Raw genomic sequence first — 65,233 nt, 5'->3', positions numbered from 1 at the left:
TCAGCCCCTCTGTTTCTCGCCATCTGTTTCAGCCCCTCTTTTTCAGCTCCTCTGTTTCAGCCCCTCTGTTTCAGCCCCTCTGTTTCTCGCCCACTGTTTCAGCCCCTCTGTTTCTCGCCCTCTGTTTCAGCCCCTCTGTTTCAGCCCCTCTGTTTCAGCCCCTCTGTTTCTCGCCCTCTGTTTCAGCCCCTCTGTTTCTCGCCCTCTGTTTCAGCCCCTCTGTTTCAGCCCCTCTGTTTCAGCCCCTCTGTTTCTCGCCCACTGTTTCAGCCCCTCTGTTTCTCGCCCTCTGTTTCGGCCCCTCTGTTTCAGCCCCTCTGTTTCAGCCCCTCTGTTTCTCGCCCTCTGTTTCAGCCCCTCTGTTTCTCGCCCTCTGTTTCAGCCCCTCTGTTTCAGCCCCTCTGTTTCAGCCCCTCTGTTTCTCGCCCACTGTTTCCGCCCCTCTGTTTCTCGCCCTCTGTTTCAGCCCCACTGTTTCAGCCACTCTGTTTCTCGCCCTCTGTTCCAGCCCCTCTGTTTTTCGCCCTCTGTTTCGGCCCCGCTGATTCAGCGCCTCTGTTTCAGCCCCTCTGAATCAGCCCCTCTGATTCAGCCCCTCTGTTTCAGCCCCTCTGTTTCAGCCCCTCTGTTTCTCGATCTCTGTTTCAGCCCCTCTGTTTCTCGCACTCTGTTTCAGCCCCTCTGTTTCTCGCCTTCTGATTCAGCCCCTCTGTTTCAGCCCCTCTGTTTCTCACCCTCTGTTTCAGCCCCTATGATTCAGACCCTCTGATTCAGCACCTCTGTTTCCCGCCCCTCTGTTTCAGCCCCTCTGTTTCTCGCCCTCTGTTTCAGCCCCTCTGTTTCAGCCCCTCTGTTTTTCGCCTTCTGTTTCAGCCCCTCTGTTTCTCGCCCTCTGTTTCAGCCCCTCTGTTTCAGCCCCTCTGTTTCTCGCCCTCTGATTCAGCCCCTCTGTTTCTCGCCCTCTGTTTCAGTCCCTTTGTTTCTCGCCCTGTGTTTCAGCCCCTCTGTTTCAGCCCCTCTGTTTCAGCCCATCTGTTTCAGCCCCTCTGTTTCTCGCCCTGTGTTTCAGCCCCTCTGTTTCTCGCCCTCTGTTTCAGCCCCTCTGTTTCAGCCCCTCTGTTTCAGCCCATCTGTTTCAGCCCCTCTGTTTCTCGCCCTGTGTTTCACCCCCTCTGTTTCTCGCCCTCTGTTTCAGCCCCTCTGTTTCTCGCCCTCTGTTTCAGCACCTCTGTTTCAGCCCCTCTGTTTCAGCCCCTCTGTTTCACGCTCTCTGTTTCAGCCCCTCTGTTTCCCTCCATCTGTTTCAGCCTCTCTGTTTCTCGCCCTCTGTTTTAGCCCCTCTGTTTCATCCCTCTGTTTCAGTCCCTCTGTTTCTCGCCCTCTGTTTCTTGCCCACTGTTTCAGCCCCTCTGTTTCTCGCCCTCTGGTTCAGCCCCTCTGTTTCTCGCCCTCTGTTTCAGCCCCTCTGTTTCAGCCCCTCTGTTTCTCGCCCTCTGTTTCAGCTCCTCTGTTTCTCGCCCTCTGTTTCAGCCCCTCTTTTTCAGCCCCTCTGTTTCAGCCCCTCTGTTTCTCGCACATTGTTTCAGCCCCTCTGTTTCTCGCCCTCTGTTTCAGCCCCTCTGTTTCAGCCCCTCTCTTTCAGCCCCTCTGTTTCAGCCCCTCTGTTTCTCGCCCTCTGTTTCAGCCCCTCTGTTTCAGCCCCTCTGTTTCTCGCCCTCTGTTTCAGCCCCTCTGTTTCAGCCCCTCTGTTTCAGCCCCTCTGTTTCAGCCCCTCTGTTTCTCGCCCTCTGGTTCAGCCCCTCTGTTTCTCGCCCTCTGTTTCAGCCCCTCTGTTTCAGCCCCTCTGTTTCAGCACCTCTGTTTCTCGCCCACTGTTTCCGCCCCTCTGTTTCTCGCCCTCTGTTTCAGCCCCTCTGTTTCAGCCCCTCTGTTTCTCGCCCTCTCTTTCAGCCCCTCTGTTTTTCGCCCTCTGTTTGGGCCCCGCTGATTCAGCGCCTCTGTTTCAGCCCCTCTGAATCAGCCCCTCTGATTCAGCCCCTCTCTTTCAGCCCCTCTGTTTCAGCCCCTCTGTTTCAGCCCCTCTTTTTCTCGATCTCTGTGTCAGGCCCTCTGTTTCTCGCCTTCTGATTCAGCCCCTCTGTTTCAGCCCCTCTGTTTCTCACCCTCTGTTTCAGCCCCTCTGATTCAGCCCCTCTGATTCAGCCCCTCTGATTCAGCACCTCTGTTTCCCGCCCCTCTGTTTCAGCCCCTCTGTTTCTCGCCCTCTGTTTCAGCCCCTCTGTTTCTCTCCCTCTGTTTCAGCCCCTCTGTTTCTCGCCCTGTGTTTCAGCCCCTCTGTTTCTCGCCCTCTGTTTCAGCACCTCTGTTTCAGCCCCTCTGATTCAGCCCCTCTGTTTCACGCTCTCTGTTTCAGCCCCTCTGTTTCTCGCCCTCTGTTTCAGCCCCTCTGTTTCAGCCCCTCTGTTTCAGCCCCTCTGTTTCTCGCCCTCTGATTCAGCCCCTCTGTTTCTCGCCCTCTGTTTCAGCCCCTCTGTTTCTCGCCCTGTGTTTCAGCCCCTCTGTTTCTCGCCCTCTGTTTCAGCACCTCTGTTTCAGCCCCTCTGTTTCAGCCCCTCTGTTTCACGCTCTCTGTTTCAGCCCCTCTGTTTCTCGCCCTCTGTTTCAGCCCCTCTGTTTCTCGCCCTCTGTTTCAGCCCCTCTGTTTCAGTCCCTCTGTTTCTCGCCCTCTGTTTCTCGCCCACTGTTTCAGCCCCTCTGTTTCTCGCCCTCTGTTTCAGCCCCTCTGTTTCAGCCCCTCTGTTTCAGCCCCTCTGTTTCTCGCCCTCTGTTTCAGCCCCTCTGTTTCTCGCCCTCTGTTTCAGCCCCTCTGGTTCAGCCCCTCTGCTTCTCGCCCTCTGTTTCAGCCCCTCTGTTTCTCGCCCCCTGTTTCAGCCCATGTGTTTCTCGCCCTCTGTTTCAGCCCCTCTGTTTCTCGCCCTCTGTTTCTCGCCTCTGTTTCAGCCCCTCTGTTTCAGCCCCTCTGTTTCAGCCCCTCTGTTTCTCGCCCTCTGTTTCAGCCCCTCTGTGTCTCGCCCTCTGTTTCAGCCCCTCTGATTCAGCCCCTCTGTTTCAGCCCCTCTGTTTCAGCCCCTCTGTTTCAGCCCCTCTGTTTCATCCCCTCTGTTTCTCGCCCTCTGTTTCTCACCCTCTGTTTCTCGCCCTCTGTTTCAGCCCCTCTGTTTTTCGCCCTCTGTTTCAGGCCCTCTGTTTCAGCCCGTCTGTTTCAGCCCCTCTGTTTCAGCCCCTCTGTTTCTCGCCCTCTGTTTCTCGCCCGCTGTTTCAGCCCCTTTCTTTCTTGCCCTCTGTTTCAGCCCCTCTGTTTCAGCCCCTCTGATTCAGCCCCTCTGTTTCATCCCCTCTGTTTCAGCCCCTCTGTTTCAGCCCCTCTGTTTCTCGATCTCTGTTTCAGCCCCTCTGTTTCTCGCCCTCTGTTTCAGCCCCTCTGTTTCTCGCCTTCTGATTCAGCCCCTCTGTTTCAGCCCCTCTGTTTCTCACCCTCTGTTTCAGCCCCTCTGATTCAGCCCCTCTGATTCAGCCCCTCTGATTCAGCACCTCTGTTTCCCGCCCCTCTGTTTCAGGCCCTCTGTTTCTCGCCCACTGTTTCTGCCCCTCTGTTTCAGCCCCTCTGTTTCAGCCCCTCTGTTTCAGCCCCTCTGTTTTTCGCCTTTTGTTTCAGCCCCTCTGTTTCTCGCCCTCTGTTTCAGCCCCTCTGTTTCAGCCCCTCTCTTTCAGCCCCTCTGTTTCAGCCCCTCTGTTTCTCGCCCTCTGTTTCAGCCCCTCTGTTTCTCGCCCTCTGATTCAGCCCCTCTGTTTCTCGCCCTCTGTTTCAGCCCCTCTGTTTCAGCCCCACTGTTTCAGCCCCACTGTTTCAGCCCCTCCGTTTCTCGCCCACTGTTTCAGCCCCTCTGTTTCAGCCCCTCTGTTTCAGCCCCTCTGTTTCTCGCTCTCTGTTCCAGCCCCTCTGATTCAGCCCCTCTGTTTCTCGCCCTCTGTTTCAGCCCCTCTGATTCAGCCTCTCTGTTTCAGCCCCTCTGTTTCAGCCCCTCGGTTTCTCGCCCTCTGTTTCAGCACCTCGGTTTCAGCCGCTCTGTTTCAGCCCCTCTGTTTCAGCCCCTCTGTTTCAGCCCCTCTGTTTCTCCCCCTCTGTTTCAGCCCCTCTGTTTCTCGCCCTCTGTTTCAGCCCCTCTGTTTCTCTCCCTATGTTTCAGCCCCTCTGTTTCTCTCCCTCTGTTTCAGCCCCTCTGTTTCTCGCCCTCTGTTTCAGCCCCTCTGTTTCAGCCCCTCTGTTTCAGCCCCTCTGTTTCTCGCCCTCTGTTTCAGCCCCTCTGTTTCTCGCCCTCTGTTTCAGCCCCTCTGGTTCAGCCCCTCTGCTTCTCGCCCTCTGTTTCAGCCCCTCTGTTTCTCGCCCCCTGTTTCAGCCCATGTGTTTCTCGCCCTCTGTTTCAGCCCCTCTGTTTCTCGCCCTCTGTTTCTCGCCCTCTGTTTCAGCCCCTCTGTTTCAGCCCCTCTGTTTCAGCCCCTCTGTTTCTCGCCCTCTGTTTCAGCCCCTCTGTGTCTCGCCCTCTGTTTCAGCCCCTCTGATTCAGCCCCTCTGTTTCAGCCCCTCTGTTTCAGCCCCTCTGTTTCAGCCCCTCTGTTTCATCCCCTCTGTTTCTCGCCCTCTGTTTCTCACCCTCTGTTTCTCGCCCTCTGTTTCAGCCCCTCTGTTTTTCGCCCTCTGTTTCAGGCCCTCTGTTTCAGCCCGTCTGTTTCAGCCCCTCTGTTTCAGCCCCTCTGTTTCTCGCCCTCTGTTTCTCGCCCGCTGTTTCAGCCCCTCTGATTCAGCCCCTCTGATTCAGCCCCTCTGTTTCATCCCCTCTGTTTCAGCCCCTCTGTTTCAGCCCCTCTGTTTCAGCCCCTTTCTTTCTTGCCCTCTGTTTCAGCCCCTCTGTTTCAGCCCCTCTGATTCAGCCCCTCTGTTTCATCCCCTCTGTTTCAGCCCCTCTGTTTCAGCCCCTCTGTTTCTCGATCTCTGTTTCAGCCCCTCTGTTTCTCGCCCTCTGTTTCAGCCCCTCTGTTTCTCGCCTTCTGATTCAGCCCCTCTGTTTCAGCCCCTCTGTTTCTCACCCTCTGTTTCAGCCCCTCTGATTCAGCCCCTCTGATTCAGCCCCTCTGATTCAGCACCTCTGTTTCCCGCCCCTCTGTTTCAGGCCCTCTGTTTCTCGCCCACTGTTTCTGCCCCTCTGTTTCAGCCCCTCTGTTTCAGCCCCTCTGTTTCAGCCCCTCTGTTTTTCGCCTTTTGTTTCAGCCCCTCTGTTTCTCGCCCTCTGTTTCAGCCCCTCTGTTTCAGCCCCTCTCTTTCAGCCCCTCTGTTTCAGCCCCTCTGTTTCTCGCCCTCTGTTTCACCCCCTCTGATTCTCGCCCTCTGTTTCAGCCCCTCTGTTTCTCGCCCTCTGTTTCAGCATCTCTGTTTCAGCCCCTCTGTTTCAGCCCCTCTGTTTCAGGCTCTCTGTTTCAGCCACTCTGTTTCTCGCCCTCTGTTTCAGCCCCTCTGTTTCTCGCAATCTGTTTTAGCCCCTCTGTTTCAGCCCCTCTGTTTCAGTCCCTCTGTTTCTCACCCTCTGTTTCTTGCCCACTGTTTCAGCCCCTCTGTTTCTCGCCCTCTGGTTCAGCCCCTCTGTTTCTCGCCCTCTGTTTCAGCCCCTCTGTTTCAGCCCCTCTGTTTCTCGCCCTCTGTTTCAGCCCCTCTGTTTCTCGCCATCTGTTTCAGCCCCTCTTTTTCAGCTCCTCTGTTTCAGCCCCTCTGTTTCAGCCCCTCTGTTTCTCGCCCACTGTTTCAGCCCCTCTGTTTCTCGCCCTCTGTTTCAGCCCCTCTGTTTCAGCCCCTCTGTTTCAGCCCCTCTGTTTCTCGCCCTCTGTTTCAGCCCCTCTGTTTCTCGCCCTCTGTTTCAGCCCCTCTGTTTCAGCCCCTCTGTTTCAGCCCCTCTGTTTCTCGCCCACTGTTTCAGCCCCTCTGTTTCTCGCCCTCTGTTTCGGCCCCTCTGTTTCAGCCCCTCTGTTTCAGCCCCTCTGTTTCTCGCCCTCTGTTTCAGCCCCTCTGTTTCTCGCCCTCTGTTTCAGCCCCTCTGTTTCAGCCCCTCTGTTTCAGCCCCTCTGTTTCTCGCCCACTGTTTCCGCCCCTCTGTTTCTCGCCCTCTGTTTCAGCCCCACTGTTTCAGCCACTCTGTTTCTCGCCCTCTGTTCCAGCCCCTCTGTTTTTCGCCCTCTGTTTCGGCCCCGCTGATTCAGCGCCTCTGTTTCAGCCCCTCTGAATCAGCCCCTCTGATTCAGCCCCTCTGTTTCAGCCCCTCTGTTTCAGCCCCTCTGTTTCTCGATCTCTGTTTCAGCCCCTCTGTTTCTCGCACTCTGTTTCAGCCCCTCTGTTTCTCGCCTTCTGATTCAGCCCCTCTGTTTCAGCCCCTCTGTTTCTCACCCTCTGTTTCAGCCCCTATGATTCAGACCCTCTGATTCAGCACCTCTGTTTCCCGCCCCTCTGTTTCAGCCCCTCTGTTTCTCGCCCTCTGTTTCAGCCCCTCTGTTTCAGCCCCTCTGTTTTTCGCCTTCTGTTTCAGCCCCTCTGTTTCTCGCCCTCTGTTTCAGCCCCTCTGTTTCAGCCCCTCTGTTTCTCGCCCTCTGATTCAGCCCCTCTGTTTCTCGCCCTCTGTTTCAGTCCCTTTGTTTCTCGCCCTGTGTTTCAGCCCCTCTGTTTCAGCCCCTCTGTTTCAGCCCATCTGTTTCAGCCCCTCTGTTTCTCGCCCTGTGTTTCAGCCCCTCTGTTTCTCGCCCTCTGTTTCAGCCCCTCTGTTTCAGCCCCTCTGTTTCAGCCCATCTGTTTCAGCCCCTCTGTTTCTCGCCCTGTGTTTCACCCCCTCTGTTTCTCGCCCTCTGTTTCAGCCCCTCTGTTTCTCGCCCTCTGTTTCAGCACCTCTGTTTCAGCCCCTCTGTTTCAGCCCCTCTGTTTCACGCTCTCTGTTTCAGCCCCTCTGTTTCCCTCCATCTGTTTCAGCCTCTCTGTTTCTCGCCCTCTGTTTTAGCCCCTCTGTTTCATCCCTCTGTTTCAGTCCCTCTGTTTCTCGCCCTCTGTTTCTTGCCCACTGTTTCAGCCCCTCTGTTTCTCGCCCTCTGGTTCAGCCCCTCTGTTTCTCGCCCTCTGTTTCAGCCCCTCTGTTTCAGCCCCTCTGTTTCTCGCCCTCTGTTTCAGCTCCTCTGTTTCTCGCCCTCTGTTTCAGCCCCTCTTTTTCAGCCCCTCTGTTTCAGCCCCTCTGTTTCTCGCACATTGTTTCAGCCCCTCTGTTTCTCGCCCTCTGTTTCAGCCCCTCTGTTTCAGCCCCTCTCTTTCAGCCCCTCTGTTTCAGCCCCTCTGTTTCTCGCCCTCTGTTTCAGCCCCTCTGTTTCAGCCCCTCTGTTTCTCGCCCTCTGTTTCAGCCCCTCTGTTTCAGCCCCTCTGTTTCAGCCCCTCTGTTTCAGCCCCTCTGTTTCTCGCCCTCTGGTTCAGCCCCTCTGTTTCTCGCCCTCTGTTTCAGCCCCTCTGTTTCAGCCCCTCTGTTTCAGCACCTCTGTTTCTCGCCCACTGTTTCCGCCCCTCTGTTTCTCGCCCTCTGTTTCAGCCCCTCTGTTTCAGCCCCTCTGTTTCTCGCCCTCTCTTTCAGCCCCTCTGTTTTTCGCCCTCTGTTTGGGCCCCGCTGATTCAGCGCCTCTGTTTCAGCCCCTCTGAATCAGCCCCTCTGATTCAGCCCCTCTCTTTCAGCCCCTCTGTTTCAGCCCCTCTGTTTCAGCCCCTCTTTTTCTCGATCTCTGTGTCAGGCCCTCTGTTTCTCGCCTTCTGATTCAGCCCCTCTGTTTCAGCCCCTCTGTTTCTCACCCTCTGTTTCAGCCCCTCTGATTCAGCCCCTCTGATTCAGCCCCTCTGATTCAGCACCTCTGTTTCCCGCCCCTCTGTTTCAGCCCCTCTGTTTCTCGCCCTCTGTTTCAGCCCCTCTGTTTCTCTCCCTCTGTTTCAGCCCCTCTGTTTCTCGCCCTGTGTTTCAGCCCCTCTGTTTCTCGCCCTCTGTTTCAGCACCTCTGTTTCAGCCCCTCTGTTTCAGCCCCTCTGTTTCACGCTCTCTGTTTCAGCCCCTCTGTTTCTCGCCCTCTGTTTCAGCCCCTCTGTTTCAGCCCCTCTGTTTCAGCCCCTCTGTTTCTCGCCCTCTGATTCAGCCCCTCTGTTTCTCGCCCTCTGTTTCAGCCCCTCTGTTTCTCGCCCTGTGTTTCAGCCCCTCTGTTTCTCGCCCTCTGTTTCAGCACCTCTGTTTCAGCCCCTCTGTTTCAGCCCCTCTGTTTCACGCTCTCTGTTTCAGCCCCTCTGTTTCTCGCCCTCTGTTTCAGCCCCTCTGTTTCTCGCCCTCTGTTTCAGCCCCTCTGTTTCAGTCCCTCTGTTTCTCGCCCTCTGTTTCTTGCCCACTGTTTCAGCCCCTCTGTTTTTCGCCCTCTGGATCAGCCCCTCTGTTTCTCGCCCTCTGTTTCAGCCCCTCTGTTTCAGCCCCTCTGTTTCTCGCCCTCTGTTTCAGCCCCTCTGTTTCTCGCCCTCTGTTTCAGCCCCTCTGTTTCAGCCCCTCTGTTTCAGCCCCTCTGTTTCTCGCACACTGTTTCAGCCCCTCTGTTTCTCGCCCTCAGTTTCAGCCCCTCTGTTTCAGCCCCTCTGTTTCTCGCCCTCTGTTTCAGCCCCTCTGTTTCTCGCCCTCTGTTTCAGCCCCTCTGGTTCAGCCCGTCTGCTTCTCGCCCTCTGTTTCAGCCCCTCTGTTTCTCGCCCCCTGTTTCAGCCCCTCTGTTTCTCGCCCTCTGTTTCAGCCCCTCTGTTTCTCGCCCTCTGTTTCTCGCCCTCTGTTTCAGCCCCTCTGTTTCTCGCCCTCTGTTTCAGCCCCTCTGTGTCTCGCCCTCTGTTTCAGCCCCTCTGATTCAGCCCCTCTGTTTCAGCCCCTCTGTTTCAGCCCCTCTGTTTCAGCCCCTCTGTTTCATCCCCTCTGTTTCTCGCCCTCTGTTTCTCACCCTCTGTTTCTCGCCCTCTGTTTCAGCCCCTCTGTTTTTCGCCCTCTGTTTCAGGCCCTCTGTTTCAGCCCGTCTGTTTCAGCCCCTCTGTTTCAGCCCCTCTGTTTCTCGCCCTCTGTTTCTCGCCCGCTGTTTCAGCCCCTTTGTTTCTTGCCCTCTGTTTCAGCCCCTCTGTTTCAGCCCCTCTGATTCAGCCCCTCTGTTTCATCCCCTCTGTTTCAGCCCCTCTGTTTCAGCCCCTCTGTTTCTCGATCTCTGTTTCAGCCCCTCTGTTTCTCGCCCTCTGTTTCTGCCCCTCTGTTTCTCGCCTTCTGATTCAGCCCCTCTGTTTCAGCCCCTCTGTTTCTCACCCTCTGTTTCAGCCCCTCTGATTCAGCCCCTCTGATTCAGCCCCTCTGATTCAGCACCTCTGTTTCCCGCCCCTCTGTTTCAGCCCCTCTGTTTCTCGCCCACTGTTTCAGCCCCTCTGTTTCAGCCCCTCTGTTTCAGCCCCTCTGTTTCAGCCCCTCTGTTTTTCGCCTTTTGTTTCAGCCCCTCTGTTTCTCGCCCTCTGTTTCAGCCCCTCTGTTTCAGCCCCTCTCTTTCAGCCCCTCTGTTTCAGCCCCTCTGTTTCTCGCCCTCTGTTTCACCCCCTCTGATTCTCGCCCTCTGTTTCAGCCCCTCTGTTTCTCGCCCTCTGTTTCAGCATCTCTGTTTCAGCCCCTCTGTTTCAGCCCCTCTGTTTCACGCTCTCTGTTTCAGCCACTCTGTTTCTCGCCCTCTGTTTCAGCCCCTCTGTTTCTCGCCCTCTGTTTTAGCCCCTCTGTTTCAGCCCCTCTGTTTCAGTCCCTCTGTTTCTCACCCTCTGTTTCTTGCCCACTGTTTCAGCCCCTCTGTTTCTCGCCCTCTGGTTCAGCCCCTCTGTTTCTCGCCCTCTGTTTCAGCCCCTCTGTTTCAGCCCCTCTGTTTCTCGCCCTCTGTTTCAGCCCCTCTGTTTCTCGCCCTCTGTTTCAGCCCCTCTTTTTCAGCTCCTCTGTTTCAGCCCCTCTGTTTCAGCCCCTCTGTTTCTCGCCCACTGTTTCAGCCCCTCTGTTTCTCGCCCTCTGTTTCAGCCCCTCTGTTTCAGCCCCTCTGTTTCAGCCCCTCTGTTTCTCGCCCACTGTTTCCGCCCCTCTGTTTCTCGCCCTCTGTTTCAGCCCCTCTGTTTCAGCCACTCTGTTTCTCGCCCTCTGTTCCAGCCCCTCTGTTTTTCGCCCTCTGTTTCGGCCCCGCTGATTCAGCGCCTCTGTTTCAGCCCCTCTGAATCAGCCCCTCTGATTCAGCCCCTCTGTTTCAGCCCCTCTGTTTCAGCCCCTCTGTTTCAGCCCCTCTGTTTCTCGATCTCTGTTTCAGCCCCTCTGTTTCTCGCACTCTGTTTCAGCCCCTCTGTTTCTCGCCTTCTGATTCAGCCCCTCTGTTTCAGCCCCTCTGTTTCTCACCCTCTGTTTCAGCCCCTATGATTCAGCCCCTCTGATTCAGCACCTCTGTTTCCCGCCCCTCTGTTTCAGCCCCTCTGTTTCTCGCCCTCTGTTTCAGCCCCTCTGTTTCAGCCCCTCTGTTTTTCGCCTTCTGTTTCAGCCCCTCTGTTTCTCGCCCTCTGTTTCAGCCCCTCTGTTTCAGCCCCTCTGTTTCTCGCCCTCTGATTCAGCCCCTCTGTTTCTCGCCCTCTGTTTCAGTCCCTCTGTTTCTCGCCCTGTGTTTCAGCCCCTCTGTTTCAGCCCCTCTGTTTCAGCCCATCTGTTTCAGCCCCTCTGTTTCTCGCCCTGTGTTTCAGCCCCTCTGTTTCTCGCCCTCTGTTTCAGCCCCTCTGTTTCAGCCCCTCTGTTTCAGCCCATCTGTTTCAGCCCCTCTGTTTCTCGCCCTGTGTTTCACCCCCTCTGTTTCTCGCCCTCTGTTTCAGCCCCTCTGTTTCTCGCCCTCTGTTTCAGCACCTCTGTTTCAGCCCCTCTGTTTCAGCCCCTCTGTTTCACGCTCTCTGTTTCAGCCCCTCTGTTTCCCTCCCTCTGTTTCAGCCTCTCTGTTTCTCGCCCTCTGTTTTAGCACCTCTGTTTCAGCCCCTCTGTTTCAGTACCTCTGTTTCTCGCCCTCTGTTTCTTGCCCACTGTTTCAGCCCCTCTGTTTCTCGCCCTCTTGTTCAGCCCCTCTGTTTCTCGCCCTCTGTTTCAGCCCCTCTGTTTCAGCCCCTCTGTTTCTCGCCCTCTGTTTCAGCTCCTCTGTTTCTCGCCCTCTGTTTCAGCCCCTCTTTTTCAGCCCCTCTGTTTCAGCCCCTCTGTTTCTCGCACATTGTTTCAGCCCCTCTGGTTCTCGCCCTCTGTTTCAGCCCCTCTGTTTCAGCCCCTCTGTTTCAGCCCCTCTGTTTCAGCACCTCTGTTTCTCGCCCTCTGTTTCAGCCCCTCTGTTTCAGCCCCTCTGTTTCTCGCCCTCTGTTTCAGCCCCTCTGTTTCAGCCCCTCTGTTTCAGCCCCTCTGTTTCAGCCCCTCTGTTTCTCGCCCTCTGTTTCAGCCCCTCTGTTTCTCGCCCTCTGTTTCAGCCGCTCTGTTTCAGCCCCTCTGTTTCAGCACCTCTGTTTCTCGCCCACTGTTTCCGCCCCTCTGTTTCTCGCCCTCTGTTTCAGCGCCTCTGTTTCAGCCCCTCTGTTTCTCGCCCTCTCTTTCAGCCCCTCTGTTTTTCGCCCTCTGTTTGGGCCCCGCTGATTCAGCGCCTCTGTTTCTGCCCCTCTGAATCAGCCCCTCTGATTCAGCCCCTCTGTTTCAGCCCCTCTGTTTCAGCCCCTCTGTTTCTCGATCTCTGTTTCAGCCCCTCTGTTTCTCGCCTTCTGATTCAGCCCCTCTGTTTCAGCCCCTCTGTTTCTCACCCTCTGTTTCAGCCCCTCTGATTCAGCCCCTCTGATTCAGCCCCTCTGATTCAGCACCTCTGTTTCCCGCCCCTCTGTTTCAGCCCCTCTGTTTCTCGCCCTCTGTTTCAGCCCCTCTGTTTCTCTCCCTCTGTTTCATCCCCTCTGTTTTTCGCCTTCTGTTTCAGCCCCTCTGTTTCTCGCCCTCTGTTTCAGCCCCTCTGTTTCAGCCCCTCTGTTTCAGCCCCTCTGTTTCAGCCCCTCTGTTTCTCGCCCTCTGATTTAGCCCCTCTGTTTCTCGCCCTCTGTTTCAGCCCCTCTGTTTCTCGCCCTGTGTTTCAGCCCCTCTGTTTCTCGCCCTCTGTTTCAGCACCTCTGTTTCAGCCCCTCTGTTTCAGCCCCTCTGTTTCAGCCCCTCTGTTTCAGCCCCTCTGTTTCTCGCCCACTGATTCAGCCCCTCTGTTTCAGCCCCTCTGTTTCACGCTCTCTGTTTCAGCCCCTCTGTTTCTCGCCCTCTGTTTCAGCCCCTCTGTTTCTCGCCCTCTGTTTCAGCCCCTCTGTTTCTCGCCCTCTGTTTCAGCCCCTCTGTTTCAGCCCCTCTGTTTCTCGCCCTCTGTTTCAGCCCCTCTGTTTCTCGCCCTCTGTTTCAACCCCTCTGTTTCAGTCCCTCTGTTTCTCGCCCTCTGTTTCTTGCCCACTGTTTCTGCCCCTCTGTTTCTCGCCCTCTGGATCAGCCCCTCTGTTTCTCGCTCTCTGTTTCAGCCCCTCTGTTTCAGCCCCTCTGTTTCTCGCCCTCTGTTTCAGCCCCTCTGTTTCTCGCCCTCTGTTTCAGCCCCTCTGTTTCAGCCCCTCTGTTTCAGCCCCTCTGTTTCTCGCACACTGTTTCAGCCCCTCTGTTTCTCGCCCTCTGTTTCAGCCCCTCTGTTTCAGCCCCTCTGTTTCAGCCCCTCTGTTTCTCGCCCTCTGTTTCAGCCCCTCTGTTTCTCGCCCTCTGTTTCAGCCCCTCTGTTTCAGCCCCTCTGTTTCAGCCCCTCTGTTTCTCGCCCACTGTTTCCGCCCCTCTGTTTCTCGCCCTCTGTTTGAGCCCCTCTGTTTCAGCCCCTCTGTTTCTCGGCCTCTGTTTCAGCCCCTCTGTTTCAGCCCCTCTGTTTCTCGCCCACTGTTTCCGCCCCTCTGTTTCTCGCCCTCTGTTTGAGCCCCTCTGTTTCAGCCCCTCTGTTTCTCGGCCTCTGTTTCAGCCCCTCTGTTTTTCACCCTCCGTTTCGGCCCCGCTGATTCCGCGCCTCTGTTTCAGCCCCTCTGAATCAGCCCCTCTGATTCAGCACCTCTGTTTCAGCCCCTCTGTTTCAGCCCCTCTGTTTCAGCCCCTCTGTTTCTCGCCTTCTGATTCAGCCCCTCTGTTTCAGCCCCTCTGTTTCTCTCCCTCTGTTTCAGCCCCTCTGTTTCAGCACCTCTGTTTCAGCCCCTCTGTTTTTCGCCTTCTGTTTCAGCCCCTCTGTTTCTCGCCCTCTGTTTCAGTCCCTCTGTTTCAGCCCCTCTGTTTCAGCCCCTCTGTTTCAGCCCCTCTGTTTCTCGCCCTCTGATTCAGCCCCTCTGTTTCTCGCCCTCTGTTTCAGCCCCTCTGGTTCTCGCCCTGTTTTTCAGCCCCTCTGTTTCTCGCCCTCTGTTTCAGCACCTCTGTTTCAGCCACTCTGTTTCAGCCCCTCTGTTTCACGCTCTCTGTTTCAGCCCCTCTGTTTCTCGCCCTCTGTTTCAGCCCCTCTGTTTCTCGCCATCTGTTTCAGCCCCTCTGTTTCAGCCCCTCTGTTTCAGTCCCTCTGTTTCTCGCCCTCTGTTTCTTGCCCACTGTTTCAGACCCTCTGTTTCTCGCCCTCTGGTTCAGCCCCTCTGTTTCTCGCCCTCTGTTTCAGCCCCTCTGTTTCAGCCCCACTGTTTCTCGCCCTCTGTTTCAGCCCCTCTGTTTCTCGCCCTCTGTTTCAGCCCCTCTGTTTCTCGCCCTCTGTTTCAGCCCCTCTCTTTCAGCCCCTCTGTTTCAGCCCCTCTGTTTATCGCCCACTGTTTCAGCCCCTCTGTTTCTCGCCCTCTGTTTCAGCCCCTCTGTTTCAGCCCCTCTGTTTCAGCCCCTCTGTTTCTCGCCCTCTGTTTCAGCCCCTCTGTTTCTCGCCCTCTGTTTCAGCCCCTCTGTTTCAGCCCCTCTGTTTCTCGATCTCTGTTTCAGCCCCTCTGTTTCTCGCCTTCTGATTCAGTCCCTCTGTTTCAGCCCCTCTGTTTCTCACCCTCTGTTTCAGCCCCTCTGATTCAGCCCCTCTGATTCAGCCCCTCTGATTCAGCACCTCTGTTTCCCGCCCCTCTGTTTCAGCCCCTCTGTTTCTCGCCCTCTGTTTCAGCCCCTCTGTTTCTCTCCCTCTGTTTCAGCCCCTCTGCTTCAGCCCCTCTGTTTTTCGCCTTCTGTTTCAGCCCCTCTGTTTCTCGCCCTCTGTTTCAGCCCCTCTGTTTCAGCCCCTCTGTTTCAGCCCCTCTGTTTCAGCCCCTCTGTTTCTCGCCCTCTGATTCAGCCTCTCTGTTTCTCGCCCTCTGTTTCAGCCCCTCTGTTTCTCGCCCTGTGTTTCAGCCCCTCTGTTTCTCGCCCTCTGTTTCAGCACCTCTGTTTCACGCTCTCTGTTTCAGCCCCTCTGTTTCTCGCCCTCTGTTTCAGCCCCTCTGTTTCAGCCCCTCTGTTTCAGCCCCTCTGTTTCAGTCCCTCTGTTTCTCGCCCTCTGTTTCTTGCCCACTGTTTCAGACCCTCTGTTTCTCGCCCTCTGGTTCAGCCCCTCTGTTTCTCGCCCTCTGTTTCAGCCCCACTGTTTCTCGCCCTCTGTTTCAGCCCCTCTGTTTCTCGCCCTCTGTTTCAGCCCCTCTGTTTCTCGCCCTCTGTTTCAGCCCCTCTGTTTCAGCCCCTCTGTTTCAGCCCCTCTGTTTCTCGCCCACTGTTTCAGCCCCTCTGTTTCTCGCCCTCTGTTTCAGCCCCTCTGTTTCAGCCCCTCTGTTTCAGCCCCTCTGTTTCTCGCCCTCTGTTTCAGCCCCTCTGTTTCTCGATCTCTGTTTCACCCCTCTGTTTCTCGCCTTCTGATTCAGTCCCTCTGTTTCTTGCCCACTGTTTCAGACACTCTGTTTCTCGCCCTCTGGTTCAGCCCCTCTGTTTCTCGCCCTCTGTTTCAGCCCCACTGTTTCTCGCCCTCTGTTTCAGCCCCCCGGTTTCTCGCCCTCTGTTTCAGCCCCTCTGTTTCTCACCCTCTGTTTCAGCCCCTCTGATTCAGCCCCTCTGATTCAGCCGCTCTGATTCAGCACCTCTGTTTCCCGCCCCTCTGTTTCAGCCCCTCTGTTTCTCGCCCTCTGTTTCAGCCCCTCTGTTTCTCTCCCTCTGTTTCAGCCCCTCTGCTTCAGCCCCTCTGTTTTTCGCCTTCTGTTTCAGCCCCTCTGTTTCTCGCCCTCTCTTTCAGCCCCTCTGTTTCAGCCCCTCTGTTTCAGCCCCTCTGTTTCAGCCCCTCTGTTTCTCGCCCTCTGATTCAGCCCCTCTGTTTCTCGCCCTCTGTTTCAGCCCCTCTGTTTCTCGCCCTGTGTTTCAGCCCCTCTGTTTCTCGCCCTCTGTTTCAGCACCTCTGTTTCACGCTCTCTGTTTCAGCCCCTCTGTTTCTCGCCCTCTGTTTCAGCCCCTCTGTTTCACGCCCTCTGTTTCAGCCCCTCTGTTTCAGTCCCTCTGTTTCTCGCCCTCTGTTTCTTGCCCACTGTTTCAGCCCCTCTGTTTCTCGCCCTCTGGATCAGCCCCTCTGTTTCTCGCCCTCTGTTTCAGCACCTCTGTTTCACGCTCTCTGTTTCAGCCCCTCTGTTTCTCGCCCTCTGTTTCAGCCCCTCTGTTTCTCGCCCTCTGTTTCAGCCCCTCTGTTTCAGTCCCTCTGTTTCTCGCCCTCTGTTTCTTGCCCTCTGTTTCAGCCCCTCTGTTTCTCGCCCTCTGTTTCAGCCCCTCTGTTTCAGCCCCTCTGTTTCAGCCCCTCTGTTTCTCGCCCACTGTTTCAGCCCCTCTGTTTCTCGCCCTCTGTTTCCGCCCCTCTGTTTCAGCCCCTCTGTTTCAGCCCCTCTGTTTCTCGCCTTTCTGTTTCAGCCCCTCTGTTTCTCGCCCTCTGTTTCAGCCCCTCTGTTTCAGCCCCTCTGTTTCAGCCCCTCTGTTTCTCGCCCACTGTTTCCGCCCCTCTGTTTCTCGCCCTCTGTTTCAGCCCCTCTGCTTCTCGCCCTCTGTTTCAGCCCCTCTGTTTTTCACCCTCTGTTTCGGCCCTGCTGATTCAGCGCCTCTGTTTCAGCCCCTCTGAATCAGCCCCTCTGTTTCAGCCCCTCTGTTTCAGCCCCTCTGTTTCTCGCCTTCTGATTCAGCCCCTCTGTTTCAGCCCCTCTGTTTCTCACCCTCTGTTTCAGCCCCTCTGATTCAGCCCCTCTGATTCAGCCCCTCTGATTCAGCACCTCTGTTTCCCGCCCCTCTGTTTCAGCCCCTCTGTTTCTCGCCCTCTGTTTCAGCCCCTCTGTTTCTCTCCCTCTGTTTCAGCCCCTCTGTTTCAGCACCTCTGTTTCAGCCCCTCTGTTTTTCGCCCTCTGTTTCAGCCCCTCTGTTTCAGCCCCTCTGTTTCAGCCCCTCTGTTTCTCGCCCTCTGTTTCAGCCCCTCTGTTTCTCGCCCTCTGTTTCAGCCCCTCTGTTTCTCGCCCTCTGTTTCAGCCCCTCTGGTTCAGCCCCTCTGCTTCTCGCCCTCTGTTTCAGCCCCTCTGTTTCTCGCCCCCTGTTTCAGCCCCTCTGTTTCTCGCCCTCTGTTTCAGCCCCTCTGTTTCTCGCCCTCTGTTTCTCGCCCTCTGTTTCAGCCCCTCTGTTTCAGCCCCTCTGTTTCAGCCCCTCTGTTTCTCGCCCTCTGTTTCAGCCCCTCTGTTTCTCGCCCTCTGTTTCAGCCCCTCTGATTCAGCCCCTCTGTTTCAGCCCCTCTGTTTCAGCCCCTCTGTTTCAGCCCCTCTGTTTCATCCCCTCTGTTTCTCGCCCTCTGTTTCTCACCCTCTGTTTCTCGCCCTCTGTTTCAGCCCCTCTGTTTTTCGCCCTCTGTTTCAGGCCCTCTGTTTCAGCCCGTCTGTTTCAGCCCCTCTGTTTCAGCCCCTCTGTTTCTCGCCCTCTGTTTCTCGCCCGCTGTTTCAGCCCTTTCTTTCTTGCCCTCTGTTTCAGCCCCTCTGTTTCAGCCCCTCTGATTCAGCCCCTCTGTTTCAGCCCCTCTGTTTCAGCCCCTCTGTTTCAGCCCCTCTGTTTCTCGATCTCTGTTTCAGCCCCTCTGTTTCTCGCCCTCTGTTTCAGCCCCTCTGTTTCTCGCCTTCTAATTCAGCCCCTCTGTTTCAGCCCCTCTGTTTCTCACCCTCTGTTTCAGCCCCTCTGATTCAGCCCCTCTGATTCAGCCCCTCTGATTCAGCACCTCTGTTTCCCGCCCCTCTGTTTCAGCCCCTCTGTTTCTCGCCCACTGTTTCAGCCCCTCTGTTTCAGCCCCTCTGTTTCAGCCCCTCTGTTTCAGCCCCTCTGTTTTTCGCCTTTTGTTTCAGCCCCTCTGTTTCTCGCCCTCTGTTTCAGCCCCTCTGTTTCTCGCCTTCTGATTCAGCCCCTCTGTTTCAGCCCCTCTGTTTCTCACCCTCTGTTTCAGCCCCTATGATTCAGCCCCTCTGTTTCAGCCCCTCTGTTTCTCGCCCTCTGTTTCAGCCCCTCTGTTTCAGCCCCTCTGTTTTTCGCCTTCTGTTTCAGCCCCTCTGTTTCTCGCCCTCTGTTTCAGCCCCTCTGTTTCAGCCCCTCTGTTTCAGCCCCTCTGTTTCTCGCCCTCTGATTCAGCCCCTCTGTTTCTCGCCCTCTGTTTCAGCCCCTCTGGTTCTCGCCCTGTTTTTCAGCCCCTCTGTTTCTCGCCCTCTGTTTCAGCACCTCTGTTTCAGCCACTCTGTTTCAGCCCCTCTGTTTCACGCTCTCTGTTTCAGCCCCTCTGTTTCTCGCCCTCTGTTTCAGCCCCTCTGTTTCTCGCCATCTGTTTCAGCCCCTCTGTTTCAGCCCCTCTGTTTCAGTCCCTCTGTTTCTCGCCCTCTGTTTCTTGCCCACTGTTTCAGACCCTCTGTTTCTCGCCCTCTGGTTCAGCCCCTCTGTTTCTCGCCCTCTGTTTCAGCCCCTCTGTTTCAGCCCCACTGTTTCTCGCCCTCTGTTTCAGCCCCTCTGTTTCTCGCCCTCTGTTTCAGCCCCTCTGTTTCTCGCCCTCTGTTTCAGCCCCTCTCTTTCAGCCCCTCTGTTTCAGCCCCTCTGTTTATCGCCCACTGTTTCAGCCCCTCTGTTTCTCGCCCTCTGTTTCAGCCCCTCTGTTTCAGCCCCTCTGTTTCAGCCCCTCTGTTTCTCGCCCTCTGTTTCAGCCCCTCTGTTTCTCGCCCTCTGTTTCAGCCCCTCTGTTTCAGCCCCTCTGTTTCTCGATCTCTGTTTCAGCCCCTCTGTTTCTCGCCTTCTGATTCAGTCCCTCTGTTTCAGCCCCTCTGTTTCTCACCCTCTGTTTCAGCCCCTCTGATTCAGCCCCTCTGATTCAGCCCCTCTGATTCAGCACCTCTGTTTCCCGCCCCTCTGTTTCAGCCCCTCTGTTTCTCGCCCTCTGATTCAGCCCCTCTGTTTCTCTCCCTCTGTTTCAGCCCCTCTGCTTCAGCCCCTCTGTTTTTCGCCTTCTGTTTCAGCCCCTCTGTTTCTCGCCCTCTGTTTCAGCCCCTCTGTTTCAGCCCCTCTGTTTCAGCCCCTCTGTTTCAGCCCCTCTGTTTCTCGCCCTCTGATTCAGCCTCTCTGTTTCTCGCCCTCTGTTTCAGCCCCTCTGTTTCTCGCCCTGTGTTTCAGCCCCTCTGTTTCTCGCCCTCTGTTTCAGCACCTCTGTTTCACGCTCTCTGTTTCAGCCCCTCTGTTTCTCGCCCTCTGTTTCAGCCCCTCTGTTTCAGCCCCTCTGTTTCAGCCCCTCTGTTTCAGTCCCTCTGTTTCTCGCCCTCTGTTTCTTGCCCACTGTTTCAGACCCTCTGTTTCTCGCCCTCTGGTTCAGCCCCTCTGTTTCTCGCCCTCTGTTTCAGCCCCACTGTTTCTCGCCCTCTGTTTCAGCCCCTCTGTTTCTCGCCCTCTGTTTCAGCCCCTCTGTTTCTCGCCCTCTGTTTCAGCCCCTCTGTTTCAGCCCCTCTGTTTCAGCCCCTCTGTTTCTCGCCCACTGTTTCAGCCCCTCTGTTTCTCGCCCTCTGTTTCAGCCCCTCTGTTTCAGCCCCTCTGTTTCAGCCCCTCTGTTTCTCGCCCTCTGTTTCAGCCCCTCTGTTTCTCGATCTCTGTTTCACCCCTCTGTTTCTCGCCTTCTGATTCAGTCCCTCTGTTTCTTGCCCACTGTTTCAGACACTCTGTTTCTCGCCCTCTGGTTCAGCCCCTCTGTTTCTCGCCCTCTGTTTCAGCCCCACTGTTTCTCGCCCTCTGTTTCAGCCCCCCGGTTTCTCGCCCTCTGTTTCAGCCCCTCTGTTTCTCACCCTCTGTTTCAGCCCCTCTGATTCAGCCCCTCTGATTCAGCCGCTCTGATTCAGCACCTCTGTTTCCCGCCCCTCTGTTTCAGCCCCTCTGTTTCTCGCCCTCTGTTTCAGCCCCTCTGTTTCTCTCCCTCTGTTTCAGCCCCTCTGCTTCAGCCCCTCTGTTTTTCGCCTTCTGTTTCAGCCCCTCTGTTTCTCGCCCTCTCTTTCAGCCCCTCTGTTTCAGCCCCTCTGTTTCAGCCCCTCTGTTTCAGCCCCTCTGTTTCTCGCCCTCTGATTCAGCCCCTCTGTTTCTCGCCCTCTGTTTCAGCCCCTCTGTTTCTCGCCCTGTGTTTCAGCCCCTCTGTTTCTCGCCCTCTGTTTCAGCACCTCTGTTTCACGCTCTCTGTTTCAGCCCCTCTGTTTCTCGCCCTCTGTTTCAGCCCCTCTGTTTCACGCCCTCTGTTTCAGCCCCTCTGTTTCAGTCCCTCTGTTTCTCGCCCTCTGTTTCTTGCCCACTGTTTCAGCCCCTCTGTTTCTCGCCCTCTGGATCAGCCCCTCTGTTTCTCGCCCTCTGTTTCAGCACCTCTGTTTCACGCTCTCTGTTTCAGCCCCTCTGTTTCTCGCCCTCTGTTTCAGCCCCTCTGTTTCTCGCCCTCTGTTTCAGCCCCTCTGTTTCAGTCCCTCTGTTTCTCGCCCTCTGTTTCTTGCCCTCTGTTTCAGCCCCTCTGTTTCTCGCCCTCTGTTTCAGCCCCTCTGTTTCAGCCCCTCTGTTTCAGCCCCTCTGTTTCTCGCCCACTGTTTCAGCCCCTCTGTTTCTCGCCCTCTGTTTCCGCCCCTCTGTTTCAGCCCCTCTGTTTCAGCCCCTCTGTTTCTCGCCTTTCTGTTTCAGCCCCTCTGTTTCTCGCCCTCTGTTTCAGCCCCTCTGTTTCAGCCCCTCTGTTTCAGCCCCTCTGTTTCTCGCCCACTGTTTCCGCCCCTCTGTTTCTCGCCCTCTGTTTCAGCCCCTCTGCTTCTCGCCCTCTGTTTCAGCCCCTCTGTTTTTCACCCTCTGTTTCGGCCCTGCTGATTCAGCGCCTCTGTTTCAGCCCCTCTGAATCAGCCCCTCTGTTTCAGCCCCTCTGTTTCAGCCCCTCTGTTTCTCGCCTTCTGATTCAGCCCCTCTGTTTCAGCCCCTCTGTTTCTCACCCTCTGTTTCAGCCCCTCTGATTCAGCCCCTCTGATTCAGCCCCTCTGATTCAGCACCTCTGTTTCCCGCCCCTCTGTTTCAGCCCCTCTGTTTCTCGCCCTCTGTTTCAGCCCCTCTGTTTCTCTCCCTCTGTTTCAGCCCCTCTGTTTCAGCACCTCTGTTTCAGCCCCTCTGTTTTTCGCCCTCTGTTTCAGCCCCTCTGTTTCAGCCCCTCTCTTTCAGCCCCTCTGTTTCTCGCCCTCTGTTTCAGCCCCTCTGTTTCTCGCCCTCTGTTTCAGCCCCTCTGTTTCTCGCCCTCTGTTTCAGCCCCTCTGGTTCAGCCCCTCTGCTTCTCGCCCTCTGTTTCAGCCCCTCTGTTTCTCGCCCCCTGTTTCAGCCCCTCTGTTTCTCGCCCTCTGTTTCAGCCCCTCTGTTTCTCGCCCTCTGTTTCTCGCCCTCTGTTTCAGCCCCTCTGTTTCAGCCCCTCTGTTTCAGCCCCTCTGTTTCTCGCCCTCTGTTTCAGCCCCTCTGTTTCTCGCCCTCTGTTTCAGCCCCTCTGATTCAGCCCCTCTGTTTCAGCCCCTCTGTTTCAGCCCCTCTGTTTCAGCCCCTCTGTTTCATCCCCTCTGTTTCTCGCCCTCTGTTTCTCACCCTCTGTTTCTCGCCCTCTGTTTCAGCCCCTCTGTTTTTCGCCCTCTGTTTCAGGCCCTCTGTTTCAGCCCGTCTGTTTCAGCCCCTCTGTTTCAGCCCCTCTGTTTCTCGCCCTCTGTTTCTCGCCCGCTGTTTCAGCCCTTTCTTTCTTGCCCTCTGTTTCAGCCCCTCTGTTTCAGCCCCTCTGATTCAGCCCCTCTGTTTCAGCCCCTCTGTTTCAGCCCCTCTGTTTCAGCCCCTCTGTTTCTCGATCTCTGTTTCAGCCCCTCTGTTTCTCGCCCTCTGTTTCAGCCCCTCTGTTTCTCGCCTTCTAATTCAGCCCCTCTGTTTCAGCCCCTCTGTTTCTCACCCTCTGTTTCAGCCCCTCTGATTCAGCCCCTCTGATTCAGCCCCTCTGATTCAGCACCTCTGTTTCCCGCCCCTCTGTTTCAGCCCCTCTGTTTCTCGCCCACTGTTTCAGCCCCTCTGTTTCAGCCCCTCTGTTTCAGCCCCTCTGTTTCAGCCCCTCTGTTTTTCGCCTTTTGTTTCAGCCCCTCTGTTTCTCGCCCTCTGTTTCAGCCCCTCTGTTTCTCGCCTTCTGATTCAGCCCCTCTGTTTCAGCCCCTCTGTTTCTCACCCTCTGTTTCAGCCCCTATGATTCAGCCCCTCTGTTTCAGCCCCTCTGTTTCTCGCCCTCTGTTTCAGCCCCTCTGTTTCAGCCCCTCTGTTTTTCGCCTTCTGTTTCAGCCCCTCTGTTTCTCGCCCTCTGTTTCAGCCCCTCTGTTTCAGCCCCTCTGTTTCAGCCCATCTGTTTCTCGCCCTCTGATTCAGCCCCTCTGTTTCTCGCCCTCTGTTTCAGTCCCTCTGTTTCTCGCCCTGTGTTTCAGCCCCTCTGTTTCTCGCCCTCTGATTCAGCCCCTCTGTTTCTCGCCCTCTGTTTCAGTCCCTCTGTTTCTCGCCCTGTGTTTCAGCCCCTCTGTTTCTCGCCCTCTGATTCAGCCCCTCTGTTTCTCGCCCTCTGTTTCAGTCCCTCTGTTTCTCGCCCTGTGTTTCAGCCCCTCTGTTTCTCACCCTCTGTTTCAGCCCCTATGATTCAGCCCCTCTGTTTCAGCCCCTCTGTTTCTCGCCCTCTGTTTCAGCCCCTCTGTTTCAGCCCCTCTGTATTTCGCCTTCTGTTTCAGCCCCTCTGTTTCTCGCCCTCTGTTTCAGCCCCTCTGTTTCAGCCCCTCTGTTTCAGCCCCTCTGTTTCTCGCCCTCTGATTCAGCCCCTCTGTTTCTCGCCCTCTGTTTCAGTCCCTCTGTTTCTCGCCTTGTGTTTCAGCCCCTCTGTTTCTCGCCCTCTGTTTCATCCCCTCTGTTTCAGCCCCTCTGTTTCTCGCCCTCTGTTTCTGCCCCTCGGTTTCTCGCCCTCTGTTTCAGCCCCTCTGTCTTTCGCCCTCTGTTTCAGCCCCGCTGATTCAGCCCCTCTGTTTCAGCCCCTCTAAATCAGCCCCTCTTATTCAGCCCCTCTGTTTCAGCCCCGCTGTTTCAGCCCCTCTGTTTCTCGCCCTCTGTTTCAGCCCCTCTATTTCTCGCCCTCTGATTCAGCCCCTCTGTTTCAGCCCCTCTGTTTCATCCCCTCTGTTTCACACCCTCTGTTTCAGCCCCTCTGATTCAGCCCCTCTGATTCAGCACCTCTGATTCAGCCCATCTGATTCAGCCCCTCTGATTCAGCACCTCTGTTTCCCGCCCCTCTGTTTCAGACCCTCTGTTTCTCGCCCTCTGTTTCAGCCCCTCTGTTTCTCTCCCTCTGTTTCAGCCCCTCTGTTTCAGCCCCTCTGTTTCAGCCCCGCTGTTTCAGCCCCTCTGTTTCTCGCCCTCTGTTTCAGCCCCTCAGTTTCAGCCCCTCTGTTTCTCGCCCTCTGTTTCAGCCCCTCTGTTTATCGCCCTCTGTTTCAGCCCCTCTGTTTCTCGCCCTCTGTTTCAGCCCCTCTGATTCAGCCCCTCTGTTTCAGCCCCTCTGTTTCAGCCCCTCTGTTTCAGCCCCTCTGTTTCTCGCCCTCTGTTTCAGCCCCTCTGTTTCTCGCCCTCTGTTTCAGCCCCTCTGATTCAGCCCCTCTGTTTCAGCCCCTCTGTTTCAGCCCCTCTATTTCAGCCCCTCTGTTTCATCCCCTCTGTTTCTCGCCCTCTGTTTCTCACCCTCTATTTCTCGCCCTCTGTTTCAGCCCCTCTGTTTTTCGCCCTCTGTTTCAGGCCCTCTGTTTCAGCCCGTCTGTTTCAGCCCCTCTGTTTCTCGCCCTCTGTTTCTCGCCCGCTGTTTCAGCCCCTTTCTTTCTTGCCCTCTGTTTCAGCCCCTCTGTTTCAGCCCCTCTGATTCAGCCCCTCTGTTTCAGCCCCTCTGTTTCAGCCCCACTGTTTCAGCCCCTCTGTTTCTCGATCTCTGTTTCAGCCCCTCTGTTTCTCGCCCTCTGTTTCAGCCCCTCTGTTTCTCGCCTTCTGATTCAGCCCCTCTGTTTCAGCCCCTCTGTTTCTCACCCTCTGTTTCAGCCCCTCTGATTCAGCCCCTCTGATTCAGCCCCTCTGATTCAGCACCTCTGTTTCCCGCCTTCTGTTTCAGCCCCTCTGTTTCTCGTTCTCTGTTTCAGCCCCTCTGTTTCAGCCCCTCTGTTTCAGCCCCTCTGTTTCTCGCGCTCTGTTTCAGCCCCTCTGTTTCTCACCCTCTGTTTCAGCCCCTCTGTTTCAGCCCCTCTGTTTCAGTCCCTCTGTTTCTCGCCCTCTGTTTCTTGCCCACTGTTTCAGCCCCTCTGTTTCTCGCCCTCTGGTTCAGCCCCTCTGTTTCTCGCCCTCTGTTTCAGCCCCTCTGTTTCAGCCCCTCTGTTTCTCGCCCTCTGTTTCAGCCCCTCTGTTTCTCGCCCTCTGTTTCAGCCCCTCTGTTTCAGCCCCTGTGTTTCTCGCCCACTGTTTCAGCCCCTCTGTTTCTGACCCTCTGTTTCAGCCCCTCTGTTTCAGCCCCTCTGTTTCTCACCCTCTGTTTCTGCCCCTCTGTTGCTCGCCCTCTGTTTCAGCCCTTCTGTTTTTCGCCCTCTGTTTCAGCCCCGCTGATTCAGCCCCTCTGTTTCAGCCCCTCTAAATCAGCCCCTCTGATTCAGCCCCTCCGTTTCAGCCCCTCAGTTTCAGCCCCACTGTTTCTCGCCCTCTGTTTCAGCCCCTCTGTTTCTCGCCCTCTGATTCAGCCCCTCTGTTTCTCGCCCTCTGTTTCAGCCCCTCTGTTTCAGCCCCACTGTTTCAGCCCCACTGTTTCAGCCCCTCCGTTTCTCGCCCACTGTTTCAGCCCCTCTGTTTCAGCCCCTCTGTTTCAGCCCCTCTGTTTCTCGCTCTCTGTTCCAGCCCCTCTGATTCAGCCCCTCTGTTTCTCGCCCTCTGTTTCAGCCCCTCTGATTCAGCCTCTCTGTTTCAGCCCCTCTGTTTCAGCCCCTCGGTTTCTCGCCCTCTGTTTCAGCACCTCGGTTTCAGCCGCTCTGTTTCAGCCCCTCTGTTTCAGCCCCTCTGTTTCAGCCCCTCTGTTTCTCCACCTCTGTTTCAGCCCCTCTGTTTCTCGCCCTCTGTTTCAGCCCCTCTGTTTCTCTCCCTCTGTTTCAGCCCCTCTGTATCAGCCCCTCTGTTTCAGCCCCTCTGTTTCTCGCCCTCTGTTTCAGCCCCTCTGTTTCAGCCCCTCTGTTTCAGCCCCTCTGTTTCTCGCCCTCTGTTTCAGCCCCTCTGTTTCTCGCCCTCTGTTTCAGACCCTCTGTTTCTCGCCCTCTGTTTCAGCCCCTCTGGTTCAGCCCCTCAGCTTCTCGCCCTCTGTTTCAGCCCCTCTGTTTCTCGCCCCCTGTTTCAGCCCCTCTGTTTCTCGCCCTCTGTTTCAGCCCCTCTGTTTCTCGCCCTCTGTTTCTCGCCCTCTGTTTCAGCCCCTCTGTTTCAGCCCCTCTGTTTCAGCCCCTCTGTTTCTCGCCCTCTGTTTCAGCCCCTCTGTTTCTCGCCCTCTGTTTCAGCCCCTCTGATTCAGCCCCTCTGTTTCAGCCCCTCTGTTTCAGCCCCTCTGTTTCAGCCCCTCTGTTTCATCCCCTCTGTTTCTCGCCCTCTGTTTCTCACCCTCTGTTTCTCGCCCTCTGTTTCAGCCCCTCTGTTTTTCGCCCTCTGTTTCAGGCCCTCTGTTTCAGCCCGTCTGTTTCAGCCCCTCTGTTTCAGCCCCTCTGTTTCTCGCCCTCTGTTTCTCGCCCGCTGTTTCAGCCCCTTTCTTTCTTGCCCTCTGTTTCAGCCCCTCTGTTTCAGCCCCTCTGATTCAGCCCCTCTGTTTCAGCCCCTCTGTTTCAGCCCCTCTGTTTCAGCCCCTCTGTTTCTCGATCTCTGTTTCAGCCCCTCTGTTTCTCGCCCTCTGTTTCAGCCCCTCTTTTTCTCGCCTTCTGATTCAGCCCCTCTGTTTCAGCCCCTCTGTTTCTCACCCTCTGTTTCAGCCCCTCTGATTCAGCCCCACTGATTCAGCCCCTCTGATTCAGCACCTCTGTTTCCCGCCCCTCTGTTTCAGCCCCTCTGTTTCTCGCCCACTGTTTCAGCCCCTCTGTTTCAGCCCCTCTGTTTCAGCCCCTCTGTTTCAGCCCCTCTGTTTTTCGCCTTTTGTTTCAGCCCCTCTGTTTCTCGCCCTCTGTTTCAGCCCCTCTGTTTCAGCCCCTCTCTTTCAGCCCCTCTGTTTCAGCCCCTCTGTTTCTCGCCCTCTGTTTCACCCCCTCTGATTCTCGCCCTCTGTTTCAGCCCCTCTGTTTCTCGCCCTCTGTTTCAGCATCTCTGTTTCAGCCCCTCTGTTTCAGCCCCTCTGTTTCACGCTCTCTGTTTCAGCCACTCTGTTTCTCGCCCTCTGTTTCAGCCCCTCTGTTTCTCGCCCTCTGTTTTAGCCCCTCTGTTTCAGCCCCTCTGTTTCAGTCCCTCTGTTTCTCGCCCTCTGTTTCTTGCCCACTGTTTCAGCCCCTCTGTTTCTCGCCCTCTGGTTCAGCCCCTCTGTTTCTCGCCCTCTGTTTCAGCCCCTCTGTTTCAGCCCCTCTGTTTCTCGCCCTCTGTTTCAGCCCCTCTGTTTCTCGCCCTCTGTTTCAGCCCCTCTTTTTCAGCTGCTCTGTTTCAGCCCCTCTGTTTCAGCCCCTCTGTTTCTCGCCCACTGTTTCAGCCCCTCTGTTTCTCGCCCTCTGTTTCAGCCCCTCTGTTTCAGCCCCTCTGTTTCAGCCCCTCTGTTTCTCGCCCTCTGTTTCAGCCCCTCTGTTTCTCGCCCTCTGTTTCAGCCCCTCTGTTTCAGCCCCTCTGTTTCAGCCCCTCTGTTTCTCGCCCACTGTTTCAGCCCCTCTGTTTCTCGCCCTCTGTTTCGGCCCCTCTGTTTCAGCCCCTCTGTTTCAGCCCCTCTGTTTCTCGCCCTCTGTTTCAGCCCCTCTGTTTCTCGCCCTCTGTTTCGGCCCCTCTGTTTCAGCCCCTCTGTTTCAGCCCCTCTGTTTCTCGCCCACTGTTTCCGCCCCTCTGTTTCTCGCCCTCTGTTTCAGCCCCTCTGTTTCAGCCACTCTGTTTCTCGCCCTCTGTTCCAGCCCCTCTGTTTTTCGCCCTCTGTTTCGGCCCCGCTGATTCAGCGCCTCTGTTTCAGCCCCTCTGAATCAGCCCCTCTGATTCAGCCCCTCTGTTTCAGCCCCTCTGTTTCAGCCCCTCTGTTTCAGCCCCTCTGTTTCTCGATCTCTGTTTCAGCCCCTCTGTTTCTCGCCCTCTGTTTCAGCCCCTCTGTTTCTCGCCTTCTGATTCAGCCCCTCTGTTTCAGCCCCTCTGTTTCTCACCCTCTGTTTCAGCCCCTATGATTCAGCCCCTCTGATTCAGCACCTCTGTTTCCCGCCCCTCTGTTTCAGCCCCTCTGTTTCTCGCCCTCTGTTTCAGCCCCTCTGTTTCAGCCCCTCTGTTTTTCGCCTTCTGTTTCAGCCCCTCTGTTTCTCGCCCTCTGTTTCAGCCCCTCTGTTTCAGCCCCTCTGTTTCAGCCCCTCTGTTTCTCGCCCTCTGATTCAGCCCCTCTGTTTCTCGCCCTCTGTTTCAGTCCCTCTGTTTCTCGCCCTGTGTTTCAGCCCCTCTGTTTCTCGACCTCTGTTTCAGCACCTCTGTTTCAGCCCCTCTGTTTCAGCCCCTCTGTTTCACGCTCTCTGTTTCAGCCCCTCTGTTTCTCGCCCTCGGTTTCAGCCCCTCTGTTTCTCGCCCTCTGTTTCAGCCCCTCTGTTTCAGACCCTCTGTTTCAGTCCCTCTGTTTCTCACCTTCTGTTTCTTGCCCACTGTTTCAGCCCCTCTGTTTCTCGCCCTCTGGTTCAGCCCCGCTGTGTCTCGCCCTCTGTTTCAGCCCCTCTGTTTCAGCCCCTCTGTTTCTCGCCCTCTGTTTCAGCCCCTCTGTTTCAGCCCCTCTGTTTCAGCCCCTCTGTTTCTCGCCCACTGTTTCAGCCCCTCTGTTTCTCGCCCTCTGTTTCAGCCCCTCTGTTTCAGCCCCTCTGTTTCTCGCCCTCTGTTTCTGCCCCTCGGTTTCTCGCCCTCTGTTTCAGCCCCTCTGTCTTTCGCCCTCTGTTTCAGCCCCGCTGATTCAGCCCCTCTGTTTCAGCCCCTCTAAATCAGCCCCTCTTATTCAGCCCCTCTGTTTCAGCCCCGCTGTTTCAGCCCCTCTGTTTCTCGCCCTCTGTTTCAGCCCCTCTATTTCTCGCCCTCTGATTCAGCCCCTCTGTTTCAGCCCCTCTGTTTCATCCCCTCTGTTTCACACCCTCTGTTTCAGCCCCTCTGATTCAGCCCCTCTGATTCAGCACCTCTGATTCAGCCCATCTGATTCAGCCCCTCTGATTCAGCACCTCTGTTTCCCGCCCCTCTGTTTCAGACCCTCTGTTTCTCGCCCTCTGTTTCAGCCCCTCTGTTTCTCTCCCTCTGTTTCAGCCCCTCTGTTTCAGCCCCTCTGTTTCAGCCCCTCTGTTTCAGCCCCTCTGTTTCTCGCCCTCTGTTTCAGCCCCTCAGTTTCAGCCCCTCTGTTTCTCGCCCTCTGTTTCAGCCCCTCTGTTTATCGCCCTCTGTTTCAGCCCCTCTGTTTCTCGCCCTCTGTTTCAGCCCCTCTGATTCAGCCCCTCTGTTTCAGCCCCTCTGTTTCAGCCCCTCTGTTTCAGCCCGTCTGTTTTTCGCCCTCTGTTTCGGCCCCGCTGATTCAGCGCCTCTGTTTCAGCCCCTCTGAATCAGCCCCTCTGATTCAGCCCCTCTGTTTCAGCCCCTCTGTTTCAGCCCCTCTGTTTCAGCCCCTCTGTTTCTCGATCTCTGTTTCAGCCCCTCTGTTTCTCGCCCTCTGTTTCAGCCCCTCTGTTTCTCGCCTTCTGATTCAGCCCCTCTGTTTCAGCCCCTCTGTTTCTCACCCTCTGTTTCAGCCCCTCTGATTCAGCCCCTCTGATTCAGCCCCTCTGATTCAGCACCTGTGTTTCCCGCCCCTCTGTTTCAGCCCCTCTGTTTCTCGCCCTCTGTTTCAGCCCCTCTGTTTCAGCCCCTCTGTTTCAGCCCCTCTGTTTCAGCCCCTCTGTTTCTCGCCCTCTGATTCAGCCCCTCTGTTTCTCGCCCTATGTTTCAGCCCCTCTGTTTCTCGCCCTGTGTTTCAGCCCCTCTGTTTCTCGCCCTCTGTTTCAGCACCTCTGTTTCAACCCCTCTGTTTACCGCTCTCTGTTTCAGCCCCTCTGTTTCTCGCCCTCTGTTTCAGCCCCTCTGTTTCTCGCTCTCTGTTTCAGCCCCTCTGTTTCAGCCCCTCTGTTTCAGTCCCTCTGTTTCTCGCCCTCTGTTTCTTGCCCACTGTTTCAGCCCCTCTGTTTCTCGCCCTCTGGTTCAGCCCCTCTGTTTCTCGCCCTCTGTTTCAGCCCCTCTGTTTCAGCCCCTCTGTTTCTCGCCCTCTGTTTCAGCACCTCTGTTTCAGCCCCTCTGTTTCAGCCCCTCTGTTTCTCGCCCACTGTTTCAGCCCCTCTGTTTCTCGCCCTCTGTTTCAGCCCCTCTGTTTCAGCCCCTCTGTTTCTCGCCCTCTGTTTCTGCACCTCTGTTTCTCGCCCTCTGTTTCAGCCCCTCTGTTTTTCGCCCTCTGTTTCAGCCCCGCTGATTCAGCCCCTCTGTTTCAGCCCCTCTAAATCAGCCCCTCTGATTCAGCCCCTCTGTTTCAGCCCGTCTGTTTCAGCCCCTCTGTTTCAGCCCCTCTGTTTCTCGCCCTCTGTTTCTCGCCCGCTGTTTCAGCCCCTTTGATTCTTGCCCTCTGTTTCAGCCCCTCTGTTTCAGCCCCTCTGATTCAGAACCTCTGTTTCAGCCCCTCTGTTTCAGCCCCTCTGTTTCAGCCCCTCTGTTTCTCGATCTCTGTTTCAGCCCCTCTGTTTCTCGCCCTCTGTTTCAGCCCCTCTGTTTCTCGCCCTCTGATTCAGCCCCTCTGTTTCAGCCCCTCTGTTTCTCACCCTCTGTTTCAGCCCCTCTGATTCAGCCCCTCTGATTCAGCCCCTCTGATTCAGCACCTCTGTTTCCCGCCCCTCTGTTTCAGCCCCTCTGTTTCTCGCCCTCTGTTTCAGCCCCTCAGTTTCAGCCCCTCTGTTTCTCGCCCTCTGTTTCAGCCCCTCGGTTTCAGCCTCTCTGTTTCAGCCCCTCTGTTTCTCGCCCACTGTTTCAGCCCCTCTGTTTCTCGCCCTCTGTTTCAGCCCCTCTGTCTTTCGCCCTCTGTTTCAGCCCCTCTGTTTCTCGCCCTCTGTTTCAGCACGTCTGTTTCAGCCCCTCTGTTTCAGCCCCTCTGTTTCAGCCCCTCTGTTTCTCGCCCTCTGTTTCAGCACCTCTGTTTCAGCCCCTCTGTTTCAGCCCCTCTGTTTCTCGCCCGCTGTTTCAGCCCCATTCTTTCTTGCCCTCTGTTTCAGCCCCTCTGTTTCAGCCCCTCTGATTCAGCCCCTCTGTTTCAGCCCCTCTGTTTCAGCCCCTCTGTTTCAGCCCCTCTGTTTCTCGATCTCTGTTTCAGCCCCTCTGTTTCTCGCCCTCTGTTTCAGCCCCTCTGTTTCTCGCCTTCTGATTCAGCCCCTCTGTTTCAGCCCCTCTGTTTCTCACCCTCTGTTTCAGCCCCTCTGATTCAGCCCCTCTGATTCAGCCCCTCTGATTCAGCACCTCTGTTTCCCGCCCCTCTGTTTCAGCCCCTCTGTTTCTCGCCCACTGTTTCAACCCCTCTGTTTCAGCCCCTCTGTTTCAGCCCCTCTGTTTCAGCCCCTCTGTTTTTCGCCTTTTGTTTCAGCCCCTCTGTTTCTCGCCCTCTGTTTCAGCCCCTCTGTTTCAGCCCCTCTCTTTCAGCCCCTCTGTTTCAGCCCCTCTGTTTCTCGCCCTCTGTTTCACCCCCTCTGATTCTCGCCCTCTGTTTCAGCCCCTCTGTTTCTCGCCCTCTGTTTCAGCATCTCTGTTTCAGCCCCTCTGTTTCAGCCCCTCTGTTTCACGCTCTCTGTTTCAGCCACTCTGTTTCTCGCCCTCTGTTTCAGCCCCTCTGTTTCTCGCCCTCTGTTTTAGCCCCTCTGTTTCAGCCCCTCTGTTTCAGTCCCTCTGTTTCTCGCCCTCTGTTTCTTGCCCACTGTTTCAGCCCCTCTGTTTCTCGCCCTCTGGTTCAGCCCCTCTGTTTCTCGCCCTCTGTTTCAGCCCCTCTGTTTCAGCCCCTCTGTTTCTCGCCCTCTGTTTCAGCCCCTCTGTTTCTCGCCCTCTGTTTCAGCCCCTCTTTTTCAGCTCCTCTGTTTCAGCCCCTCTGTTTCAGCCCCTCTGTTTCTCGCCCACTGTTTCAGCCCCTCTGTTTCTCGCCCTCTGTTTCAGCCCCTCTGTTTCAGCCCCTCTGTTTCAGCCCCTCTGTTTCTCGCCCTCTGTTTCAGCCCCTCTGTTTCTCGCCCTCTGTTTCAGCCCCTCTGTTTCAGCCCCTCTGTTTCAGCCCCTCTGTTTCTCGCCCACTGTTTCAGCCCCTCTGTTTCTCGCCCTCTGTTTCGGCCCCTCTGTTTCAGCCCCTCTGTTTCAGCCCCTCTGTTTCTCGCCCTCTGTTTCAGCCCCTCTGTTTCTCGCCCTCTGTTTCAGCCCCTCTGTTTCAGCCCCTCTGTTTCAGCCCCTCTGTTTCTCGCCCACTGTTTCCGCCCCTCTGTTTCTCGCCCTCTGTTTCAGCCCCTCTGTTTCAGCCACTCTGTTTCTCGCCCTCTGTTCCAGCCCCTCTGTTTTTCGCCCTCTGTTTCGGCCCCGCTGATTCAGCGCCTCTGTTTCAGCCCCTCTGAATCAGCCCCTCTGATTCAGCCCCTCTGTTTCAGCCCCTCTGTTTCAGCCCCTCTGTTTCAGCCCCTCTGTTTCTCGATCTCTGTTTCAGCCCCTCTGTTTCTCGCCCTCTGTTTCAGCCCCTCTGTTTCTCGCCTTCTGATTCAGCCCCTCTGTTTCAGCCCCTCTGTTTCTCACCCTCTGTTTCAGCCCCTCTGATTCAGCACCTCTGTTTCCCGCCCCTCTGTTTCAGCCCCTCTGTTTCTCGCCCTCTGTTTCAGCCCCTCTGTTTCAGCCCCTCTGTTTTTCGCCTTCTGTTTCAGCCCCTCTGTTTCTCGCCCTCTGTTTCAGCCCCTCTGTTTCAGCCCCTCTGTTTCAGCCCCTCTGTTTCTCGCCCTCTGATTCAGCCCCTCTGTTTCTCGCCCTCTGTTTCAGTCCCTCTGTTTCTCGCCCTGTGTTTCAGCCCCTCTGTTTCTCGACCTCTGTTTCAGCACCTCTGTTTCAGCCCCTCTGTTTCAGCCCCTCTGTTTCACGCTCTCTGTTTCAGCCCCTCTGTTTCTCGCCCTCGGTTTCAGCCCCTCTGTTTCTCGCCCTCTGTTTCAGCCCCTCTGTTTCAGACCCTCTGTTTCAGTCCCTCTGATTCTCACCTTCTGTTTCTTGCCCACTGTTTCAGCCCCTCTGTTTCTCGCCCTCTGGTTCAGCCCCGCTGTGTCTCGCCCTCTGTTTCAGCCCCTCTGTTTCAGCCCCTCTGTTTCTCGCCCTCTGTTTCAGCCCCTCTGTTTCAGCCCCTCTGTTTCAGCCCCTCTGTTTCTCGCCCACTGTTTCAGCCCCTCTGTTTCTCGCCCTCTGTTTCAGCCCCTCTGTTTCAGCCCCTCTGTTTCTCGCCCTCTGTTTCTGCCCCTCGGTTTCTCGCCCTCTGTTTCAGCCCCTCTGTCTTTCGCCCTCTGTTTCAGCCCCGCTGATTCAGCCCCTCTGTTTCAGCCCCTCTAAATCAGCCCCTCTTATTCAGCCCCTCTGTTTCAGCCCCGCTGTTTCAGCCCCTCTGTTTCTCGCCCTCTGTTTCAGCCCCTCTATTTCTCGCCCTCTGATTCAGCCCCTCTGTTTCAGCCCCTCTGTTTCATCCCCTCTGTTTCACACCCTCTGTTTCAGCCCCTCTGATTCAGCCCCTCTGATTCAGCACCTCTGATTCAGCCCATCTGATTCAGCCCCTCTGATTCAGCACCTCTGTTTCCCGCCCCTCTGTTTCAGACCCTCTGTTTCTCGCCCTCTGTTTCAGCCCCTCTGTTTCTCTCCCTCTGTTTCAGCCCCTCTGTTTCAGCCCCTCTGTTTCAGCCCCTCTGTTTCTCGCCCTCTGTTTCAGCCCCTCAGTTTCAGCCCCTCTGTTTCTCGCCCTCTGTTTCAGCCCCTCTGTTTATCGCCCTCTGTTTCAGCCCCTCTGTTTCTCGCCCTCTGTTTCAGCCCCTCTGATTCAGCCCCTCTGTTTCAGCCCCTCTGTTTCAGCCCCTCTGTTTCAGCCCCTCTGTTTTTCGCCCTCTGTTTCGGCCCCGCTGATTCAGCGCCTCTGTTTCAGCCCCTCTGAATCAGCCCCTCTGATTCAGCCCCTCTGTTTCAGCCCCTCTGTTTCAGCCCCTCTGTTTCAGCCCCTCTGTTTCACGATCTCTGTTTCAGCCCCTCTGTTTCTCGCCCTCTGTTTCAGCCCCTCTGTTTCTCGCCTTCTGATTCAGCCCCTCTGTTTCAGCCCCTCTGTTTCTCACCCTCTGTTTCAGCCCCTCTGATTCAGCCCCTCTGATTCAGCCCCTCTGATTCAGCACCTCTGTTTCCCGCCCCTCTGTTTCAGCCCCTCTGTTTCTCGCCCCTCTGTTTCAGCCCCTCTGTTTCAGCCCCTCTGTTTCAGCCCCTCTGTTTCAGCCCCTCTGTTTCTCGCCCTCTGATTCAGCCCCTCTGTTTCTCGCCCTATGTTTCAGCCCCTCTGTTTCTCGCCCTGTGTTTCAGCCCCTCTGTTTCTCGCCCTCTGTTTCAGCACCTCTGTTTCAACCCCTCTGTTTCTCGCCCACTGTTTCAGCCCCTCTTTTTCTCGCCCTCTGTTTCAGCCCCTCTGTTTCTCGCCCTCTGTTTCAGCCCCTCTGTTTCAGCCCCTCTGTTTCAGTCCCTCTGTTTCTCGCCCTCTGTTTCTTGCCCACTGTTTCAGCCCCTCTGTTTCTCGCCATCTGGTTCAGCCCCTCTGTTTCTCGCCCTCTGTTTCAGCCCCTCTGTTTCAGCCCCTCTGTTTCTCGCCCTCTGTTTCAGCACCTCTGTTTCAGCCCCTCTGTTTCAGCCCCTCTGTTTATCGCCCACTGTTTCAGCCCCTCTGTTTCTCGCCCTCTGTTTCAGCCCCTCTGTTTCAGCCCCTCTGTTTCTCGCCCTCTGTTTCTGCACCTCTGTTTCTCGCCCTCTGTTTCAGCCCCTCTGTTTTTCGCCCTCTGTTTCAGCCCCGCTGATTCAGCCCCTCTGTTTCAGCCCCTCTAAATCAGCCCCTCTGATTCAGCCCCTCTGTTTCAGCCCGTCTGTTTCAGCCCCTCTGTTTCAGCCCCTCTGTTTCTCGCCCTCTGTTTCTCGCCCGCTGTTTCAGCCCCTTTGTTTCTTGCCCTCTGTTTCAGCCCCTCTGTTTCAGCCCCTCTGATTCAGAACCTCTGTTTCAGCCCCTCTGTTTCAGCCCCTCTGTTTCAGCCCCTCTGTTTCTCGATCTCTGTTTCAGCCCCTCTGTTTCTCGCCCTCTGTTTCAGCCCCTCTGTTTCTCGCCCTCTGATTCAGCCCCTCTGTTTCAGCCCCTCTGTTTCTCACCCTCTGTTTCAGCCCCTCTGATTCAGCCCCTCTGATTCAGCCCCTCTGATTCAGCACCTCTGTTTCCCGCCCCTCTGTTTCAGCCCCTCTGTTTCTCGCCCTCTGTTTCAGCCCCTCAGTTTCAGCCCCTCTGATTCTCGCCCTCTGTTTCAGCCCCTCGGTTTCAGCCCCTCTGTTTCAGCCCCTCTGTTTCTCGCCCACTGTTTCAGCCCCTCTGTTTCTCGCCCTCTGTTTCAGCCCCTCTGTCTTTCGCCCTCTGTTTCAGCCCCTCTGTTTCTCGCCCTCTGTTTCAGCACGTCTGTTTCAGCCCCTCTGTTTCAGCCCCTCTGTTTCACGCTCTCTGTTTCAGCCCCTCTGTTTCTCGCCCTCTGTTTCAGCCCCTCTGTTTCTCGCCCTCTGTTTCAGCCCCTCTGTTTCAGCCCCTCTGTTTCAGTCCCTCTGTTTCTCGCCCTCTGATTCTTGACCACTGTTTCAGACCCTCTGTTTCTCGCCCTCTGGTTCAGCCCCTCTGTTTCTCGCCCTCTGTTTCAGCCCCTCTGTTTCAGCCCCTCTGTTTCTCGCCCTCTGTTTCAGCCCCTCTGTTTCTCGCCCTCTGTTTCAGCCCCTCTTTTTCAGCTCCTCTGTTTCAGCCCCTCTGTTTCAGCCCCTCTGTTTCTCGCCCACTGTTTCAGCCCCTCTGTTTCTCGCCCTCTGTTTCAGCCCCACTGTTTCAGCCCCTCTGTTTCAGCCCCACTGTTTCTCGCCCTCTGTTTCAGCCCCTCTGTTTCTCGCCCTCTGTTTCAGCCCCTCTTTTTCAGCCCCTCTGTTTCAGACCCTCTGTTTCTCGCCCACTGTTTCAGCCCCTCTGTTTCTCGCCCTATGTTTCAGCCCCTCTGTTTCAGCCCGTCTGTTTCAGCCCCTCTGTTTCTCGCCCTCTGTTTCAGCCCCTCTGTTTCTCGCCCTCTGTTTCAGCCCCTCTGTTTCAGCCCCTCTGTTTCAGCCCCTCTGCTTCTTGCCCACTGTTTCCGCCCCTCTGTTTCTCGTCCTCTGTTTCAGCCCCTCTGTTTTTCGCCCTCTGTTTCGGCCCCGCTGATTCAGCGCCTCTATTTCAGCCCCTCTGAATCAGCCACTCTGATTCAGCCCCGCTGTTTCAGCCCCTCTGTTTCAGCCCCTCTGTTTCAGCCCCTCTGTTTCTCGATCTCTGTTTCAGCCCCTCTGTTTCTCGCCCTCTGTTTCAGCCCCTCTGTTTCTCGCCTTCTGATTCAGCCCCTCTGTTTCAGCCCCTCTGTTTCTCACCCTCTGTTTCAGCCCCTATGATTCAGCCCCTCTGATTCAGCACCTCTGTTTCCCGCCCCTCTGTTTCAGCCCCTCTGTTTCTCGTACTCTGTTTCAGCCCCTCTGTTTCAGCCCCTCTGTTTTTCGCCTTCTGTTTCAGCCCCTCTGTTTCTCGCCCTCTGTTTCAGCCCCTCTGTTTCAGCCCCTCTGTTTCAGCCCCTCTGTTTCAGCCCCTCTGTTTCTCGCCCTCTGATTCAGCCCCTCTGTTTCTCGCCCTCTGTTTCAGTCCCTCTGTTTCTCGCCCTGTGTTTCAGTCCCTCTGTTTCTCGCCCTCTGTTTCAGCACCTCTGTTTCAGCCCCTCTGTTTCAGCCCCTCTGTTTCACGCTCTCTGTTTCAGCCCCTCTGTTTCTCGCCCTCGGTTTCAGCCCCTCTGTTTCTCGCCCTCTGTTTCAGCCCCTCTGTTTCAGACCCTCTGTTTCAGTCCCTCTGTTTCTCGCCTTCTGTTTCTTGCCCACTGTTTCAGCCCCTCTGTTTCTCGCCCTCTGGTTCAGCCCCGCTGTTTCTCGCCCTCTGTTTCAGCCCCTTGTTTCAGCCCCTCTGTTTCTCGCCCTCTGTTTCAGCCCCTCTGTTTCAGCCCCTCTGTTTCAGCCCCTCTGTTTCTCGCCCACTGTTTCAGCCCCTCTGTTTCTCGCCCTCTGTTTCAGCCCCTCTGTTTCAGCCCCTCTGTTTCTCACCCTCTGTTTCTGCCCCTCTGTTTCTCGCCCTCTGTTTCAGCCCCTCTGTCTTTCGCCCTCTGTTTCAGCCCCGCTGATTCAGCCCCTCTGTTTCAGCCCCTCTAAATCAGCCCCTCTGATTCAGCCCCTCTGTTTCAGCCCCTCTGTTTCAGCCCCTCTGTTTCTCGCCCTCTGTTTCAGCCCCTCTATTTCTCGCCCTCTGATTCAGCCCCTCTGTTTCAGCCCCTCTGTTTCATCCCCTCTGTTTCACACCCTCTGTTTCAGCCCCTCTGATTCAGCCCCTCTGATTCAGCACCTCTGATTCAGCCCATCTGATTCAGCCCCTATGATTCAGCCCCTCTGTTTCCCGCCCCTCTGTTTCAGACCCTCTGTTTCTCGCCCTCTGTTTCAGCCCCTCTGTTTCTCTCCCTCTGTTTCAGCCCCTCTGTTTCAGCCCCTCTGTTTCAGCCCCTCTGTTTCAGCCCCTCTGTTTCTTGCCCTCTGTTTCAGCCCCTCAGTTTCAGCCCCTCTGTTTCTCGCCCTCTGTTTCAGCCCCTCTGTTTCTCGCCCTCTGTTTCAGCCCCTCTGATTCAGCCCCTCTGATTCAGCACCTCTGTTTCCCGCCCCTCTGTTTCAGCCCCTCTGTTTCAGCCCCTCTGTTTCTAACCCTCTGTTTCAGCCCCTCTGATTCAGCCCCTCTGATTCAGCCCCTCTGATTCAGCACCTCTGTTTCCCGCCCCTCTGTTTCAGCCCCTCTGTTTCTCGCCCACTGTTTCAGCCCCTCTGTTTCAGCCCCTCTGTTTCAGCCCCTCTGTTTCAGCCCCTCTGTTTTTCGCCTTTTGTTTCAGCCCCTCTGTTTCTCGCCCTCTGTTTCAGCCCCTCTGTTTCAGCCCCTCTCTTTCAGCCCCTCTGTTTCAGCCCCTCTGTTTCTCGCCCTCTGTTTCACCCCCTCTGATTCTCGCCCTCTGTTTCAGCCCCTCTGTTTCTCGCCCTCTGTTTCAGCATCTCTGTTTCAGCCCCTCTGTTTCAGCCCCTCTGTTTCACGCTCTCTGTTTCAGCCACTCTGTTTCTCGCCCTCTGTTTCAGCCCCTCTGTTTCTCGCCCTCTGTTTTAGCCCCTCTGTTTCAGCCCCTCTGTTTCAGTCCCTCTGTTTCTCGCCCTCTGTTTCTTGCCCACTGTTTCAGCCCCTCTGTTTCTCGCCCTCTGGTTCAGCCCGTCTGTTTCTCGCCCTCTGTTTCAGCCCCTCTGTTTCAGCCCCTCTGTTTCTCGCCCTCTGTTTCAGCCCCTCTGTTTCTCGCCCTCTGTTTCAGCCCCTCTTTTTCAGCTCCTCTGTTTCAGCCCCTCTGTTTCAGCCCCTCTGTTTCTCGCCCACTGTTTCAGCCCCTCTGTTTCTCGCCCTCTGTTTCAGCCCCTCTGTTTCAGCCCCTCTGTTTCAGCCCCTCTGTTTCTCGCCCTCTGTTTCAGCCCCTCTGTTTCTCGCCCTCTGTTTCAGCCCCTCTGTTTCAGCCCCTCTGTTTCAGCCCCTCTGTTTCTCGCCCACTGTTTCAGCCCCTCTGTTTCTCGCCCTCTGTTTCGGCCCCTCTGTTTCAGCCCCTCTGTTTCAGCCCCTCTGTTTCTCGCCCTCTGTTTCAGCCCCTCTGTTTCTCGCCCTCTGTTTCAGCCCCTCTGTTTCAGCCCCTCTGTTTCAGCCCCTCTGTTTCTCGCCCACTGTTTCCGCCCCTCTGTTTCTCGCCCTCTGTTTCAGCCCCTCTGTTTCAGCCACTCTGTTTCTCGCCCTCTGTTCCAGCCCCTCTGTTTTTCGCCCTCTGTTTCGGCCCCGCTGATTCAGCGCCTCTGTTTCAGCCCCTCTGAATCAGCCCCTCTGATTCAGCCCCTCTGTTTCAGCCCCTCTGTTTCAGCCCCTCTGTTTCAGCCCCTCTGTTTCTCGATCTCTGTTTCAGCCCCTCTGTTTCTCGCCCTCTGTTTCAGCCCCTCTGTTTCTCGCCTTCTGATTCAGCCCCTCTGTTTCAGCCCCTCTGTTTCTCACCCTCTGTTTCAGCCCCTATGATTCAGCCCCTCTGTTTCAGCCCCTCTGTTTCTCGCCCTCTGTTTCAGCCCCACTGTTTCAGCCCCTCTGTTTTTCGCCTTCTGTTTCTCGCCCTCTGTTTCAGCACCTCTGTTTCAGCCCCTCTGTTTCAGCCCCTCTGTTTCACGCTCTCTGTTTCAGACCCTCTGTTTCTCGCCCTCGGTTTCAGCCCCTCTGTTTCTCGCCCTCTGTTTCAGCCCCTCTGTTTCAGACCCTCTGTTTCAGTCCCTCTGTTTCTCACCTTCTGTTTCTTGCCCACTGTTTCAGCCCCTCTGTTTCTCGCCCTCTGGTTCAGCCCCGCTGTGTCTCGCCCTCTGTTTCAGCCCCTCTGTTTCAGCCCCTCTGTTTCAGCCCCTCTGTTTCTCGCCCACTGTTTCAGCCCCTCTGTTTCTCGCCCTCTGTTTCAGCCCCTCTGTTTCAGCCCCTCTGTTTCTCGCCCTCTGTTTCTGCCCCTCTGTTTCTCGCCCTCTGTTTCAGCCCCTCTGTCTTTCGCCCTCTGTTTCAGCCCCGCTGATTCAGCCCCTCTGTTTCAGCCCCTCTAAATCAGCCCCTCTTATTCAGCCCCTCTGTTTCAGCCCCGCTGTTTCAGCCCCTCTGTTTCTCGCCCTCTGTTTCAGCCCCTCTATTTCTCGCCCTCTGATTCAGCCCCTCTGTTTCAGCCCCTCTGTTTCATCCCCTCTGTTTCACACCCTCTGTTTCAGCCCCTCTGATTCAGCCCCTCTGATTCAGCACCTCTGATTCAGCCCATCTGATTCAGCCCCTCTGATTCAGCACCTCTGTTTCCCGCCCCTCTGTTTCAGACCCTCTGTTTCTCGCCCTCTGTTTCAGCCCCTCTGTTTCTCTCCCTCTGTTTCAGCCCCTCTGTTTCAGCCCCTCTGTTTCAGCCCCTCTGTTTCAGCCCCTCTGTTTCTCGCCCTCTGTTTCAGCCCCTATGATTCAGCCCCTCTGTTTCAGCCCCTCTGTTTCTCGCCCTCTGTTTCAGCCCCTCTGTTTCAGCCCCTCTGTTTTTCGCCTTCTGTTTCAGCCCCTCTGTTTCTCGCCCTCTGTTTCAGCCCCTCTGTTTCAGCCCCTCTGTTTCAGCCCCTCTGTTTCTCGCCCTCTGATTCAGCCCCTCTGTTTCTCGCCCTCTGTTTCAGTCCCTCTGTTTCTCGCCCTGTGTTTCAGCCCCTCTGTCTCTCGACCTCTGTTTCAGCCCCTCTGTTTCAGCCCCTCTGTTTCAGCCCCTCTGTTTCACGCTCTCTGTTTCAGACCCTCTGTTTCTCGCCCTCGGTTTCAGCCCCTCTGTTTCTCGCCCTCTGTTTCAGCCCCTCTGTTTCAGACCCTCTGTTTCAGCCCCTCTGTTTCTCGCCCTCTGTTTCAGCCCCTCTGTTTCAGCCCCTCTGTTTCAGCCCCTCTGTTTCAGCCCCTCTGTTTCTCGCCCACTGTTTCAGCCCCTCTGTTTCTCGCCCTCTGTTTCAGCCCCTCTGTTTCAGCCCCTCTGTTTCTCGCCCTCTGTTTCTGCCCCTCGGTTTCTCGCCCTCTGTTTCAGCCCCTCTGTCTTTCGCCCTCTGTTTCAGCCCCGCTGATTCAGCCCCTCTGTTTCAGCCCCTCTAAATCAGCCCCTCTTATTCAGCCCCTCTGTTTCAGCCCCGCTGTTTCAGCCCCTCTGTTTCTCGCCCTCTGTTTCAGCCCCTCTATTTCTCGCCCTCTGATTCAGCCCCTCTGTTTCAGCCCCTCTGTTTCATCCCCTCTGTTTCACACCCTCTGTTTCAGCCCCTCTGATTCAGCCCCTCTGATTCAGCACCTCTGATTCAGCCCATCTGATTCAGCCCCTCTGATTCAGCACCTCTGTTTCCCGCCCCTCTGTTTCAGACCCTCTGTTTCTCGCCCTCTGTTTCAGCCCCTCTGTTTCTCTCCCTCTGTTTCAGCCCCTCTGTTTCAGCCCCTCTGTTTCAGCCCCTCTGTTTCAGCCCCTCTGTTTCTCGCCCTCTGTTTCAGCCCCTCAGTTTCAGCCCCTCTGTTTCTCGCCCTCTGTTTCAGCCCCTCTGTTTATCGCCCTCTGTTTCAGCCCCTCTGTTTCTCGCCCTCTGTTTCAGCCCCTCTGATTCAGCCCCTCTGTTTCAGCCCCTCTGTTTCAGCCCCTCTGTTTCAGCCCCTCTGTTTCTCGCCCTCTGTTTCAGCCCCTCTGTTTCTCGCCCTCTGTTTCAGCCCCTCTGATTCAGCCCCTCTGTTTCAGCCCCTCTGTTTCAGCCCCTCTGTTTCAGCCCCTCTGTTTCATCCCCTCTGTTTCTCGCCCTCTGTTTCTCACCCTCTATTTCTCGCCCTCTGTTTCAGCCCCTCTGTTTTTCGCCCTCTGTTTCAGGCCCTCTGTTTCAGCCCGTCTGTTTCAGCCCCTCTGTTTCAGCCCCTCTGTTTCTCGCCCTCTGTTTCTCGCCCGCTGTTTCAGCCCCTTTCTTTCTTGCCCTCTGTTTCAGCCCCTCTGTTTCAGCCCCTCTGATTCAGCCCCTCTGTTTCAGCCCCTCTGTTTCAGCCCCTCTGTTTCAGCCCCTCTGTTTCTCGATCTCTGTTTCAGCCCCTCTGTTTCTCGCCCTCTGTTTCAGCCCCTCTGTTTCTCGCCTTCTGATTCAGCCCCTCTGTTTCAGCCCCTCTGTTTCTCACCCTCTGTTTCAGCCCCTCTGATTCAGCCCCTCTGATTCAGCCCCTCTGATTCAGCACCTCTGTTTCCCGCCTTCTGTTTCAGCCCCTCTGTTTCTCGTTCTCTGTTTCAGCCCCTCTGTTTCAGCCCCTCTGTTTCAGCCCCTCTGTTTCTCGCGAACTGTTTCAGCCCCTCTGTTTCTCACCCTCTGTTTCAGCCCCTCTGTTTCAGCCCCTCTGTTTCAGCCCCTCTGTTTCTCGCCCTCTGGTTCAGCCCCTCTGTTTCTCGCCCTCTGTTTCAGCCCCTCTGTTTCAGCCCCTCTGTTTCTCGCCCTCTGTTTCAGCCCCTCTGTTTCTCGCCCTCTGTTTCAGCCCCTGTGTTTCTCACCCACTGTTTCAGCCCCTCTGTTTCTCGCCCTCTGTTTCAGCCCCTCTGTTTCAGCCCCTCTGTTTCTCACCCTCTGTTTCTGCCCCTCTGTTTCTCGCCCTCTGTTTCAGCCCTTCTGTTTTTCGCCCTCTGTTTCAGCCCCGCTGATTCAGCCCCTCTGTTTCAGCCCCTCTAAATCAGCCCCTCTGATTCAGCCCCTCTGTTTCAGCCCCTCTGTTTCAGCCCCACTGTTTCTCGCCCTCTGTTTCAGCCCCTCTGTTTCTCGCCCTCTGATTCAGCCCCTCTGTTTCTCGCCCTCTGTTTCAGCCCCTCTGTTTCAGCCCCACTGTTTCAGCCCCACTGTTTCAGCCCCTCCGTTTCTCGCCCACTGTTTCAGCCCCTCTGTTTCTCGACCTCTGTTTCAGCCCCACTGTTTCAGCCCCTCTGTTTCAGCCCCACTGTTTCTCGCCCTCTGTTTCAGCCCCTCTGTTTCTCGCCCTCTGTTTCAGCCCCTCTTTTTCAGCCCCTCTGTTTCAGACCCTCTGTTTCTCGCCCACTGTTTCAGCCCCTCTGTTTCTCGCCCTATGTTTCAGCCCCTCTGTTTCAGCCCGTCTGTTTCAGCCCCTCTGTTTCTCGCCCTCTGTTTCAGCCCCTCTGTTTCTCGCCCTCTGTTTCAGCCCCTCTGTTCCAGCCCCTCTGTTTCAGCCCCTCTGCTTCTTGCCCACTGTTTCCGCCCCTCTGTTTCTCGTCCTCTGTTTCAGCCCCTCTGTTTTTCGCCCTCTGTTTCGGCCCCGCTGATTCAGCGCCTCTATTTCAGCCCCTCTGAATCAGCCACTCTGATTCAGCCCCGCTGTTTCAGCCCCTCTGTTTCAGCCCCTCTGTTTCAGCCCCTCTGTTTCTCGATCTCTGTTTCAGCCCCTCTGTTTCTCGCCCTCTGTTTCAGCCCCTCTGTTTCTCGCCTTCTGATTCAGCCCCTCTGTTTCAGCCCCTCTGTTTCTCACCCTCTGTTTCAGCCCCTATGATTCAGCCCCTCTGATTCAGCACCTCTGTTTCCCGCCCCTCTGTTTCAGCCCCTCTGTATCTCGCCCTCTGTTTCAGCCCCTCTGTTTCAGCCCCTCTGTTTCACGCTCTCTGTTTCAGCCCCTCTGTTTCTAGCCCTCGGTTTCAGCCCCTCTGTTTCTCGCCCTCTGTTTCAGCCCCTCTGTTTCAGACCCTCTGTTTCAGTCCCTCTGTTTCTCGCCTTCTGTTTCTTGCCCACTGTTTCAGCCCCTCTGTTTCTCGCCCTCTGGTTCAGCCCCGCTGTTTCTCGCCCTCTGTTTCAGCCCCTTGTTTCAGCCCCTCTGTTTCTCGCCCTCTGTTTCAGCCCCTCTGTTTCAGCCCCTCTGTTTCAGCCCCTCTGTTTCTCGCCCACTGTTTCAGCCCCTCTGTTTCTCGCCCTCTGTTTCAGCCCCTCTGTTTCAGCCCCTCTGTTTCTCACCCTCTGTTTCTGCCCCTCTGTTTCTCGCCCTCTGTTTCAGCCCCTCTGTCTTTCGCCCTCTGTTTCAGCCCCGCTGATTCAGCCCCTCTGTTTCAGCCCCTCTAAATCAGCCCCTCTGATTCAGCCCCTCTGTTTCAGCCCCTCTGTTTCAGCCCCTCTGTTTCTCGCCCTCTGTTTCAGCCCCTCTATTTCTCGCCCTCTGATTCAGCCCCTCTGTTTCAGCCCCTCTGTTTCATCCCCTCTGTTTCACACCCTCTGTTTCAGCCCCTCTGATTCAGCCCCTCTGATTCAGCACCTCTGATTCAGCCCATCTGATTCAGCCCCTCTGATTCAGCCCCTCTGTTTCCCGCCCCTCTGTTTCAGACCCTCTGTTTCTCGCCCTCTGTTTCAGCCCCTCTGTTTCTCTCCCTCTGTTTCAGCCCCTCTGTTTCAGCCCCTCTGTTTCAGCCCCTCTGTTTCAGCCCCTCTGTTTCTCGCCCTCTGTTTCAGCCCCTCAGTTTCAAGCCCTCTGTTTCTCGCCCTCTGTTTCAGCCCCTCTGTTTCTCGCCCTCTGTTTCAGCCCCTCTGATTCAGCCCCTCTGATTCAGCCCCTCTGATTCAGCACCTCTGTTTCCCGCCCCTCTGTTTCAGCCCCTCTGTTTCAGCCCCTCTGTTTCTAACCCTCTGTTTCAGCCCCTCTGATTCAGCCCCTCTGATTCAGCCCCTCTGATTCAGCACCTCTGTTTCCCGCCCCTCTGTTTCAGCCCCTCTGTTTCTCGCCCACTGTTTCAGCCCCTCTGTTTCAGCCCCTCTGTTTCAGCCCCTCTGTTTCAGCCCCTCTGTTTTTCGCCTTTTGTTTCAGCCCCTCTGTTTCTCGCCCTCTGTTTCAGCCCCTCTGTTTCAGCCCCTCTCTTTCAGCCCCTCTGTTTCAGCCCCTCTGTTTCTCGCCCTCTGTTTCACCCCCTCTGATTCTCGCCCTCTGTTTCAGCCCCTCTGTTTCTCGCCCTCTGTTTCAGCATCTCTGTTTCAGCCCCTCTGTTTCAGCCCCTCTGTTTCACGCTCTCTGTTTCAGCCACTCTGTTTCTCGCCCTCTGTTTCAGCCCCTCTGTTTCTCGCCCTCTGTTTTTGCCCCTCTGTTTCAGCCCCTCTGTTTCAGTCCCTCTGTTTCTCGCCCTCTGTTTCTTGCCCACTGTTTCAGCCCCTCTGTTTCTCGCCCTCTGGTTCAGCCCCTCTGTTTCTCGCCCTCTGTTTCAGCCCCTCTGTTTCAGCCCCTCTGTTTCTCGCCCTCTGTTTCAGCCCCTCTGTTTCTCGCCCTCTGTTTCAGCCCCTCTTTTTCAGCTCCTCTGTTTCAGCCCCTCTGTTTCAGCCCCTCTGTTTCTCGCCCACTGTTTCAGCCCCTCTGTTTCTCGCCCTCTGTTTCAGCCCCTCTGTTTCAGCCCCTCTGTTTCAGCCCCTCTGTTTCTCGCCCTCTGTTTCAGCCCCTCTGTTTCTCGCCCTCTGTTTCAGCCCCTCTGTTTCAGCCCCTCTGTTTCAGCCCCTCTGTTTCTCGCCCACTGTTTCAGCCCCTCTGTTTCTCGCCCTCTGTTTCGGCCCCTCTGTTTCAGCCCCTCTGTTTCAGCCCCTCTGTTTCTCGCCCTCTGTTTCAGCCCCTCTGTTTCTCGCCCTCTGTTTCAGCCCCTCTGTTTCAGCCCCTCTGTTTCAGCCCCTCTGTTTCTCGCCCACTGTTTCCGCCCCTCTGTTTCTCACCCTCTGTTTCAGCCCCTCTGATTCAGCCCCTCTGATTCAGCCCCTCTGATTCAGCACCTCTGTTTCCCGCCTTCTGTTTCAGCCCCTCTGTTTCTCGTTCTCTGTTTCAGCCCCTCTGTTTCAGCCCCTCTGTTTCAGCCCCTCTGTTTCTCGCGAACTGTTTCAGCCCCTCTGTTTCTCACCCTCTGTTTCAGCCCCTCTGTTTCAGCCCCTCTGTTTCAGCCCCTCTGTTTCTCGCCCTCTGGTTCAGCCCCTCTGTTTCTCGCCCTCTGTTTCAGCCCCTCTGTTTCAGCCCCTCTGTTTCTCGCCCTCTGTTTCAGCCCCTCTGTTTCTCGCCCTCTGTTTCAGCCCCTGTGTTTCTCACCCACTGTTTCAGCCCCTCTGTTTCTCGCCCTCTGTTTCAGCCCCTCTGTTTCAGCCCCTCTGTTTCTCACCCTCTGTTTCTGCCCCTCTGTTTCTCGCCCTCTGTTTCAGCCCTTCTGTTTTTCGCCCTCTGTTTCAGCCCCGCTGATTCAGCCCCTCTGTTTCAGCCCCTCTAAATCAGCCCCTCTGATTCAGCCCCTCTGTTTCAGCCCCTCTGTTTCAGCCCCACTGTTTCTCGCCCTCTGTTTCAGCCCCTCTGTTTCTCGCCCTCTGATTCAGCCCCTCTGTTTCTCGCCCTCTGTTTCAGCCCCTCTGTTTCAGCCCCACTGTTTCAGCCCCACTGTTTCAGCCCCTCCGTTTCTCGCCCACTGTTTCAGCCCCTCTGTTTCTCGACCTCTGTTTCAGCCCCACTGTTTCAGCCCCTCTGTTTCAGCCCCACTGTTTCTCGCCCTCTGTTTCAGCCCCTCTGTTTCTCGCCCTCTGTTTCAGCCCCTCTTTTTCAGCCCCTCTGTTTCAGACCCTCTGTTTCTCGCCCACTGTTTCAGCCCCTCTGTTTCTCGCCCTATGTTTCAGCCCCTCTGTTTCAGCCCGTCTGTTTCAGCCCCTCTGTTTCTCGCCCTCTGTTTCAGCCCCTCTGTTTCTCGCCCTCTGTTTCAGCCCCTCTGTTCCAGCCCCTCTGTTTCAGCCCCTCTGCTTCTTGCCCACTGTTTCCGCCCCTCTGTTTCTCGTCCTCTGTTTCAGCCCCTCTGTTTTTCGCCCTCTGTTTCGGCCCCGCTGATTCAGCGCCTCTATTTCAGCCCCTCTGAATCAGCCACTCTGATTCAGCCCCGCTGTTTCAGCCCCTCTGTTTCAGCCCCTCTGTTTCAGCCCCTCTGTTTCTCGATCTCTGTTTCAGCCCCTCTGTTTCTCGCCCTCTGTTTCAGCCCCTCTGTTTCTCGCCTTCTGATTCAGCCCCTCTGTTTCAGCCCCTCTGTTTCTCACCCTCTGTTTCAGCCCCTATGATTCAGCCCCTCTGATTCAGCACCTCTGTTTCCCGCCCCTCTGTTTCAGCCCCTCTGTATCTCGCCCTCTGTTTCAGCCCCTCTGTTTCAGCCCCTCTGTTTCACGCTCTCTGTTTCAGCCCCTCTGTTTCTAGCCCTCGGTTTCAGCCCCTCTGTTTCTCGCCCTCTGTTTCAGCCCCTCTGTTTCAGACCCTCTGTTTCAGTCCCTCTGTTTCTCGCCTTCTGTTTCTTGCCCACTGTTTCAGCCCCTCTGTTTCTCGCCCTCTGGTTCAGCCCCGCTGTTTCTCGCCCTCTGTTTCAGCCCCTTGTTTCAGCCCCTCTGTTTCTCGCCCTCTGTTTCAGCCCCTCTGTTTCAGCCCCTCTGTTTCAGCCCCTCTGTTTCTCGCCCACTGTTTCAGCCCCTCTGTTTCTCGCCCTCTGTTTCAGCCCCTCTGTTTCAGCCCCTCTGTTTCTCACCCTCTGTTTCTGCCCCTCTGTTTCTCGCCCTCTGTTTCAGCCCCTCTGTCTTTCGCCCTCTGTTTCAGCCCCGCTGATTCAGCCCCTCTGTTTCAGCCCCTCTAAATCAGCCCCTCTGATTCAGCCCCTCTGTTTCAGCCCCTCTGTTTCAGCCCCTCTGTTTCTCGCCCTCTGTTTCAGCCCCTCTATTTCTCGCCCTCTGATTCAGCCCCTCTGTTTCAGCCCCTCTGTTTCATCCCCTCTGTTTCACACCCTCTGTTTCAGCCCCTCTGATTCAGCCCCTCTGATTCAGCACCTCTGATTCAGCCCATCTGATTCAGCCCCTCTGATTCAGCCCCTCTGTTTCCCGCCCCTCTGTTTCAGACCCTCTGTTTCTCGCCCTCTGTTTCAGCCCCTCTGTTTCTCTCCCTCTGTTTCAGCCCCTCTGTTTCAGCCCCTCTGTTTCAGCCCCTCTGTTTCAGCCCCTCTGTTTCTCGCCCTCTGTTTCAGCCCCTCAGTTTCAAGCCCTCTGTTTCTCGCCCTCTGTTTCAGCCCCTCTGTTTCTCGCCCTCTGTTTCAGCCCCTCTGATTCAGCCCCTCTGATTCAGCCCCTCTGATTCAGCACCTCTGTTTCCCGCCCCTCTGTTTCAGCCCCTCTGTTTCAGCCCCTCTGTTTCTAACCCTCTGTTTCAGCCCCTCTGATTCAGCCCCTCTGATTCAGCCCCTCTGATTCAGCACCTCTGTTTCCCGCCCCTCTGTTTCAGCCCCTCTGTTTCTCGCCCACTGTTTCAGCCCCTCTGTTTCAGCCCCTCTGTTTCAGCCCCTCTGTTTCAGCCCCTCTGTTTTTCGCCTTTTGTTTCAGCCCCTCTGTTTCTCGCCCTCTGTTTCAGCCCCTCTGTTTCAGCCCCTCTCTTTCAGCCCCTCTGTTTCAGCCCCTCTGTTTCTCGCCCTCTGTTTCACCCCCTCTGATTCTCGCCCTCTGTTTCAGCCCCTCTGTTTCTCGCCCTCTGTTTCAGCATCTCTGTTTCAGCCCCTCTGTTTCAGCCCCTCTGTTTCACGCTCTCTGTTTCAGCCACTCTGTTTCTCGCCCTCTGTTTCAGCCCCTCTGTTTCTCGCCCTCTGTTTTTGCCCCTCTGTTTCAGCCCCTCTGTTTCAGTCCCTCTGTTTCTCGCCCTCTGTTTCTTGCCCACTGTTTCAGCCCCTCTGTTTCTCGCCCTCTGGTTCAGCCCCTCTGTTTCTCGCCCTCTGTTTCAGCCCCTCTGTTTCAGCCCCTCTGTTTCTCGCCCTCTGTTTCAGCCCCTCTGTTTCTCGCCCTCTGTTTCAGCCCCTCTTTTTCAGCTCCTCTGTTTCAGCCCCTCTGTTTCAGCCCCTCTGTTTCTCGCCCACTGTTTCAGCCCCTCTGTTTCTCGCCCTCTGTTTCAGCCCCTCTGTTTCAGCCCCTCTGTTTCAGCCCCTCTGTTTCTCGCCCTCTGTTTCAGCCCCTCTGTTTCTCGCCCTCTGTTTCAGCCCCTCTGTTTCAGCCCCTCTGTTTCAGCCCCTCTGTTTCTCGCCCACTGTTTCAGCCCCTCTGTTTCTCGCCCTCTGTTTCGGCCCCTCTGTTTCAGCCCCTCTGTTTCAGCCCCTCTGTTTCTCGCCCTCTGTTTCAGCCCCTCTGTTTCTCGCCCTCTGTTTCAGCCCCTCTGTTTCAGCCCCTCTGTTTCAGCCCCTCTGTTTCTCGCCCACTGTTTCCGCCCCTCTGTTTCTCGCCCTCTGTTTCAGCCCCTCTGTTTCAGCCACTCTGTTTCTCGCCCTCTGTTCCAGCCCCTCTGTTTTTCGCCCTCTGTTTCGGCCCCGCTGATTCAGTGCCTCTGTTTCAGCCCCTCTGAATCAGCCCCTCTGATTCAGCCCCTCTGTTTCAGCCCCTCTGTTTCAGCCCCTCTGTTTCAGCCCCTCTGTTTCTCGATCTCTGTTTCAGCCCCTCTGTTTCTCGCCCTCTGTTTCAGCCCCTCTGTTTCTCGCCTTCTGATTCAGCCCCTCTGTTTCAGCCCCTCTGTTTCTCACCCTCTGTTTCAGCCCCTATGATTCAGCCCCTCTGTTTCAGCCCCTCTGTTTCTCGCCCTCTGTTTCAGCCCCTCTGTTTCAGCCCCTCTGTTTTTCGCCTACTGTTTCAGCCCCTCTGTTTCTCGCCCTCTGTTTCAGCCCCTCTGTTTCAGCCCCTCTGTTTCAGCCCCTCTGTTTCTCGCCCTCTGATTCAGCCCCTCTGTTTCTCGCCCTCTGTTTCAGTCCCTCTGTTTCTCGACCTCTGTTTCAGCACCTCTGTTTCAGCCCCTCTGTTTCAGCCCCTCTGTTTCACGCTCTCTGTTTCAGACCCTCTGTTTCTCGCCCTCGGTTTCAGCCCCTCTGTTTCTCGCCCTCTGTTTCAGCCCCTCTGTTTCAGACCCTCTGTTTCAGTCCCTCTGTTTCTCACCTTCTGTTTCTTGCCCACTGTTTCAGCCCCTCTGTTTCTCGCCCTCTGGTTCAGCCCCGCTGTGTCTCGCCCTCTGTTTCAGCCCCTCTGTTTCAGCCCCTCTGTTTCAGCCCCTCTGTTTCAGCCCCTCTGTTTCTCGCCCACTGTTTCAGCCCCTCTGTTTCTCGCCCTCTGTTTCAGCCCCTCTGTTTCAGCCCCTCTGTTTCTCGCCCTCTGTTTCTGCCCCTCGGTTTCTCGCCCTCTGTTTCAGCCCCTCTGTCTTTCGCCCTCTGTTTCAGCTCCGCTGATTCAGCCCCTCTGTTTCAGCCCCTCTGTTTCAGCCCCGCTGTTTCAGCCCCTCTGTTTCTCGCCCTCTGTTTCAGCCCCTCTATTTCTCGCCCTCTGATTCAGCCCCTCTGTTTCAGCCCCTCTGTTTCATCCCCTCTGTTTCACACCCTCTGTTTCAGCCCCTCTGATTCAGCCCCTCTGATTCAGCACCTCTGATTCAGCCCATCTGATTCAGCCCCTCTGATTCAGCATCTCTGTTTCCCGCCCCTCTGTTTCAGACCCTCTGTTTCTCGCCCTCTGTTTCAGCCTCTCTGTTTCTCTCCCTCTGTTTCAGCCCCTCTGTTTCAGCCCCTCTGTTTCAGCCCCTCTGTTTCAGCCCCTCTGTTTCTCACCCTCTGTTTCAGCCCCTATGATTCAGCCCCTCTGTTTCAGCCCCTCTGTTTCTCGCCCTCTGTTTCAGCCCCTCTGTTTCAGCCCCTCTGTTTTTCGCCTTCTGTTTCAGCCCCTCTGTTTCTCGCCCTCTGTTTCAGCCCCTCTGTTTCAGCCCCTCTGTTTCAGCCCCTCTGTTTCTCGCCCTCTGATTCAGCCCCTCTGTTTCTCGCCCTCTGTTTCAGTCCCTCTGTTTCTCGCCCTGTGTTTCAGCCCCTCTGTTTCTCGACCTCTGTTTCAGCCCCTCTGTTTCAGCCCCTCTGTTTCAGCCCCTCTGTTTCACGCTCTCTGTTTCAGACCCTCTGTTTCTCGCCCTCGGTTTCAGCCCCTCTGTTTCTCGCCCTCTGTTTCAGCCCCTCTGATTCAGACCCTCTGTTTCAGCCCCTCTGTTTCTCGCCCTCTGTTTCAGCCCCTCTGTTTCAGCCCCTCTGTTTCAGCCCCTCTGTTTCAGCCCCTCTGTTTCTCGCCCACTGTTTCAGCCCCTCTGTTTCTCGCCCTCTGTTTCAGCCCCTCTGTTTCAGCCCCTCTGTTTCTCGCCCTCTGTTTCTGCCCCTCGGTTTCTCGCCCTCTGTTTCAGCCCCTCTGTCTTTCGCCCTCTGTTTCAGCCCCGCTGATTCAGCCCCTCTGTTTCAGCCCCTCTAAATCAGCCCCTCTTATTCAGCCCCTCTGTTTCAGCCCCGCTGTTTCAGCCCCTCTGTTTCTCGCCCTCTGTTTCAGCCCCTCTATTTCTCGCCCTCTGATTCAGCCCCTCTGTTTCAGCCCCTCTGTTTCATCCCCTCTGTTTCACACCCTCTGTTTCAGCCCCTCTGATTCAGCCCCTCTGATTCAGCACCTCTGATTCAGCCCATCTGATTCAGCCCCTCTGATTCAGCACCTCTGTTTCCCGCCCCTCTGTTTCAGACCCTCTGTTTCTCGCCCTCTGTTTCAGCCCCTCTGTTTCTCTCCCTCTGTTTCAGCCCCTCTGTTTCAGCCCCTCTGTTTCAGCCCCTCTGTTTCAGCCCCTCTGTTTCTCGCCCTCTGTTTCAGCCCCTCAGTTTCAGCCCCTCTGTTTCTCGCCCTCTGTTTCAGCCCCTCTGTTTATCGCCCTCTGTTTCAGCCCCTCTGTTTCTCGCCCTCTGTTTCAGCCCCTCTGATTCAGCCCCTCTGTTTCAGCCCCTCTGTTTCAGCCCCTCTGTTTCAGCCCCTCTGTTTCTCGCCCTCTGTTTCAGCCCCTCTGTTTCTCGCCCTCTGTTTCAGCCCCTCTGATTCAGCCCCTCTGTTTCAGCCCCTCTGTTTCAGCCCCTCTGTTTCAGCCCCTCTGTTTCATCCCCTCTGTTTCTCGCCCTCTGTTTCTCACCCTCTATTTCTCGCCCTCTGTTTCAGCCCCTCTGTTTTTCGCCCTCTGTTTCAGGCCCTCTGTTTCAGCCCGTCTGTTTCAGCCCCTCTGTTTCAGCCCCTCTGTTTCTCGCCCTCTGTTTCTCGCCCGCTGTTTCAGCCCCTTTCTTTCTTGCCCTCTGTTTCAGCCCCTCTGTTTCAGCCCCTCTGATTCAGCCCCTCTGTTTCAGCCCCTCTGTTTCAGCCCCTCTGTTTCAGCCCCTCTGTTTCTCGATCTCTGTTTCAGCCCCTCTGTTTCTCGCCCTCTGTTTCAGCCCCTCTGTTTCTCGCCTTCTGATTCAGCCCCTCTGTTTCAGCCCCTCTGTTTCTCACCCTCTGTTTCAGCCCCTCTGATTCAGCCCCTCTGATTCAGCCCCTCTGATTCAGCACCTCTGTTTCCCGCCTTCTGTTTCAGCCCCTCTGTTTCTCGTTCTCTGTTTCAGCCCCTCTGTTTCAGCCCCTCTGTTTCAGCCCCTCTGTTTCTCGCGAACTGTTTCAGCCCCTCTGTTTCTCACCCTCTGTTTCAGCCCCTCTGTTTCAGCCCCTCTGTTTCAGTCCCTCTGTAATCGCCCTCTGTTTCTTGCCCACTGTTTCAGCCCCTCTGTTTCTCGCCCTCTGGTTCAGCCCCTCTGTTTCTCGCCCTCTGTTTCAGCCCCTCTGTTTCAGCCCCTCTGTTTCTCGCCCTCTGTTTCAGCCCCTCTGTTTCTCGCCCTCTGTTTCAGCCCCTGTGTTTCTCACCCACTGTTTCAGCCCCTCTGTTTCTCGCCCTCTGTTTCAGCCCCTCTGTTTCAGCCCCTCTGTTTCTCACCCTCTGTTTCTGCCCCTCTGTTTCTCGCCCTCTGTTTCAGCCCTTCTGTTTTTCGCCCTCTGTTTCAGCCCCGCTGATTCAGCCCCTCTGTTTCAGCCCCTCTAAATCAGCCCCTCTGATTCAGCCCCTCTGTTTCAGCCCCTCTGTTTCAGCCCCACTGTTTCTCGCCCTCTGTTTCAGCCCCTCTGTTTCTCGCCCTCTGATTCAGCCCCTCTGTTTCTCGCCCTCTGTTTCAGCCCCTCTGTTTCAGCCCCACTGTTTCAGCCCCACTGTTTCAGCCCCTCCGTTTCTCGCCCACTGTTTCAGCCCCTCTGTTTCTCGACCTCTGTTTCAGCCCCACTGTTTCAGCCCCTCTGTTTCAGCCCCACTGTTTCTCGCCCTCTGTTTCAGCCCCTCTGTTTCTCGCCCTCTGTTTCAGCCCCTCTTTTTCAGCCCCTCTGTTTCAGACCCTCTGTTTCTCGCCCACTGTTTCAGCCCCTCTGTTTCTCGCCCTATGTTTCAGCCCCTCTGTTTCAGCCCGTCTGTTTCAGCCCCTCTGTTTCTCGCCCTCTGTTTCAGCCCCTCTGTTTCTCGCCCTCTGTTTCAGCCCCTCTGTTCCAGCCCCTCTGTTTCAGCCCCTCTGCTTCTTGCCCACTGTTTCCGCCCCTCTGTTTCTCGTCCTCTGTTTCAGCCCCTCTGTTTTTCGCCCTCTGTTTCGGCCCCGCTGATTCAGCGCCTCTATTTCAGCCCCTCTGAATCAGCCACTCTGATTCAGCCCCGCTGTTTCAGCCCCTCTGTTTCAGCCCCTCTGTTTCAGCCCCTCTGTTTCTCGATCTCTGTTTCAGCCCCTCTGTTTCTCGCCCTCTGTTTCAGCCCCTCTGTTTCTCGCCTTCTGATTCAGCCCCTCTGTTTCAGCCCCTCTGTTTCTCACCCTCTGTTTCAGCCCCTATGATTCAGCCCCTCTGATTCAGCACCTCTGTTTCCCGCCCCTCTGTTTCAGCCCCTCTGTATCTCGCCCTCTGTTTCAGCCCCTCTGTTTCAGCCCCTCTGTTTTTCGCCTTCTGTTTCAGCCCCTCTGTTTCTCGCCCTCTGTTTCAGCCCCTCTGTTTCAGCCCCTCTGTTTCAGCCCCTCTGTTTCAGCCCCTCTGTTTCTCGCCCTCTGATTCAGCCCCTCTGTTTCTCGCCCTCTGTTTCAGTCCCTCTGTTTCTCGCCCTGTGTTTCAGTCCCTCTGTTTCTCGCCCTCTGTTTCAGCACCTCTGTTTCAGCCCCTCTGTTTCAGCCCCTCTGTTTCACGCTCTCTGTTTCAGCCCCTCTGTTTCTAGCCCTCGGTTTCAGCCCCTCTGTTTCTCGCCCTCTGTTTCAGCCCCTCTGTTTCAGACCCTCTGTTTCAGTCCCTCTGTTTCTCGCCTTCTGTTTCTTGCCCACTGTTTCAGCCCCTCTGTTTCTCGCCCTCTGGTTCAGCCCCGCTGTTTCTCGCCCTCTGTTTCAGCCCCTTGTTTCAGCCCCTCTGTTTCTCGCCCTCTGTTTCAGCCCCTCTGTTTCAGCCCCTCTGTTTCAGCCCCTCTGTTTCTCGCCCACTGTTTCAGCCCCTCTGTTTCTCGCCCTCTGTTTCAGCCCCTCTGTTTCAGCCCCTCTGTTTCTCACCCTCTGTTTCTGCCCCTCTGTTTCTCGCCCTCTGTTTCAGCCCCTCTGTCTTTCGCCCTCTGTTTCAGCCCCGCTGATTCAGCCCCTCTGTTTCAGCCCCTCTAAATCAGCCCCTCTGATTCAGCCCCTCTGTTTCAGCCCCTCTGTTTCAGCCCCTCTGTTTCTCGCCCTCTGTTTCAGCCCCTCTATTTCTCGCCCTCTGATTCAGCCCCTCTGTTTCAGCCCCTCTGTTTCATCCCCTCTGTTTCACACCCTCTGTTTCAGCCCCTCTGATTCAGCCCCTCTGATTCAGCACCTCTGATTCAGCCCATCTGATTCAGCCCCTCTGATTCAGCCCCTCTGTTTCCCGCCCCTCTGTTTCAGACCCTCTGTTTCTCGCCCTCTGTTTCAGCCCCTCTGTTTCTCTCCCTCTGTTTCAGCCCCTCTGTTTCAGCCCCTCTGTTTCAGCCCCTCTGTTTCAGCCCCTCTGTTTCTCGCCCTCTGTTTCAGCCCCTCAGTTTCAGCCCCTCTGTTTCTCGCCCTCTGTTTCAGCCCCTCTGTTTCTCGCCCTCTGTTTCAGCCCCTCTGATTCAGCCCCTCTGATTCAGCACCTCTGTTTCCCGCCCCTCTGTTTCAGCCCCTCTGTTTCAGCCCCTCTGTTTCTAACCCTCTGTTTCAGCCCCTCTGATTCAGCCCCTCTGATTCAGCCCCTCTGATTCAGCACCTCTGTTTCCCGCCCCTCTGTTTCAGCCCCTCTGTTTCTCGCCCACTGTTTCAGCCCCTCTGTTTCAGCCCCTCTGTTTCAGCCCCTCTGTTTCAGCCCCTCTGTTTTTCGCCTTTTGTTTCAGCCCCTCTGTTTCTCGCCCTCTGTTTCAGCCCCTCTGTTTCAGCCCCTCTCTTTCAGCCCCTCTGTTTCAGCCCCTCTGTTTCTCGCCCTCTGTTTCACCCCCTCTGATTCTCGCCCTCTGTTTCAGCCCCTCTGTTTCTCGCCCTCTGTTTCAGCATCTCTGTTTCAGCCCCTCTGTTTCAGCCCCTCTGTTTCACGCTCTCTGTTTCAGCCACTCTGTTTCTCGCCCTCTGTTTCAGCCCCTCTGTTTCTCGCCCTCTGTTTTAGCCCCTCTGTTTCAGCCCCTCTGTTTCAGTCCCTCTGTTTCTCTCCCTCTGTTTCTTGCCCACTGTTTCAGCCCCTCTGTTTCTCGTCCTCTGGTTCAGCCCCTCTGTTTCTCGCCCTCTGTTTCAGCCCCTCTGTTTCAGCCCCTCTGTTTCTCGCCCTCTGTTTCAGCCCCTCTGTTTCTCGCCCTCTGTTTCAGCCCCTCTTTTTCAGCTCCTCTGTTTCAGCCCCTCTGTTTCAGCCCCTCTGTTTCTCGCCCACTGTTTCAGCCCCTCTGTTTCTCGCCCTCTGTTTCAGCCCCTCTGTTTCAGCCCCTCTGTTTCAGCCCCTCTGTTTCTCGCCCTCTGTTTCAGCCCCTCTGTTTCTCGCCCTCTGTTTCAGCCCCTCTGTTTCAGCCCCTCTGTTTCAGCCCCTCTGTTTCTCGCCCACTGTTTCAGCCCCTCTGTTTCTCGCCCTCTGTTTCGGCCCCGCTGTTTCAGCCCCTCTGTTTCAGCCCCTCTGTTTCTCGCCCTCTGTTTCAGCCCCTCTGTTTCTCGCCCTCTGTTTCAGCCCCTCTGTTTCAGCCCCTCTGTTTCAGCCCCTCTGTTTCTCGCCCACTGTTTCCGCCCCTCTGTTTCTCGCCCTCTGTTTCAGCCCCTCTGTTTCAGCCACTCTGTTTCTCGCCCTCTGTTCCAGCCCCTCTGTTTTTCGCCCTCTGTTTCGGCCCCGCTGATTCAGCGCCTCTGTTTCAGCCCCTCTGAATCAGCCCCTCTGATTCAGCCCCTCTGTTTCAGCCCCTCTGTTTCAGCCCCTCTGTTTCAGCCCCTCTGTTTCTCGATCTCTGTTTCAGCCCCTCTGTTTCTCGCCCTCTGTTTCAGCCCCTCTGTTTCTCGCCTTCTGATTCAGCCCCTCTGTTTCAGCCCCTCTGTTTCTCACCCTCTGTTTCAGCCCCTATGATTCAGCCCCTCTGTTTCAGCCCCTCTGTTTCTCGCCCTCTGTTTCAGCCCCTCTGTTTCAGCCCCTCTGTTTTTCGCCTTCTGTTTCAGCCCCTCTGTTTCTCGCCCTCTGTTTCAGCCCCTCTGTTTCAGCCCCTCTGTTTCAGCCCCTCTGTTTCTCGCCCTCTGATTCAGCCCCTCTGTTTCTCGCCCTCTGTTTCAGTCCCTCTGTTTCTCGACCTCTGTTTCAGCACCTCTGTTTCAGCCCCTCTGTTTCAGCCCCTCTGTTTCACGCTCTCTGTTTCAGACCCTCTGTTTCTCGCCCTCGGTTTCAGCCCCTCTGTTTCTCGCCCTCTGTTTCAGCCCCTCTGTTTCAGACCCTCTGTTTCAGTCCCTCTGTTTCTCACCTTCTGTTTCTTGCCCACTGTTTCAGCCCCTCTGTGTCTCGCCCTCTGTTTCAGCCCCTCTGTTTCAGCCCCTCTGTTTCAGCCCCTCTGTTTCAGCCCCTCTGTTTCTCGCCCACTGTTTCAGCCCCTCTGTTTCTCGCCCTCTGTTTCAGCCCCTCTGTTTCAGCCCCTCTGTTTCTCGCCCTCTGTTTCTGCCCCTCGGTTTCTCGCCCTCTGTTTCAGCCCCTCTGTCTTTCGCCCTCTGTTTCAGCCCCGCTGATTCAGCCCCTCTGTTTCAGCCCCTCTGTTTCAGCCCCGCTGTTTCAGCCCCTCTGTTTCTCGCCCTCTGTTTCAGCCACTCTATTTCTCGCCCTCTGATTCAGCCCCTCTGTTTCAGCCCCTCTGTTTCATCCCCTCTGTTTCACACCCTCTGTTTCAGCCCCTCTGATTCAGCCCCTCTGATTCAGCACCTCTGATTCAGCCCATCTGATTCAGCCCCTCTGATTCAGCATCTCTGTTTCCCGCCCCTCTGTTTCAGACCCTCTGTTTCTCGCCCTCTGTTTCAGCCTCTCTGTTTCTCTCCCTCTGTTTCAGCCCCTCTGTTTCAGCCCCTCTGTTTCAGCCCCTCTGTTTCAGCCCCTCTGTTTCTCACCCTCTGTTTCAGCCCCTATGATTCAGCCCCTCTGTTTCAGCCCCTCTGTTTCTCGCCCTCTGTTTCAGCCCCTCTGTTTCAGCCCCTCTGTTTTTCGCCTTCTGTTTCAGCCCCTCTGTTTCTCGCCCTCTGTTTCAGCCCCTCTGTTTCAGCCCCTCTGTTTCAGCCCCTCTGTTTCTCGCCCTCTGATTCAGCCCCTCTGTTTCTCGCCCTCTGTTTCAGTCCCTCTGTTTCTCGCCCTGTGTTTCAGCCCCTCTGTTTCTCGACCTCTGTTTCAGCACCTCTGTTTCAGCCCCTCTGTTTCAGCCCCTCTGTTTCACGCTCTCTGTTTCAGACCCTCTGTTTCTCGCCCTCGGTTTCAGCCCCTCTGTTTCTCGCCCTCTGTTTCAGCCCCTCTGTTTCAGACCCTCTGTTTCAGCCCCTCTGTTTCTCGCCCTCTGTTTCAGCCCCTCTGTTTCAGCCCCTCTGTTTCAGCCCCTCTGTTTCAGCCCCTCTGTTTCTCGCCCACTGTTTCAGCCCCTCTGTTTCTCGCCCTCTGTTTCAGCCCCTCTGTTTCAGCCCCTCTGTTTCTCGCCCTCTGTTTCTGCCCCTCGGTTTCTCGCCCTCTGTTTCAGCCCCTCTGTCTTTCGCCCTCTGCTTCAGCCCCGCTGATTCAGCCCCTCTGTTTCAGCCCCTCTAAATCAGCCCCTCTTATTCAGCCCCTCTGTTTCAGCCCCGCTGTTTCAGCCCCTCTGTTTCTCGCCCTCTGTTTCAGCCCCTCTATTTCTCGCCCTCTGATTCAGCCCCTCTGTTTCAGCCCCTCTGTTTCATCCCCTCTGTTTCACACCCTCTGTTTCAGCCCCTCTGATTCAGCCCCTCTGATTCAGCACCTCTGATTCAGCCCATCTGATTCAGCCCCTCTGATTCAGCACCTCTGTTTCCCGCCCCTCTGTTTCAGACCCTCTGTTTCTCGCCCTCTGTTTCAGCCCCTCTGTTTCTCTCCCTCTGTTTCAGCCCCTCTGTTTCAGCCCCTCTGTTTCAGCCCCTCTGTTTCAGCCCCTCTGTTTCTCGCCCTCTGTTTCAGCCCCTCAGTTTCAGCCCCTCTGTTTCTCGCCCTCTGTTTCAGCCCCTCTGTTTATCGCCCTCTGTTTCAGCCCCTCTGTTTCTCGCCCTCTGTTTCAGCCCCTCTGATTCAGCCCCTCTGTTTCAGCCCCTCTGTTTCAGCCCCTCTGTTTCAGCCCCTCTGTTTCTCGCCCTCTGTTTCAGCCCCTCTGTTTCTCGCCCTCTGTTTCAGCCCCTCTGATTCAGCCCCTCTGTTTCAGCCCCTCTGTTTCAGCCCCTCTGTTTCAGCCCCTCTGTTTCATCCCCTCTGTTTCTCGCCCTCTGTTTCTCACCCTCTATTTCTCGCCCTCTGTTTCAGCCCCTCTGTTTTTCGCCCTCTGTTTCAGGCCCTCTGTTTCAGCCCGTCTGTTTCAGCCCCTCTGTTTCAGCCCCTCTGTTTCTCGCCCTCTGTTTCTCGCCCGCTGTTTCAGCCCCTTTCTTTCTTGCCCTCTGTTTCAGCCCCTCTGTTTCAGCCCCTCTGATTCAGCCCCTCTGTTTCAGCCCCTCTGTTTCAGCCCCTCTGTTTCAGCCCCTCTGTTTCTCGATCTCTGTTTCAGCCCCTCTGTTTCTCGCCCTCTGTTTCAGCCCCTCTGTTTCTCGCCTTCTGATTCAGCCCCTCTGTTTCAGCCCCTCTGTTTCTCACCCTCTGTTTCAGCCCCTCTGATTCAGCCCCTCTGATTCAGCCCCTCTGATTCAGCACCTCTGTTTCCCGCCTTCTGTTTCAGCCCCTCTGTTTCTCGTTCTCTGTTTCAGCCCCTCTGTTTCAGCCCCTCTGTTTCAGCCCCTCTGTTTCTCGCGCTCTGTTTCAGCCCCTCTGTTTCTCACCCTCTGTTTCAGCCCCTCTGTTTCAGCCCCTCTGTTTCAGTCCCTCTGTTTCTCGCCCTCTGTTTCTTGCCCACTGTTTCAGCCCCTCTGTTTCTCGCCCTCTGGTTCAGCCCCTCTGTTTCTCGCCCTCTGTTTCAGCCCCTCTGTTTCAGCCCCTCTGTTTCTCGCCCTCTGTTTCAGCCCCTCTGTTTCTCGCCCTCTGTTTCAGCCCCTCTGTTTCAGCCCCTGTGTTTCTCGCCCACTGTTTCAGCCCCTCTGTTTCTCGCCCTCTGTTTCAGCCCCTCTGTTTCAGCCCCTCTGTTTCTCACCCTCTGTTTCTGCCCCTCTGTTTCTCGCCCTCTGTTTCAGCCCTTCTGTTTTTCGCCCTCTGTTTCAGCCCCGCTGATTCAGCCCCTCTGTTTCAGCCCCTCTAAATCAGCCCCTCTGATTCAGCCCCTCTGTTTCAGCCCCTCTGTTTCAGCCCCACTGTTTCTCGCCCTCTGTTTCAGCCCCTCTGTTTCTCGCCCTCTGATTCAGCCCCTCTGTTTCTCGCCCTCTGTTTCAGCCCCTCTGTTTCAGCCCCACTGTTTCAGCCCCACTGTTTCAGCCCCTCCGTTTCTCGCCCACTGTTTCAGCCCCTCTGTTTCAGCCCCTCTGTTTCAGCCCCTCTGTTTCTCGCTCTCTGTTCCAGCCCCTCTGATTCAGCCCCTCTGTTTCTCGCCCTCTGTTTCAGCCCCTCTGATTCAGCCTCTCTGTTTCAGCCCCTCTGTTTCAGCCCCTCGGTTTCTCGCCCTCTGTTTCAGCACCTCGGTTTCAGCCGCTCTGTTTCAGCCCCTCTGTTTCAGCCCCTCTGTTTCAGCCCCTCTATTTCTCCACCTCTGTTTCAGCCCCTCTGTTTCTCGCCCTCTGTTTCAGCCCCTCTGTTTTTCGCCCTCTGTTTCAGGCCCTCTGTTTCAGCCCGTCTGTTTCAGCCCCTCTGTTTCAGCCCCTCTGTTTCTCGCCCTCTGTTTCTCGCCCGCTGTTTCAGCCCCTTTCTTTCTCGCCCTCTGTTCCAGCCCCTCTGTTTTTCGCCCTCTGTTTCGGCCCCGCTGATTCAGCGCCTCTGTTTCAGCCCCTCTGAATCAGCCCCTCTGATTCAGCCCCTCTGTTTCAGCCCCTCTGTTTCAGCCCCTCTGTTTCAGCCCCTCTGTTTCTCGATCTCTGTTTCAGCCCCTCTGTTTCTCGCCCTCTGTTTCAGCCCCTCTGTTTCTCGCCTTCTGATTCAGCCCCTCTGTTTCAGCCCCTCTGTTTCTCACCCTCTGTTTCAGCCCCTATGATTCAGCCCCTCTGTTTCAGCCCCTCTGTTTTTCGCCTTCTGTTTCAGCCCCTCTGTTTCTCGCCCTCTGTTTCAGCCCCTCTGTTTCAGCCCCTCTGTTTCAGCCCCTCTGTTTCTCGCCCTCTGATTCAGACCCTCTGTTTCTCGCCCTGTGTTTCAGTCCCTCTGTTTCTCGCCCTGTGTTTCAGCACCTCTGTTTCTCGACCTCTGTTTCAGCACCTCTGTTTCAGCCCCTCTGTTTCAGCCCCTCTGTTTCACGCTCTCTGTTTCAGACCCTCTGTTTCTCGCCCTCGGTTTCAGCCCCTCTGTTTCTCGCCCTCTGTTTCAGCCCCTCTGTTTCAGACCCTCTGTTTCAGTCCCTCTGTTTCTCACCTTCTGTTTCTTGCCCACTGTTTCAGCCCCTCTGTTTCTCGCCCTCTGGTTCAGCCCCGCTGTGTCTCGCCCTCTGTTTCAGCCCCTCTGTTTCAGCCCCTCTGTTTCAGCCCCTCTGTTTCAGACCCTCTGTTTCTCGCCCACTGTTTCAGCCCCTCTGTTTCTCGCCCTCTGTTTCAGCCCCTCTGTTTCAGCCCCTCTGTTTCTCGCCCTCTGTTTCTGCCCCTCTGTTTCTCGCCCTCTGTTTCAGCCCCTCTGTCTTTCGCCCTCTGTTTCAGCCCCGCTGATTCAGCCCCTCTGTTTCAGCCCCTCTAAATCAGCCCCTCTTATTCAGCCCCTCTGTTTCAGCCCCGCTGTTTCAGCCCCTCTGTTTCTCGCCCTCTGTTTCAGCCCCTCTATTTCTCGCCCTCTGATTCAGCCCCTCTGTTTCAGCCCCTCTGTTTCATCCCCTCTGTTTCACACCCTCTGTTTCAGCCCCTCTGATTCAGCCCCTCTGATTCAGCACCTCTGATTCAGCCCATCTGATTCAGCCCCTCTGATTCAGCACCTCTGTTTCCCGCCCCTCTGTTTCAGACCCTCTGTTTCTCGCCCTCTGTTTCAGCCCCTCTGTTTCTCTCCCTCTGTTTCAGCCCCTCTGTTTCAGCCCCTCTGTTTCAGCCCCTCTGTTTCAGCCCCTCTGTTTCTCGCCCTCTGTTTCAGCCCCTCAGTTTCAGCCCCTCTGTTTCTCGCCCTCTGTTTCAGCCCCTCTGTTTATCGCCCTCTGTTTCAGACCCTCTGTTTCTCGCCCTCTGTTTCAGCCCCTCTGATTCAGCCCCTCTGTTTCAGCCCCTCTGTTTCAGCCCCTCTGTTTCAGCCCCTCTGTTTCTCGCCCTCTGTTTCAGCCCCTCTGTTTCTCGCCCTCTGTTTCAGCCCCTCTGATTCTGCCCCTCTGTTTCAGCCCCTCTGTTTCAGCCCCTCTGTTTCAGCCCCTCTGTTTCATCCCCTCTGTTTCTCGCCCTCTGTTTCTCACCCTCTATTTCTCGCCCTCTGTTTCAGCCCCTCTGTTTTTCGCCCTCTGTTTCAGGCCCTCTGTTTCAGCCCGTCTGTTTCAGCCCCTCTGTTTCAGCCCCTCTGTTTCTCGCCCTCTGTTTCTCGCCCGCTGTTTCAACCCCTTTCTTTCTTGCCCTCTGTTTCAGCCCCTCTGTTTCAGCCCCTCTGATTCAGCCCCTCTGTTTCAGCCCCTCTGTTTCAGCCCCTCTGTTTCAGCCCCTCTGTTTCTCGATCTCTGTTTCAGCCCCTCTGTTTCTCGCCCTCTGTTTCAGCCCCTCTGTTTCTCGCCTTCTGATTCAGCCCCTCTGTTTCAGCCCCTCTGTTTCTCACCCTCTGTTTCAGCCCCTCTGATTCAGCCCCTCTGATTCAGCCCCTCTGATTCAGCACCTCTGTTTCCCGCCTTCTGTTTCAGCCCCTCTGTTTCTCGTTCTCTGTTTCAGCCCCTCTGTTTCAGCCCCTCTGTTTCAGCCCCTCTGTTTCTCGCGCTCTGTTTCAGCCCCTCTGTTTCTCACCCTCTGTTTCAGCCCCTCTGTTTCAGCCCCTCTGTTTCAGTCCCTCTGTTTCTCGCCCTCTGTTTCTTGCCCACTGTTTCAGCCCCTCTGTTTCTCGCCCTCTGGTTCAGCCCCTCTGTTTCTCGCCCTCGGTTTCAGCCCCTCTGTTTCAGCCCCTCTGTTTCTCGCCCTCTGTTTCAGCCCCTCTGTTTCTCGCCCTCTGTTTCAGCCCCTCTGTTTCAGCCCCTGTGTTTCTCGCCCACTGTTTCAGCCCCTCTGTTTCTCGCCCTCTGTTTCAGCCCCTCTGTTTCAGCCCCTCTGTTTCTCACCCTCTGTTTCTGCCCCTCTGTTTCTCGCCCTCTGTTTCAGCCCTTCTGTTTTTCGCCCTCTGTTTCAGCCCCGCTGATTCAGCCCCTCTGTTTCAGCCCCTCTAAATCAGCCCCTCTGATTCAGCCCCTCTGTTTCAGCCCCTCTGTTTCAGCCCCACTGTTTCTCGCCCTCTGTTTCAGCCCCTCTGTTTCTCGCCCTCTGATTCAGCCCCTCTGTTTCTCGCCCTCTGTTTCAGCCCCTCTGTTTATCGCCCTCTGTTTCAGACCCTCTGTTTCTCGCCCTCTGTTTCAGCCCCTCTGATTCAGCCCCTCTGTTTCAGCCCCTCTGTTTCAGCCCCTCTGTTTCAGCCCCTCTGTTTCTCGCCCTCTGTTTCAGCCCCTCTGTTTCTCGCCCTCTGTTTCAGCCCCTCTGATTCTGCCCCTCTGTTTCAGCCCCTCTGTTTCAGCCCCTCTGTTTCAGCCCCTCTGTTTCATCCCCTCTGTTTCTCGCCCTCTGTTTCTCACCCTCTATTTCTCGCCCTCTGTTTCAGCCCCTCTGTTTTTCGCCCTCTGTTTCAGGCCCTCTGTTTCAGCCCGTCTGTTTCAGCCCCTCTGTTTCAGCCCCTCTGTTTCTCGCCCTCTGTTTCTCGCCCGCTGTTTCAGCCCCTTTCTTTCTTGCCCTCTGTTTCAGCCCCTCTGTTTCAGCCCCTCTGATTCAGCCCCTCTGTTTCAGCCCCTCTGTTTCAGCCCCTCTGTTTCAGCCCCTCTGTTTCTCGATCTCTGTTTCAGCCCCTCTGTTTCTCGCCCTCTGTTTCAGCCCCTCTGTTTCTCGCCTTCTGATTCAGCCCCTCTGTTTCAGCCCCTCTGTTTCTCACCCTCTGTTTCAGCCCCTCTGATTCAGCCCCTCTGATTCAGCCCCTCTGATTCAGCACCTCTGTTTCCCGCCTTCTGTTTCAGCCCCTCTGTTTCTCGTTCTCTGTTTCAGCCCCTCTGTTTCAGCCCCTCTGTTTCAGCCCCTCTGTTTCTCGCGCTCTGTTTCAGCCCCTCTGTTTCTCACCCTCTGTTTCAGCCCCTCTGTTTCAGCCCCTCTGTTTCAGTCCCTCTGTTTCTCGCCCTCTGTTTCTTGCCCACTGTTTCAGCCCCTCTGTTTCTCGCCCTCTGGTTCAGCCCCTCTGTTTCTCGCCCTCGGTTTCAGCCCCTCTGTTTCAGCCCCTCTGTTTCTCGCCCTCTGTTTCAGCCCCTCTGTTTCTCGCCCTCTGTTTCAGCCCCTCTGTTTCAGCCCCTGTGTTTCTCGCCCACTGTTTCAGTCCCTCTGTTTCTCGCCCTCTGTTTCAGCCCCTCTGTTTCAGCCCCTCTGTTTCTCACCCTCTGTTTCTGCCCCTCTGTTTCTCGCCCTCTGTTTCAGCCCTTCTGTTTTTCGCCCTCTGTTTCAGCCCCGCTGATTCAGCCCCTCTGTTTCAGCCCCTCTAAATCAGCCCCTCTGATTCAGCCCCTCTGTTTCAGCCCCTCTGTTTCAGCCCCACTGTTTCTCGCCCTCTGTTTCAGCCCCTCTGTTTCTCGCCCTCTGATTCAGCCCCTCTGTTTCTCGCCCTCTGTTTCAGCCCCTCTGTTTCAGCCCCACTGTTTCAGCCCCACTGTTTCAGCCCCTCCGTTTCTCGCCCACTGTTTCAGCCCCTCTGTTTCAGCCCCTCTGTTTCAGCCTCTCTGTTTCTCGCTCTCTGTTCCAGCCCCTCTGATTCAGCCCCTCTGTTTCTCGCCCTCTGTTTCAGCCCCTCTGATTCAGCCTCTCTGTTTCAGCCCCTCTGTTTCAGCCCCTCGGTTTCTCGCCCTCTGTTTCAGCACCTCGGTTTCAGCCGCTCTGTTTCAGCCCCTCTGTTTCAGCCCCTCTGTTTCAGCCCCTCTGTTTCTCCACCTCTGTTTCAGCCCCTCTGTTTCTCGCCCTCTGTTTCAGCCCCTCTGTTTCTCTCCCTCTGTTTCAGCCCCTCTGTATCAGCCCCTCTGTTTCAGCCCCTCTGTTTCTCGCCCTCTGTTTCAGCCCCTCTGTTTCAGCCCCTCTGTTTCAGCCCCTCTGTTTCTCGCCCTCTGTTTCAGCCCCTCTGTTTCTCGCCCTCTGTTTCAGCCCCTCTGTTTCTCGCCCTCTGTTTCAGCCCCTCTGGTTCAGCCCCTCTGCTTCTCGCCCTCTGTTTCAGCCCCTCTGTTTCTCGCCCCCTGTTTCAGCCCCTCTGTTTCTCGCCCTCTGTTTCAGCCCCTCTGTTTCTCGCCCTCTGTTTCTCGCCCTCTGTTTCAGCCCCTCTGTTTCAGCCCCTCTGTTTCAGCCCCTCTGTTTCTCGCCCTCTGTTTCAGCCCCTCTGTTTCTCGCCCTCTGTTTCAGCCCCTCTGATTCAGCCCCTCTGTTTCAGCCCCTCTGTTTCAGCCCCTCTGTTTCAGCCCCTCTGTTTCATCCCCTCTGTTTCTCGCCCTCTGTTTCTCACCCTCTGTTTCTCGCCCTCTGTTTCAGCCCCTCTGTTTTTCGCCCTCTGTTTCAGGCCCTCTGTTTCAGCCCGTCTGTTTCAGCCCCTCTGTTTCAGCCCCTCTGATTCTCGCCCTCTGTTTCTCGCCCGCTGTTTCAGCCCCTTTCTTTCTTGCCCTCTGTTTCAGCCCCTCTGTTTCAGCCCCTCTGATTCAGCCCCTCTGTTTCAGCCCCTCTGTTTCAGCCCCTCTGTTTCAGCCCCTCTGTTTCTCGATCTCTGTTTCAGCCCCTCTGTTTCTCGCCCTCTGTTTCAGCCCCTCTGTTTCTCGCCTTCTGATTCAGCCCCTCTGTTTCAGCCCCTCTGTTTCTCACCCTCTGTTTCAGCCCCTCTGATTCAGCCCCTCTGATTCAGCCCCTCTGATTCAGCACCTCTGTTTCCCGCCCCTCTGTTTCAGCCCCTCTGTTTCTCGCCCACTGTTTCAGCCCCTCTGTTTCAGCCCCTCTGTTTCAGCCCCTCTGTTTCAGCCCCTCTGTTTTTCGCCTTTTGTTTCAGCCCCTCTGTTTCTCGCCCTCTGTTTCAGCCCCTCTGTTTCAGCCCCTCTCTTTCAGCCCCTCTGTTTCAGCCCCTCTGTTTCTCGCCCTCTGTTTCACCCCCTCTGATTCTCGCCCTCTGTTTCAGCCCCTCTGTTTCTCGCCCTCTGTTTCAGCATCTCTGTTTCAGCCCCTCTGTTTCAGCCCCTCTGTTTCACGCTCTCTGTTTCAGCCACTCTGTTTCTCGCCCTCTGTTTCAGCCCCTCTGTTTCTCGCCCTCTGTTTTAGCACCTCTGTTTCAGCCCCTCTGTTTCAGTCCCTCTGTTTCTCGCCCTCTGTTTCTTGCCCACTGTTTCAGCTCCTCTGTTTCTCGCCCTCTGGTTCAGCCCCTCTGTTTCTCGCCCTCTGTTTCAGCCCCTCTGTTTCAGCCCCTCTGTTTCTCGCCCTCTGTTTCAGCCCCTCTGTTTCTCGCCCTCTGTTTCAGCCCCTCTTTTTCAGCTCCTCTGTTTCAGCCCCTCTGTTTCAGCC

The sequence above is a fragment of the Chiloscyllium punctatum genome, chromosome 35, assembly GCF_047496795.1.
Source record: "Chiloscyllium punctatum isolate Juve2018m chromosome 35, sChiPun1.3, whole genome shotgun sequence".
NCBI lineage: Eukaryota > Metazoa > Chordata > Chondrichthyes > Orectolobiformes > Hemiscylliidae > Chiloscyllium > Chiloscyllium punctatum.
Note: the sequence above shows the minus strand (reverse complement) of the source record.